Genomic DNA, 72,089 nt, shown 5'->3' with positions numbered 1-72,089 from the left:
CTATACTGTCAAGATCCATACCGTAAACTGAAAGTCAGTAGTTATGGGTTTTATGTTACAACGCTGTCACATAAAACTCATAACTAAAGTGCTAAAAAGTACACTAACACCCATAAACTACCTATTAACCCCTAAACCGCTGCCCTCCCGCATCGTAAACACTAGTTAAATATTATTAACCCCTAATCTGTTGCCCCAATGTCGTCGCCATTTACATACACTTATTAACCCCTAATCAGCTGTCCCTAACATCGCCTCAACCTACATTACTGTTATTAACCCCTAATCTGCTGTCCCTAACATCGCTGCCATTATACTAACGTTAATAACCCCTAAACCTAACCCTAAGTCTAACCCTAACACCACTAACTTTAATATAATTAAAATAAATCTAAATAAAAATTACTATAATAAACTAATAGTTACATTGTAGCTATCGTAGGTTTTATTTTCATTTCACAGCTAAGTTTGTATTTATTTTAACTAGGTAGACAAGTTAGTAAATAGTTATTAACTATTTACTAACTACCTAGTTAAAATAAATACAAATTTACCTGTAAAATAAAACCTAACCTGTCTTACACTAACACCTAACCTTACACTACAATTAAATAAATTACATTAAATAAATACAATTAACTAAATTACAAAAAAAAATACACAAAATAAAAAATAAATTATCAAATATTTAAACTAATTACACCTAATCTAATAGCCCTATCAAAATAAAAAAGCCTCCCCAAAATAAAAAAAAAAAACCCTAGCCTAAACTAAATTGACAATAGCCCTTAAAAGGGCCTTTTGCGGGGCATTGCCCCAAAGAAATCAGCTCTTTTACCTGTAAAAAATACAAACACCACCAACAGTAAAACCCACCACCCACACAACCAAACCCCCCAAATAAATACCTATCTAAAAAACCTAAGCTCCCATTGCCCTGAAAAATGCATTTGGATGGGCATTGCCCTTAAAAGGGCATTTAGCTCTTTTTCTGCACAAAATCCCTAAGCTAAAAATAAAACCCACCCAATTAACCCTTAAAAAAACCTAACACTAACCCCCGAAGATCCACTTACAGTTTTTGAAGACCTGACATCCATCCTCAACGAAGCGGCAGAAGTCCTCAGCAAAGCTGGCAGAAGTCTTCATCCAAGCCAGCGAAGTCTTCATCCAGACGGCATCTTCTATCTTCATCCATCCGGCATGGAGCGGCTCCATCTTCAAGACAACCAATCAGCCAATAGGATTGAGCTCGCATTCTATTGGCTGATTGGAACAGCCAATAGAATGTGAGCTCAATCCTATTGGCTGATTGGATCTGATTGGAACAGCCAATAGAATCCAAACTCAATCCTATTGGCTGATTGCATCAGCCAATAGGATTTTTTCACCTTTAATTCTGATTGGCTGATAGAATTCTATCAGCCAATCGGAATTCAAGGGACACCATCTTGGATGACGTCCCTTAAAGGAACCTTCATTCTTCGTTAGCCGTCGGAAGAAGAGGATGCTCTGCGCCGGATGTCTTGAAGATGGAGCCGCTCCGCGCCGGATGGATGAAGATAGAAGATGCCGTCTGGATGAAGACTTCTGCCGGCTTGGATGAAGACTTCGGCCCGCTTGGATGAAGACTTATGCCGGCTTCACTGATTACTTCTTCCGCTTTGTTGAGGATGGATATCAGGTCTTCAAAAACTGTAAGTGGATCTTCTGGGGTTAGTGTTAGGTTATTTTAAGGGTTTATTGGGTGGGTTTTATTTTTAGCTTAGGGACTTGGGTGGAAAAATAGCCAAATGCCTTTTAAGGGCAATGCCCATCCAAATGCCCTTTTCAGGGCAATGGGGAGCTTAGTTTTTTTAGATAGGTTTTTATTAGGTGTAATTAGTTTAAATATTTGATAATTTCTTTTTTATTTTATACAATTTAGTGGGGTTTTTTTGTAATTTAGTTAATTGTATTTAATTAATGTAATTTATTTAATTGTAGTGTAAGGTTAGGTGTTAGTGTAAGACAGGTTAGGTTTATTTTACAGGTACATTTGTATTTATTTTAGCTAGGTAGTTAGTAAATAGTTAATAACTATTTACTAACTATTCTACCTAGTTAAAATAAATACAAATTTACCTGTGAAAAAAAATTAAAACCTAAGATAGCTACAATGTAACTATTAGTTATATTGTAGCTAGTTTAGGGTTTATTTTACATGTAAGTATTTAGTTCTAAATAGGTATTATTTAGTTAATAATAGTAATTTTTATTTAGATTTCTTTTAATTATATTTAAGTTAGGGGTGTTAGGGTTAGACTTAGGGTTAGGGGTTAAAAACTTTAGTATAGTGACGCAGACGTTGGGGCAGCAGATTAGGGGTTAATAAGTGTAGGTGGGTGGCGGCAATATTGGAGGCGGCAGATTAGGGGTTAATAAATATAATGTAGGTGTCGTCAATGTCGGGGGCGGCAGATTAGGCATTAATAAGTGTAAGCTTTCTTGCACTGGTCACAGCACAGTGTCACACCATCTGGTAAGCATAATACTTACTTATATCTATACCTACATATCCAGACGGTATCACGCTATTGTGGCGCCCTCTTTCTACTTTCTATTTTAACAGTTGTTCCACACTCTCTGGGATCAAGAGGAGCAGCTCTACTCACATAACAGGAGGATACCTTTATCCCTTCAATTTACCACCAGTTTATGGACAATAAACAGGACTAATACGGTAGATTTGATCTACTACACTTTAAGTGTATCACCTGGTTTTATATTGAATATTGCCTTTCTATATTTTAAATATCAGCGCTCTTTTATATATCCCTTTATTGGGATATGTTCATTAATAAGTGTAAAGTAGGTGACAGCGACATTGGGGGCAGCAGATTAGGGGTTAATACGTGTAGGTGGGTGGCGGCGGCAGATTAGGGGTTAATAAGTATAATGTAGGTGGCGGTGATGTCGGGGCGGCAGATTAGAGGTTAATAAGTATAATGTAGTTGGCTGTGATGTTGGGGGCGGCAGATTAGGGGTGTTTAGGTGTAAACATAAATTTTTCCCAATAGGAATCAATGAGGCAGCGTTACGGAGCTTTATGCTCTTTTATTGCAGGTGTTAGGCTTTTTTTTAGCCGGCTCTCCCCATTTATGTCTATGGGGAAATTGTGCACAAGCACGTAAAACCAGCTCAAAGCAGCGCTGGTATTGGAGTGCGGTATGGAGCTCAATTTTGCTCTATGCTCACTTATTGCCTGCTAATGCCGGGTTTATGAAAACCTGTAATAGCAGCGCTGTAGGGAGGTGAGTGGTGACAATAACTTGCAAGTTAGCACCGAGCAGCTCTTACCGCAAAACTCGTAATCTAGCCGCATGTGTTTTTTTTTCCTTTGTTCTATCCTGCATCAATAATTTAATAGAAGATACTCAGTTTGAAATAGCTTTTTAAAAACAAATAATATATAAATTTGAGAAAATTGGAGAGAGAAAACAGGTGATCATTAAATGGCCTATTCATTCTTGGCCAAAACAAAAAAGCACCCAATACTAGTAATAAGATATAGAACTTACTTTCACTTTTGTGAATTAAAGGGATACTGAACCCAATTTTTTTCTTTCATTGTTCAGATAGAGCATGCAATTTTAAGCAACTTTCTAATTTGCTCCTATTATGAATTTCTCTTCGGTCTCTTGGTATCTTTATTTGAAAAAGCAGGAATGTAAGCTTATGAGCCAGCCCATATTTGGTTTAGCATCTGGGTACAGCTTGCTGGTTATATGTACCCACTAATCATAGAGCGCTATCCAGTGATCTGAACCAAAATGGGCCTGCATGTAAGCTTAAATTCCTGATTTTTTAAATAAAGATACCAAATGAACAAAGAGAAATTCATAATAGGAGTAAATTAGAAAGTTGCTTAAAATTGCATGATCTATCTGAACTATGAAAGAAAAACAAATTGGGTTTAGTATCCCTTTAAGGCATTTTATACAGTTTGGAAAGCCAGTATCAATAATGAAGAAAATGTATTTGCAGGTAAGGATACCTCATTACAACTAATTTTTAATAGTTATTGATGACTGTGACTTTTGTAACCTAAATACTTAAAGCCAATGTAACCGATAAAGACTAAGATTTCTAACATTGCTCTGTCTATTTAATGTGTACGCTGTCATCTGTCAAGATGGGGAAATTTAAAAGCAGAGACAGTTCCCTGAATTTTCTATGGATCACTTGCATTACATGTAACACATTAATCCTCTAATGAGTTTCCGTTCAACAAGGACATCTATCTGTATAAAATGTAAGGTCATTTAGCAACTATTAATTTGTCACTTTTAGATTAAAGGTGATTGAGAACTCCATCTCTTACAAACTCATTTTCTTTCACAATAGAGTTTCTGAAGCCATTCAACTGATTATAGTACTCTGTACAATAGAAATAAGTTGTACATTTGCAGTAATTATTTTCAGAGACAATAACCTCCTTTCTAACACAATGTGAATATATTATAACAAAAAAGACTACAAAGGGTTCCATTGCTCCTTTATTATTGTATAAAATAAACGTATTAATATGTAAAACTTTTAAAAGATTAAATATGGATACATGCAATGCATTGTATACCAATGAAACACTAATTTTCAGATATAATTGTGAGGTATTCTTTTTCAATGAACACCAAAATAATATGTAAATTATATAAATAGAATGTAACTGTGGTGCTTATAATACAGAATTAAATTTATGAATATTTTGAAATAGGTTTTTTGGTGCCTAATTTATAGGTTTTTTTATATTGTATTATAACCTCTAACAATATCACCCAGGAAATATTTTGCACATTCAATCAAGGTAGTTAAATGCAAATAAATGTATGTAAAAGTAAAAAAATTCTGAGTATTCATATAATTGCTAAGACTAAACTGGAAGATAACAGAGAAGAAAAATTAATATGCACCCCTCTGTAATCATGCATGATTAAGGGTCCATTGTGACCCAAAACGTCACTGTTTTTTTAGGGATGTCACCCTTATAAAGAACATCTATTTTGCTACATATACAGAAGAGCTGCTTATTCATTTTTCTATGTGGATTACAGAGGGGTGAGCAGAGACCCTATTTTGTTTTTGCTTGCACTCTGGTGAACCTATTTAAACGGGTGCTGTACTCATTTTCTTGATTAGTAGATCACAGAGGAGTAGAAATCATTTTTCAGTGACATGATAATCCAAAACATGGACCTTGATTCCATTTTACATTTGTTAATTTAAAGGGACAAAATAAACTTTCATGATTCAGATAGGGCATGTAATTTTAAACAATTTTCCAATTTTGCTTTGTTCTTTTGGTATTCTTAGTTGAAAGCTTAACCTAGGAGGTTCATATGCTAATTTCTTAGACCTTGAAGGCCACCTCTTTTCAGAATGCATTTTTTTACAGTTTTTCACCACTAAAGGGTGTTAGTTCTTGTGTTTCATATAGATAACACTGTGCTCATGCACGTAAAGTTACCTGGGAGCCAGCACTGATTGGCTAAACTGCAAGTCTGTCAAAAGAACTGAAATAAAGGAGCAGTTTGCAGAGGCTTAGATACAAGATAATCACAGAGGTAAAAAGTGTATTAATATAACTGTGTTGGTTGTGCAAAACTGGGGAATGGGTAATAAAGGGATTATCTATCTTTTAAAATAATAACAATTCTGGTGTAGACTGTCCCTTTAATGATATATCTGTTGTAAAGCACCTTTTTTTTTACACATGTATTTTAATGAATTTGATAGACATGAGTCTTATCATAATTTTTTTCAACTTCTAATGCTAACCATAGACATTTACTCACCTAGAAGAGCATTTTCATAGCTAGTACATAAATATTCATAGGCAAAAAATTAATTTTGTCTGAAAGATTTGTTTTGGATTTTATAAAACATTTGGTTCGGCTGAATTTCGTCCATGCAGGCATTCAGCTTGGATGAATATTGAATTCAGATTCATTACCATTATTTTGAATGGGAACAACTTATATAGGACCAGATTACAAGTGGCGTGCTTATGATAGTGCACATGACAACCTTTTTCATAATATAAAACATAGATTACAATAAAAGCAATTTGACACATGCCATAATAAATGAGTACAGAGACATATTTAACCACTTCAACGTAAAGGTCAAAACTGTATCCTCCTATATTATAATTTCTGTGTGTAGTGGACAACACTCTAGCAGAACAATGAAAATGTCTTCCTATAGTTTTGATCATGGTTTGTTGTATTGTCATTACACCATTGTATAGGACATATCCCTGTATAGTGCACTAAAATTAAAAGATTATAATTAGGATAAATACTGCATCAGCAAAAGAGTTATTTTGAGGGGACAGCAAATTTATACTGTTATACAGGCTGTACACTCACTACTTTGCATTGTAGCAAACTGTCATTTCTTCTGTGGTGTCACATGAAAAGATATAATACAATATTTACAAAAATGTGAGGGGTGTACTCACTTTTGTGGGATACTGTATATATATATATATATATATACACAACACATGGAAACACCCAGCACTCACCAGCTAGCTCACAGCTAAGATAAAATCACAACTGGAAAGGTTAGTCACCGCATCTGGCCAAATGGGAAAGCTCAGGCACCACGTCAAGGTCCTTTCCATCGCCTGAGTCCCTAACACAGGCACACCATCATGCGAGCTCACAAAGCCAAACAAACTGAGAACAAAGAAGGGGTGCACAGGTGGCTGTAATCACCCATAGAAAATACAAAACATGGAAGGGAACTGCACTCCAAGACCGGATCAGGTACACATCCTGTGACTCAGTAACATCCAGCCCTGGGTGCTAAATAGCACTCCAAAAAAGCTGTGATGTCACCAGAGCCACAGGCAGTTAACCCCAGTCCGGAATGGGTGCAAGAAACAGGGGAGATTACAAATAAAAAGTAATACAACACATGGAAACACCCAGCACTCACCAGCTAGCTCACAGCTAAGATAAAATCACAACTGGAAAGGTTAGTCACCGCATCTGGCCAAATGGGAAAGCTCAGGCACCACGTCAAGGTCCTTTCCATCGCCTGAGTCCCTAACACAGGCGCACCATCATGCGAGCTCACAAAGCCAAACAAACTGAGAACAAAGAAGGGGTGCACAGGTGGCTGTAATCACCCATAGAAAATACAAAACATGGAAGGGAACTGCACTCCAAGACCGGATCAGGTACACATCCTGTGACTCAGTAACATCCAGCCCTGGGTGCTAAATAGCACTCCAAAAAAGCTGTGATGTCACCAGAGCCACAGGCAGTTAACCCCAGTCCGGAATGGGTGCAAGAAACAGGGGAGATTACAAATAAAAAGTAATACAACACATGGAAACACCCAGCACTCACCAGCTAGCTCACAGCTAAGATAAAATCACAACTGGAAAGGTTAGTCACCGCATCTGGCCAAATGGGAAAGCTCAGGCACCACGTCAAGGTCCTTTCCATCGCCTGAGTCCCTAACACAGGCACACCATCATGCGAGCTCACAAAGCCAAACAAACTGAGAACAAAGAAGGGGTGCACAGGTGGCTGTAATCACCCATAGAAAATACAAAACATGGAAGGGAACTGCACTCCAAGACCGGATCAGGTACACATCCTGTGACTCAGTAACATCCAGCCCTGGGTGCTAAATAGCACTCCAAAAAAGCTGTGATGTCACCAGAGCCACAGGCAGTTAACCCCAGTCCGGAATGGGTGCAAGAAACAGGGGAGATTACAAATAAAAAGTAATACAACACATGGAAACACCCAGCACTCACCAGCTAGCTCACAGCTAAGATAAAATCACAACTGGAAAGGTTATTCACCGCATCTGGCCAAATGGGAAAGCTCAGGCACCACGTCAAGGTCCTTTCCATCGCCTGAGTCCCTAACACAGGCACACCATCATGCGAGCTCACAAAGCCAAACAAACTGAGAACAAAGAAGGGGTGCACAGGTGGCTGTAATCACCCATAGAAAATACAAAACATGGAAGGGAACTGCACTCCAAGACCGGATCAGGTACATATCCTGTGACTCAGTAACATCCAGCCCTGGGTGCTAAATAGCACTCCAAAAAAGCTGTGATGTCACCAGAGCCACAGGCAGTTAACCCCAGTCCGGAATGGGTGCAAGAAACAGGGGAGATTACAAATAAAAAGTAATACAACACATGGAAACACCCAGCACTCACCAGCTAGCTCACAGCTAAGATAAAATCACAACTGGAAAGGTTAGTCACCGCATCTGGCCAAATGGGAAAGCTCAGGCACCACGTCAAGGTCCTTTCCATCGCCTGAGTCCCTAACACAGGCACACCATCATGCGAGCTCACAAAGCCAAACAAACTGAGAACAAAGAAGGGGTGCACAGGTGGCTGTAATCACCCATAGAAAATACAAAACATGGAAGGGAACTGCACTCCAAGACCGGATCAGGTACACATCCTGTGACTCAGTAACATCCAGCCCTGGGTGCTAAATAGCACTCCAAAAAAGCTGTGATGTCACCAGAGCCACAGGCAGTTAACCCCAGTCCGGAATGGGTGCAAGAAACAGGGGAGATTACAAATAAAAAGTAATACAACACATGGAAACACCCAGCACTCACCAGCTAGCTCACAGCTAAGATAAAATCACAACTGGAAAGGTTAGTCACCGCATCTGGCCAAATGGGAAAGCTCAGGCACCACGTCAAGGTCCTTTCCATCGCCTGAGTCCCTAACACAGGCACACCATCATGCGAGCTCACAAAGCCAAACAAACTGAGAACAAAGAAGGGGTGCACAGGTGGCTGTAATCACCCATAGAAAATACAAAACATGGAAGGGAACTGCACTCCAAGACTGGATCAGGTACACATCCTGTGACTCAGTAACATCCAGCCCTGGGTGCTAAATAGCACTCCAAAAAAGCTGTGATGTCACCAGAGCCACAGGCAGTTAACCCCAGTCCGGAATGGGTGCAAGAAACAGAGGAGATTACAAATAAAAAGTATTACAACACATGGAAACACCCAGCACTTACCAGCTTGCTCACAGCTAAGATAAAATCACAACTGGAAAGGTTAGTCACCGCATCTGGCCAAATGGGAAAGCTCAGGCACCACGTCAAGGTCCTTTCCATCGCCTGAGTCCCTAACACAGGCACACCATCATGCGAGCTCACAAAGCCAAACAAACTGAGAACAAAGAAGGGGTGCACAGGTGGCTGTAATCACCCATAGAAAATACAAAACATGGAAGGGAACTGCACTCCAAGACCGGATCAGGTACACATCCTGTGACTCAGTAACATCCAGCCCTGGGTGCTAAATAGCACTCCAAAAAAGCTGTGATGTCACCAGAGCCACAGGCAGTTAACCCCAGTCCGGAATGGGTGCAAGAAACAGGGGAGATTACAAATAAAAAGTAATACAACACATGGAAACACCCAGCACTCACCAGCTAGCTCACAGCTAAGATAAAATCACAACTGGAAAGGTTAGTCACCGCATCTGGCCAAATGGGAAAGCTCAGGCACCACGTCAAGGTCCTTTCCATCGCCTGAGTCCCTAACACAGGCACACCATCATGCGAGCTCACAAAGCCAAACAAACTGAGAACAAAGAAGGGGTGCACAGGTGGCTGTAATCACCCATAGAAAATACAAAACATGGAAGGGAACTGCACTCCAAGACCGGATCAGGTACACATCCTGTGACTCAGTAACATCCAGCCCTGGGTGCTAAATAGCACTCCAAAAAAGCTGTGATGTCACCAGAGCCACAGGCAGTTAACCCCAGTCCAGAATGGGTGAAAGAAACAGGGGAGATTACAAATAAAAAGTAATACAACACATGGAAACACCCAGCACTCACCAGCTAGCTCACAGCTAAGATAAAATCACAACTGGAAAGGTTAGTCACCGCATCTTGCCAAATGGGAAAGCTCAGGCACCACGTCAAGGTCCTTTCCATCGCCTGAGTCCCTAACACAGGCACACCATCATGCGAGCTCACAAAGCCAAACAAACTGAGAACAAAGAAGGGGTGCACAGGTGGCTGTAATCACCCATAGAAAATACAAAACATGGAAGGGAACTGCACTCCAAGACTGGATCAGGTACACATCCTGTGACTCAGTAACATCCATCCCTGGGTGCTAAATAGTACTCCAAAAAAGCTGTGATGTCACCAGAGCCACAGGCAGTTAACCCCAGTCCGGAATGGGTGCAAGAAACAGGGGAGATTACAAATAAAAAGTAATACAACACATGGAAACACCCAGCACTCACCAGCTAGCTCACAGCTAAGATAAAATCACAACTGGAAAGGTTAGTCACCGCATCTGGCCAAATGGGAAAGCTCAGGCACCACGTCAAGGTCCTTTCCATCGCCTGAGTCCCTAACACAGGCACACCATCATGCGAGCTCACAAAGCCAAACAAACTGAGAACAAAGAAGGGGTGCACAGGTGGCTGTAATCACCCATAGAAAATACAAAACATGGAAGGGAACTGCACTCCAAGACCGGATCAGGTACACATCCTGTGACTCGGTAACATCCAGCCCTGGGTGCTAAATAGCACTCCAAAAAAGCTGTGATGTCACCAGAGCCACAGGCAGTTAACCCCAGTCCAGAATGGGTGAAAGAAACAGGGGAGATTACAAATAAAAAGTAATACAACACATGGAAACACCCAGCACTCACCAGCTAGCTCACAGCTAAGATAAAATCACAACTGGAAAGGTTAGTCACCGCATCTTGCCAAATGGGAAAGCTCAGGCACCACGTCAAGGTCCTTTCCATCGCCTGAGTCCCTAACACAGGCACACCATCATGCGAGCTCACAAAGCCAAACAAACTGAGAACAAAGAAGGGGTGCACAGGTGGCTGTAATCACCCATAGAAAATACAAAACATGGAAGGGAACTGCACTCCAAGACCGGATCAGGTACACATCCTGTGACTCAGTAACATCCATCCCTGGGTGCTAAATAGTACTCCAAAAAAGCTGTGATGTCACCAGAGCCACAGGCAGTTAACCCCAGTCCGGAATGGGTGCAAGAAACAGGGGAGATTACAAATAAAAAGTAATACAACACATGGAAACACCCAGCACTCACCAGCTAGCTCACAGCTAAGATAAAATCACAACTGGAAAGGTTAGTCACCGCATCTGGCCAAATGGGAAAGCTCAGGCACCACGTCAAGGTCCTTTCCATCGCCTGAGTCCCTAACACAGGCACACCATCATGCGAGCTCACAAAGCCAAACAAACTGAGAACAAAGAAGGGGTGCACAGGTGGCTGTAATCACCCATAGAAAATACAAAACATGGAAGGGAACTGCACTCCAAGACCGGATCAGGTACACATCCTGTGACTATAAATATATAAATATATATATATACATATCCTATATAATAAAAGGCCAGTTATGTTTGTCAGCTGCAGTCATGCACAGTAGAGACTGCAGAGGACAAACATACCTGGCCTTGAACAGCAGAGGAGTGTGCACTGCAGAAGCTGCCTGGTGGGGGCCTGACCAGGCGTGCCATGATGGGGGCGTGGTCAGACATGTCGTGATGGGGCGTGACCGGGCGTGGTGAGGGGGCATGGCTGACGGGCATGACAAGGGGCGTGACCTTGCGGGAGTGCGCATGAAGGTTGTGGTCGACGGGAGAGACCAAAAGAGGTGGTAGAGACCAAAAGAGAGGAGGGAAAGAGAGAAAGCGAGCAAAAGAGAGGGGAGAGAGAGCAAACGAGAGGAGGGAGAGAGAGAGCAAAAGAAGGGGGGAGAGAGAGAGTAAAAGAGGGGGGAGAGAGAGAGAGAAAGAGGGGGAGAGAGAGAGCAAAAGAGGGGGGAGAGAGCAAAAGAGAGGCATAGACAAAGAGAGCGCGCAAACGAGAGGGGGAGAGAGAGCAAAAGAGAGGAGAGAGAGCAAAAGAGGGGGAGAGAGAGAGCACAAAAGAGGGGGAGAGAGAGAGCACAAAAGAGGGGGAGAGAGAGCTCAAAAGAGAGGGGGGGAGAGAGAGAGCTCAAAAGAGAGAGGGAGAGATAGAGCTCAAAAGAAAGGGGGGAGAGATAGAGCTCAAAATAGAGGGGGGGGAGAGAGAGAGCAAAAGAGGGGAGAGAGAGAGAGAGAGCACAAAAGAGAAGGGGGAGAGAGAGCGCAAAAGAGGGAGAGAGAGAGCACAAAAAAGGGAGAGAGAAAGCGCAAAAGAGAGGGGGAGAGAGCGCAAAAGAGAGAGGGGAAGAGGCTGTACACTCACTACTTTGCATTGTAGCAAACTGTCATTTCTTCTGTGTTGTCACATGAAAAGATATAATACAATATTTACAAAAATGTGAGGGGTGTACTCACTTTTGTGGGATACTGTATATATATATATATATATATATATATAAATATATATATATATATATATATATATATATATATATCCTATATAATAAAAGGCCAGGTATGTTTGTCAGCTGCAGTCATGCACAGTAGAGACTGCAGAGGACAAACATACCTGGCCTTGAACAGCAGAGGAGTGTGCACTGCAGAAGCTGCCTGGTGGGGGCGTGACCAGGCGTGCCATGATGGGGGCGTGGTCAGACATGTCCTGATTGGGTGTGACCGGGCGTGGTGAGGGGGCGTGGCTGATGGGCATGACAAGGGGCGTGACCTTGCGGGAGAGCGCCTGAAGGTTATGGTCGACGGGAGAGACCAAAAGAGGTGGGAGAGACCAGGGAGAGGAGGGAAAGAGAGAAAGCGAGCAAAAGAGAGGGGAGAGAGAGCAAACGAGAGGAGGGAGAGAGAGAGCAAAAGAGGGGGGGAGAGAGAGAGTAAAAGAGGGGGGAGAGAGAGAGCAAAAGAGGGGGAGAGAGAGAGCAAAAGAGGGGGGGAGAGAGCAAAAGAGAGGGAGAGAGAGAGAGAGAGCACGCAAACGAGAGGGGGAGAGAGAGCAAAAGAGAGGAGAGAGAGCAAAAGAGGGGGAGAGCGAGAGCACAAAAGAGGGGGAGAGAGAGCTCAAAAGAGAGGGGAGAGAGAGAGAGCTCAAAAGAAAGGGGGGAGAGATAGAGCTCAAAATAGAGGGGGGGGAGAGAGAGAGAGAGAGAGAGAGCAAAAGAGGGGAGAGAGAGAGCACAAAAAAGGGAGAGAGAAAGCGCAAAAGAGAGGGGGAGAGAGTGCAAAAGAGAGAGGGGGAGAGAGCGCAAAAGAGAGGGGGGAGAGAGAGAGAGCAAAAGAGGGGGGAGAGAGAGCAAAAGAGGGGGAAAGAGAGCAAAATAGGGGAGAGAGAGAGCAAAAGAGTGCGAGAGAAAGCAAAAGAGGGGGGGAGAGAGAGAGAGAGAGCGTGAGCAAAAGAGGGGGGAGAGAGTAAAAGAGGGGGAGAGAGAGAGCGCAAGAGGGGAGAGAGAAAGCAAAAGAGGGGGGAGAGAGAGCTCAAAAGAGAGGGGAGAGAGAGCGCAAAAGAGAGGGGGAGAGAGAGCGCAAAAGAGAGAGTGGGGAGAGAGAGGGAGCAAGGGTTGGAACTGCAGTACTTAAAAAATTGGCCCGTGTACACGGGCTATAGGACTAGTATATAGATATATATATACTGTATGTATTGAAACAGTACAATCATGTAGATGCTTTCAAGCTTTCATCCAGCACAAACATTATACAGAGCTGTACATAAACTGCTATGCAGAAATATGTCCCAAATAAATATGCAACATCCATAAGAGTACATTCAAAGTTCCCACACTCTAACCACTTAATAAGGAGAGAAACAATGTGCAAGCGAATGGAACTGTATTACTCACGTAAATCCTCATTCGTTCCTTGCCACCTACATCGTTGTCTGCCTTGAATAGCTCATCCGCTGCTGCGAGCTTTGCATGTGAATGACAAAACTCTGTGGTTTTGCATCAGCCAATAGGATTTTTTCTACCTTAATTCCCATTGGCTGATAGAATTCTATCAGCCAATTGTAATTGAAGGGACGCCATCTTGGATGACGTCACTTAAAGGTACCGTCATTTAGTAAGAAGACTCCAGATGAAGAGTATGCTCCGCGTCGGATGTCTTGAAGATGGACCCGCTCTGCGCCGGATGGATGAAGATAGAAGATGCCGTCTGGATGAAGATTTCTGCCCGTCTGGAGGACCACTTCTTCCCGGCTTGGATGAAGACTTCTGCCCGTCTGGAGGACCACTTCTGCCCGGTTGGATGAAGACGTCTCCCGGTAGGGTGATCTTCAGGGGGTTAGTGTTAGGTTTTTTTAAGGGGGGCATTGGGTGGGTTTTAGAGTAGGGTTGGTTGTGTGGGTGGTGGGTTTTAATGTTGGGGGATTTGTATTTTTTTACAGGTAAAAGAGCTGATTACTTTGGGGCAATGCACCGCAAAAGGCCCTTTTAAGGGCTATTTGTAATTTAGTGTAGGGTAGGGCTTTTTTATTTTGGGGGGGCTTTTTTTATTTTGTTAGGTGGATTAGATTAGGTGTAATTAGTTTAAAAATCTTGTAATTTTTTTAATTATTTTCTGTAATTTAGTGGGGGGGGGGGGGTTTCTACTTAATTGTATTTCATTTAGTTAATTTATTTAATTATAGTGTAGTGTTAGGTGTAATTGTAACTTAGGTTAGGTTTTATTTTACAGGTACTTTTGTCTTTATTTTAGCTAGGTAGTTATTAAATAGTTAATAACTATTTAGTAACTATTGTACCTAGTTAAAATAAATACAAACTTGCCTGTAAAATAAAAATAAACCCTAAGCTAGCTACAATGTAACTATTAGTTATATTGTAGCTAGCTTACGGTATATTTTATAGCTAAGTATTTAGTTTTAAATAGGAATTATTAAGTTAATGATAGTTATTTTATTTATATTTATTTCAATTTTATTTCAGTTAGGGGGGTTAGGGTTAGACTTAAGTTAGGGGTTAATAACTTTAATATAGTGGTGGCGACGTTGGGGGGTTAATAAGTGTAGGTAGGTTGCGGCAACATTGGGGGTGGCAGATTAGGGGTTAATAAATAGTATGTAGGTGTCGGCGATGTTGAGGGCAGCAGATTAGGGGTTCATAAGTATAATGTAGGTGGCGGCTGTGTCCTGAGCGGCAGATTAGGGGTTAATAATATAATGTAGATGTTGGCGATGTCGGGGCAGTAGATTAGGGTTTTATAAGTGTAAGATTAGGGGTGTTTAGACTCAGGGTTCCTGTTAGGGTGTTAGGTGTAGATATAACTTTTGTTTCCCCATAGGAATCAATGGGGTTGCATTAGGAGCTTTACGCTGCTTTTTGCAGGTGTTAGGTTTTTTTCAGCCGGCTCTCCCCCATTGATTCCTATGGGGAAATCGTGCAGTTCAGCCAGCTCACTGCTAACGTAAACAGCGCTGGTTTTGAGGTGAGATGTGGAGCAAAATTTTGCTCTACGATCACTTTTTTGCGGTTAATGCCAGGTTTGGAAAAACCCGTAATACCAGCGCTGTCTGTAAGTGAGCGGTAAGCATAAACTGCTCGCTAGCACTGCATAGCCTCTAACGCAAAACTTGTAATCTAGCAGCTTGACACTACCCAATATGGTGAAAAAATATGCCGAATAGAGCATGTGGAAACAGAATAAACTATAGAGATCAATATGAAAATAGGAATCAATATAACGATAGAACCTATAACCCCAATAATTATCATAAGGGAAGGGACACAGGATATCCCAACTGGAGGAGAACCAATCCAAGCAAGAATGGAAAAGAAAATGGAAATAAAATAGGGGTCAATTCCAAGAAACAAATTATACCCAATAGGGGAAACTATTATAATAATAATCAGTATACAAAAGGACAGAATAGGAGTGTAAATAAGCATTATCCTTTTTTAGAGGAACAGGGGGAACCATCAAGATTGAATCAGAAAGAAGAGGGGATTGACAGGGGAGTAATAGAAACCCCGAGATTAGAACCCCAATGGAAAAAAAGGGCACTAAAAAGACCAAATATAGAGGACAAAGAGGAGGCTGTAAATACAGGGAAAAAGAGACAAAAGTCATCAATGACCTGGGAAACAAAAATGTAAAAATGAAAGTCTTCAAACTATCTAGCAGAGTTTTGGAGACGAATGACATTAAAACCCTTGAAACATGATTATCTTTCACTCCTAAAAAAGGACCCAATTCTTTTCAACTCTTCACTGATTTGAATAAATTTACACACAAACTTACCCTAACGAGACATTTTGAAAAAACTCAACAATATCTGAGAATAGAAACAGGGATGAAGAAATGACACAATCACTTTCACAGATCTTAGAGGAATTGGAAGAAGAAAGTAAACAAGAAGGATTGAAAAGAGTCTACCGGTACATACATTACTAAAAAAAAAACTCTACATACTACCCAATTCATTAGAAAGGCAGTCTTATCACAGTCTTTTCTAATCTAGTACAGGAAGAATTCACGGAGGTGTGCAACAACTATAAAATTAAAAAGGACAACTTGACAGTAAAAGAGAAGAATATTATTAAGGAATTGGAAGAAGACCCGGATATAATAATTAGGGAGGCAGACAAAGGGGGAGGGATTGTCATCCAAAACAGGGTGGACTACATACAGGAAGCATACAACCTTCTGCATGATGATAAATATTACAAGAAATTTTCGGGTGATCCTACAATTATATTCCAGAGGGATTATAGACACCTTCTGGATGATGCAAAGAAAGAGAAGATACTCAATGAAGATGAGAATGTCTTTCTAAGGAATGATACCCCTATGGTTGCCATCTTCTATCACCTCCCGAAGGTGCATAAGGATTTGAAGAAACCACCGGGCAGACCAATAGTGTCGGGTATTAATTTTCTAACCTCCAAACTTTCTTAGTATATAGACTCATTCCTCCAACCCCTAATACCTCTGTTGAGGTACACCAGACACTATAAATGGAATCCAGAAGCAATCTGGGTGAAACTAGATGTTAGTACCCTTTATTCTAGCATCCCTCACCAAAAAGGAGTGGAAGCAGTAAAATATTGGCTAGATCATCTGACATACCTACCAAGGAATACTCAGGAGTTCCTACTAAAAGCCATAACTTTTATTTTAGAAAGAAACTACTTTCTTTTTGAGAAAACCTTCTACCTACAGCTCCATGGGACAGCAATGGGGACATGGTTTGCCCCAAGAATTTGCTAACTTGTACATGGGGCTGTGGGATGGGATGATTAACAATCCATTCCCACCCTATATTTTAAAAAATGGGCAAGATATATAGATGATATTATCATGATATAGGAGGGACCAGAGGATGTTTTGGATGAATTAATTGCGAGTCTGAACACAAATTAATTTAATTTATCCTTCACTGGAAAAAGAAGCAAGGACCAAATAGAGTTTCTAGACATAAGTCTTTTTCATGAAAACAATGAAATCCAAACAAAGCTATACAAGAAAGAAACTGACAGTAATGGGTATTTGTATCTGACCAGCAACCATAACCAAAGCTGGATCCGTAACATCCCTTATGGTCAGTTCCAAAGAATTAGAAGAAACTGCTCAAAAAATGGAGGACTTTGAAGAAGAGGCTGTTCTTCTTAAAGAGAAATTTCTGGAAAGACATTATTTGGAAGGTAATCTGGAGAAAGCCCACAAGAAAGCAAATAATCTGAATAGACACTCATTATTAGACACAGGTAACAAAAAGGCCAAAAAAACAGATGGAATATACCATTAATTTCATTACGACCTTCAATGAAGGAGCTAATGAGATTAGAAAAATTATGAAAAAACATTGGCATCTGCTGCTAAAAGATGAATTATTGAAAAAAAAAACATACCTTATGAGCCAAAAATTATTTTCAGAAAAAATAAAAATTTGAAGAATATTTTGGCACAGAGCCAATTGAGAACAACAATAAAACAAAATTGGCTAGGGGAGATGACAGTAGGCTTTTTCAAATGTAATTGTCTCAACTGTGTAGCATGTGATCATCACTACAATGGGTCTAAATCTACAAAAGAAATCAAATCCAACATAAATGGAAGAAGTTGTAAGATAAATATTGCATGCAACTGTGAAACAGACCATGTAGTGTATTTGTTAGAGTGTTCATGTGGGCTACAGTATAGAGGGTGCGCTACTAGACCCTTTAAGAAAAGATTGGCGGAACACCTGACAAATATCAAAGCAGGACTTAAAACACATACGGCTAGATTACGAGTTTTGCAGTAACAGGGGTGCGGTGCAAACGATCAGTTTATTCTCACCGCTCACTTACATACAGCGCTGGTATTACTGTTTTTTACAAACCCGGTGTTAAAAGACAAAAAGTGAGCGTAGAGCGAAATTTTGCTCCACACTTCACTTTAATACCAGCGCTACTTAAGTGAGCGGTGAGCTGGTGTAACATGCTTGTGCACAATTTCCCCATAGGAATCAACGGGGAGAGCCGGCTAAGAAAAAGTCTAACACCTGCAAAAAAGCAGCGTATAACTCAGTAATGCAGCCCCATTGACTCCGATGGGGAAATAAAATTTATGTGAGGGAGGAATAATGACTGCAGGCACTCAGGTTAAGTAGTAAAAATAAAATGTACCTTTTATTGTACAATTAAAACAAGAGAGGTTCCCAAACAGAGGGCAGTTATAGTTAGAAACAGTCTAACGCGTTTCACGCCCCCTAGTGGCGCTTATTCATAGACTCACAAATAAAATTTATGTCTACACCTAACACCCTAACATGAACCCCGAGTCTAAACACCCCTAATCTTATACTTATTAACCCCTAATCTGCTGACCCGACATAGCTGACACCTACATTATACTTATTAACCCCTAATCTGCTGCTCCGGACATCGCCGCCACCTACATTATACTTATTAACCCCTAATCTGCTGCCCTCAACATCGCTGACACCTACATTATTTTTATTAAACATTAATTCCTATTTAAAACTAAATACTTACCAATAAAATAAACTCTAAGCTAGCTACAATATAACTAATAGTTACACTGGCCTCTATTTATCAAGGTCTGTTGGACCTGATCCGACAGTGCGAATCAGGTCCGACAGACCTCGCTGAATACGGCGAGCAATACGCTTGCCGTATTCAGCATTGCACCAGCAGCTGGTGCAACGCCGCCCCCTGCAGACTCACGTCCAATAGGCCGCCAGCAGGGGGGTGTCAATCAACCCGATCGTACTCGATCGGGTTGATTTCCGGCGATGTCTGTCCGCCTGCTCAGAGCAGGCGGACAGGTTATGGAGCAGCGGTCTTTGTGACCGCTGCTTCATAACTGCTGTTTCTGACGAGCCTGCAGGCTCGCCATAAACACGGGGCATCAAGCTCCATATGGAGCTTGATAAATATGCCCCACTGTAGCTAGCTTATGGTTTATTTTTATTTTACAGGCAAGTTTGTATTTTTTTTTAACTAGGTAGAATAGTTACTAAATAGTTATTAACTATTTACTAACTACCTAGCTAAAATAAAGACAAATTTATCTGTAAAATAAAACCTAACCTAAGTTACACTAACACCTAACACTACCCTACAATTAAATAAATTAACTAAATTAAAAACAATTAAATTAATTAAATTAGCTAAATCACAAAAAAAAACACTAAATTACAGAAAATAAAAAACAAATGACAGATCTTTAAACTAATTACACCTAATCTAAGAGCCCTATGAAAATAAAAAAGCCCCCCCAAAATAAAAAAACCCTAGCCTAAACTAAACTATCAATAGCCCTTAAAAGGGCCTTTTGCGGGGCATTGCCCCAAAGTAATCAGCTCTTTTACCTGTAAAAAAAAAAATACAAACACCCCCAACAGTAAAACCCACCACCCACACAACCAACCCCCCAAATAAAATACTATCTAAGAAACCTAACCTCCTCATTGCCCTGAAAAGGGCATTTGGATGGGCATTGCCCTTAAAAGGGCATTTAGCTATTTTGCGGCCCAAACCCTAATCTAAAAAATAAAACCCACCCAATACACCATTAAAAAAACCTAACACTAGCACCCTGAAGATCGACTTACTGTTCTGAAGACCGGACATCCATCCTCAAGGAAGCGGCAGAAGTCTTCATCTAACCGGGCTGAAGTCCTCAATGAAGCCGGGAGAAGTCTTCATCCAAGCCGGGCGAAGTGGTCCTCCAGACGGGCAGAAGTCTTCATCCAGACGGCATCTTCTATCTTCATCCATCTGACGCGGAGCGGCTCCATCTTCAAGACATCCAACGTGGAGCATCCTCTTCATCTGGAGTCTTCTTACTGAATGACGATTCCTTTAAGTGACTTCATCCAAGATGGCATCCCTTAGATTCCGATTGGCTGATAGAATTCTATCAGCCAATCGGAATTAAGGTAGAAAAAAAAGTTTAAATATAAAAAGACTGTGCACTTTTTTTTTTTAATGGAAGTAAATTGGAAAGTTGTTTAAAATTGCATGCTCTATCTGAATAAGACCATCTATGAGGTATATATATATATATTTAGATAGATATATAGATAGATAGATAGATAGATAGATAGATAGATAGATAGATATGAAGATAGACAGATTTATAGATAGATGATAGATAGATAAATTCAGTAACTAAAGGGAACATGAATATTTATTTGAAAGAGGGGCCTCACCCCTTTTAGTTCGATATCTCTAATGTGCTGCTTATACTTGCCAGAAACTTGTTCCCTTTTATTTCAAGTTGAGTAATACATTGTTACAGTAATCACCAGCCAGGGAATAAAAATAAGACTCCATATAGAAAATGCTGCAGTTATATATTTCGGGCCCTTATTATAGAGGATATAATAAAGGTTTTTTTCATAAACCCACACTGATGATTTAGTTCATAGTAATTATGGTGCGATCCATATTGCCATTTTCAATTTCTATTTGAATCATGAAAGTTTTATATTGTCCCTTTAATAACATTGTAATATGTCAACCATATTAGAAGTTTCCTCAAGGCAAATCTACTCTACACTGTTGTTGGATTAATTATTTTACATATATTTGTAAATCATTTATTATAGAATTGTGATGGAAGCTGTATCATATTCCAAAAACAATCTTTTTATTTACTATATACTTTAATATCATTGTAAAAAAACCAGAAGAAACAATTAAAGGGAAAAATTAAACAATTAAATTATCAATTCAAACTGGGGAGCAATGAATGAATGAATGAAACCCAAAAACTTTATTTTGTGGTTCAGACAGAGCGTACAATTTTATTTTCTAATTTGCTTCATTCCCATGATATTCTTTGTTGAAGAGATACCTATGTAGTTGTCTGGATCAGTACATGACAGGAAATAGTGTTACCTTTTAGTGTTCTTGCAAATGGATAACATTCTTGCAAAACTGCTGCCGTATAGTTCTCCAGAAATGCACCTACATTCCTTCTTTTTAACAAAAGATACCAAGAGAAAAAAGAAAAATTGATAATACAGGTACAAATCCCCAAATCTAGAATTCCAAAATCCAAACTTAATATAAAATACAAGCTTTTTTTAAATAAAATTATCAAAAATTATAAATTTTGTCTGCTTGTAAGTAACAATCTTCTCTGCATGTGTCTTTAGTTTGACTTTTGTGTACTAAAATGTAAATAATAGTTTGTATTACACCTATTACCTGTAGTTACAATACTGTGCAATTTTTTTGAGAGCACTATGTATACAAAAGTATTAAAAAATATATAAAACACTTATAAATCTCAAGCACTCCAATGCCATATGACCCTTACTGCTATCCTGTCCTATAATTTCCCCCACGACAATAAGATTTAAAGTGCAACTAATCTTCACACGAAGATCTCCTATATGGCTCCGCCCCTCCCCCCTCTTTAATAATCGGTGCTTACCCGCTGAAATTCCCCCCCTTATAATATTTTCATTATATGCTACCCTTAGGCCCAATAGAGGCCGCAGATCTGACTACCATATGCTATCTCACTCCCATGTAACTAATTGGCTCATAAGAGACCTTTTAACTAGTCAACCAGTCACGCCATTATATTCATAAAATTAGAGGTTTGAGAAGCTTGTCTATTTTCAGGAATTGTTATACTTTCTGTTGTTTTTGATTTCTATTGCCTTGCTGCGTTCAACATTGTATATTGACAAATGATGTACGTACATTTATTATTGCAAATTTACCACTGTATGTTATTCTCTTCAACGCATAACTTCAATAAAAAAAAAAAATTACAAAAAAAAATATATATATATAAAACTACCCATAGGTTTCTTGTGTAAGCTGTTTTATGACATGTAAATATTGTCTAAATGACATAAGATATTGTTTAATACTTGTTTCCATCCCCTCTTCAAACTGTTCCATTTTAAAGATGCAAATATTCCAAAATCCAGAGAATTCCGAAATCCAAATGTTTTCCAGTCCCAAGCAGTTTGGATAAAGGGTTTTCTACTTGTAGAAATAAATTAGAAAGTTGTTTAAAATTGCATGTTCTATCTAACTCGTGAATGAAAAAGTTTTGGTTTCATATCCCTTCAAGTTAACGTTATTCCTTAATAGCATAACTTTCTTATTTTATAGTTTAATATAAACTGAAAAAAAAACACATATAGAAAAAGATGGATTTTCATAGCAGGTCAAATCAAATGATTATCGTACTCTTAGATGAGATTTAGTCAGGGGAGATGAGATATTTTGAAATACTGAGAGTAGATTTTACCAAAGTACACATGAATTTTCCTCTCTATCCACAGGTTAACAATGTACTTGACAGGTAATCTACTGATCCCATTCAGTCAGGAAATTGATTCTCAGATATCCCTTCACACAAAGTCCCAAAATAAAAATAATGTGACTTTGAAAATAAATGTAATAGGTCTTGGCTGTTATCTCGTAAGGGCTGTAGAGGCTCAATGAATTAGATTGACTTCAATATACAAACAACTTCTATAGCTTGTTGTTATTTGACATATTTCTCATCTATGTTAACTAAACATATGAGACATACTTTATTCTTTTAGATGTAGATATAAACTGGTGATATTGTAGAAACAATAATTGTACTAGCAACTTCAGATGATTAATCTAAACCTTTAAAGGGACATGAAACCCAACATTTTTATTTCATGAGTCCGATAGAGAATACGATTTTAAACAACTTTCTAATTTACTTCTATTATCTAATTTGTTTCATTCTCTTTGTATCATTTATTGAAGGAGCAGCAATGCACTACGGGTTTCTAATTGAATAAATGGATGAGCCAATGAAAATTAGTATATATATGCAGCCACCAATCAGCAGCTAGAACCTAGGTTCTTTGCTGCTCCTGAGCTTCCAAAGATAAACCTTTCAGCAAAGGATAAAAAAAGAAGGAAGCAAATTAAAAAATAGAAGTTAATTGGAAAGTTGTTTAAAATTGTATTCTCTATCTGTCATGAAATATTTTTTTGGGTTTCATGTCCCTTTACGTCATTATGCAGAGTTGTATTCCTTTATGATGTTATAGCAGATAATTATTTGTGTATAGAAAACCCCAGTGGGTCCACAACACAAGATCTACTATAAATATGGAATAACTATAGAAACAAAATAAAATTATTTAGAAATAATTATTCCAGTTAAAACTATAATTGATTTAGGGGCTTATGTACGTATGCTGCATGTGCTCAGTGCATATGTATGCAAATAGGTTGTCTGCTAAGAAATTTAGTAGAGTATTGTGTGAGTAATGACTTCCCGTGTATCATACAAGTCACTTCTACGTCTCTGAACAGATGCTGTGTGTTTAAATGCTGATGTAAGGGGCACGTGTAACATATGAACAGTAAAGTGATAGTTTAACTAGACTAGTGTTTGCTATTACAAGTATATATGAAAAATGCTACTATTTACAATGCATAGGCACTCATGCTGCTTTGCAAATTTAAAAATCATTACATGATAAAGATGTGACAATGAAGGAACCTGGTATGTCAGGTGATTCTGTGGTAGAAAACTCTTAATAAATATCTCAGGGTATTTGGTCCCTACAAAATGAAAAAGATTTAAGCAGCTTTCATCCAATTTGTTGATGTCAAAATTTTAGCCAATAAGAATGCAAGGTACCCCAATTTTAAAATGTGTACCTTGCATTCAATCTTCAATGTGCGGCGGAGATCTCATGAAGAGGATCCTCCATGCTGGATGTTTCCACGGCCATTGTTCCTTCTCCACGCCACCTTCGTCTGCGACGCCTTAGCTCCGGATGAAGAAAGAAGATGTCCCTGCGCTGGATGAAGATGGAGCCCCCTGAAAGGATCTTCACCAACGGACTTCAGGAATGGTGAGTACCTATTTTGGGGTTAGAGTTAGTTTACTTTTATTTTTTGGGGTGTTTTTTTTTATTAGGGCTTTTTTATTTTAATGGGTAGCAAAAGAGCTGATTGCCCTTTTAAGAACAATGTTCATACAAATGCCCCTTTAGGGGCAATGGATAGCTTAGGTTTTTTAAGAGTTAGGTTTTTAATTTTGGGGGGGGGTTACTTTTAGGGGGTAATTTGTACTTTATTTAGGTAAAAGAGCTGTTTGCTTTAGGGCAATGTCATACAAAAGGGCTATTGTAGTTCAGTGTTAGATTAGGGGGTGCTTTTATTTTGGGGTGACCTTTTTGTTTTTATAGGGGTATTTGGTTACTTTTATTTTTTTATTTTGGATAATTTGGTTTATTTTTTGTAATCTTAGATTTTTTTTATTTTTTTAATATTAGATTTTCTTTTTTTATGTAATCTTAGGTTTATTTTTTTAAATTTTTACTGTAATGTTAGGTTTTTTATTTTAATAAGAAGTTAGGATATTTTTATTTTGCTAATTAATTTTTTTAGGGAGATAGTCTTTTTTTATTTTTGGTAATGGTAGTTTATTTGGGGTTAAGTTAGGGGGTGTTAGGTTAGGGGGCTTAGTGATAAGATTGATACTTTGCCTTGTAGGGGGTTGGTGGTTTAGGGGTTAATAGTGTAATTAGTTAGTTGGCATTGTGGGGGGTGGGGGGTTTAGTTGTTAATACTTTAACTTATTTGCATTGTGCGTAAATGGCGGATTAGGGGTTAATAACTTTATTAGGTAGATTGCGATGTGGGGGGTTGGCGGTTTAGTAGCTAATAACTGTCAGCCAGATTACGAGTTTTGCATTATGGCTGGCTTGCTAATTACTTGTACGTTATTTTCACCACTCACCTTTCATAGCGCTGCTATTACAGGTTTGCATTAATGGGGAGAGCTAGCTAAAAAAAAGCCTAACACCTGCGATCGCAGAATGAAAAGCTCCGTAACGCAGCCCCATTGATGTTTATGGGGGAAAAAAATGTATGTTTAAAAATGTATGTTTAAACCTAACACCCTAACATAAACCCCAAGTCTAAACACCCCTAATCTGCCACCCCTAACATCACCGCCACCTACATTAAACCCCTAATCTGCTGCCCCCAATGTCGCCGCACCTACATAAATTTCTTAACCCCTAATCTGCCGCCCCCAACATCTCCGCCACTTACCTACACTTATTAACCCCTAATCTGCCGCCCCAAATGTCACCGCCGCCACTATACTAAAGTTATTAACCCCTAAACCGCCGCATCACAAACACTATTTAAATATTATTAACCCCTAATCTTCCGTCCATACAAACTGCCGCTATAATAAACCTATTAACCCCTAAACCTAACCCTAACGTAACTCTAACACCCCCTAACTTAAATATAATTAAAATAAATCTTACTATTAATACCTAAATAATTCCTATTTAAAACTAAATATTTACATGTAAAATAAACCCTAAGGCCTAGATTTAGAGTTCGGCGGTAGCCGTCAAAACCAGCGTTAGAGGCTCCTAACGCTGGTTTTGGCCGCCCGCTGGTATTTGGAGTCAGTGATTAAAGGGTCTAACGCTCACTTTTCAGCCGCGACTTTTCCATACCGCAGATCCCCCTACGCCATTTGCGTAGCCTATCTTTTCAATGGGATCTTCCTAACGCCGGTATTTAGAGTCGTTTCTGCAGTGAGCGTTAGAGCTCTAACGACAAGATTCCAGCCGCCTGAAAATAGCAGGAGTTAAGAGCTTTCTGGCTAACGCCGGTTTATAAAGCTCTTAACTACTGTACCCTAAAGTACACTAACACCCATAAACTACCTATGTACCCCTAAACCGAGGTCCCCCCACATCGCCGCCACTCGATTAAAATTTTTAACCCCTAATCTGCCGACCGCCACCTACGTTATACTTATGTACCCCTAATCTGCTGCCCCTAACCCCGCCGACCCCTATATTACATTTATTAACCCCTAATCTGCCCCCCACAACGTCGCCGCAAGCTACTTAAAATAATTAACCCCTGATCGGAACAGCCAATAGAATGCGAGCTCAATCTGATTGGCTGATTGGATCAGCCAATCGGATTGAACTATATTCTGATTGGCTGATTCCATCAGCCAATCAGAAAATTCCTACCTTAATTCCGATTGGCTGATAGAATCCTATCAGCCAATCGGAATTCGAGGGACGCCATCTTGGATGACGTCCCTTAAAGGAATCGTCATTCGTCGTCTAGTCGTCGGAAGAAGAGGATGGATCCGCGCTGGAGGTCTTCAAGATGGAGCCGGTCGTCATCGGATGGAAGAAGATAGAAGATGCCGCTTGGAGAAGATGTTTGCCGGTCCGGATGTCCTCTTCTTGCCGGATAGGAGGAAGACTTTGGAGCACCGGATTATGGATCGCCAACCCCCGCTTGGGTTGGATGAAGATCTTGGAGCCAGGACGGATCGGTGAACCTGGTATGGTGAAGACAAGGTAGGAAGATCTTCAGGGGATTAGTGTTAGGTTTATTTAAGGGGGGTTTGGGTTAGATTAGGGGTATGTGGGTGGTGGGTTGTAATGTTGGGGGGGGGGTATTGTATGTTTTTTTTTACAGGCAAAAGAGCTGAAATTCTTGGGGCATGCCCCGCAAAGGGCCCTGTTCAGGGCTGGTAAGGTAAAAGAGCTTGTAATATTTGTATTTTAGAATAGGGTAGGGAATTTTTTATTTTGGGGGGCTTTGTTATTTTATTAGGGGGCTTAGAGTAGGTGTAATTAGTTTAAAATTGTTGTAATATTTTTCTTATGTTTGTAAATATTTTATTATTTTCTGTAACTTAGTTCTTTTTTATTTTTTGTACTTTAGATAGTTTATTTAATTGTATTTATTTGTAGCAATTGTGTTTAATTAATTTATTGATAGTGTAGTGTTAGGTTAATTGTAGGTAATTGTAGGTAGTTTATTTAATTATTTTATTGATAGGGTAGTGTTAGGTTTAATTATATCTTAGGTTAGGATTTATTTTACAGGTAAATTTGTTATTATTTTAACTAGGTAACTATTAAATAGTTCTTAACTATTTAATAGCTATTGTACCTGGTTAAAATAATTACAAAGTTGCCTGTAAAATAAATATTAATCCTAAAATAGCTATAATATAATTATAATTTATATTGTAGCTATATTAGGATTTATTTTACAGGTAAGTATTTAGCTTTAAATAGGAATCATTTATTTAATAAGAGTTAATTTATTTTGTTAGATAAAAATTATATTTAACTTAGGGGGGTGTTAGTGTTAGGGTTAGACTTAGCTTTAGGGGTTAATACATTTATTAGAATAGCGGTGAGCTCCGGTCGGCAGATTAGGGGTTAATAATTGAAGGTAGGTGTCGGCGATGTTAGGGAGGGCAGATTAGGGGTTAATACTATTTATGATAGGGTTAGTGAGGCGGATTAGGGGTTAATAACTTTATTATAGTAGCGCTCAGGTCCGCTCGGCAGATTAGGGGTTAATAAGTGTAGGCAGGTGTCGGCGACGTTGTGGGGGGCAGATTAGGGGTTAATAAATATAACATAGGGGTCGGCGATGTTAGGGCAGCAGATTAGGGGTACATAGGGATAACGTAGGTGGCGGCGGTTTACGGAGCGGCAGATTAGGGGTTAAAAGTGTAATGCAGGGGTCAGCGATAGCGGGGGCGGCAGATTAGGGGTTAATAAGTGTAAGGTTAGGGGTGTTTAGACTCGGGGTACATGTTAGAGTGTTAGGTGCAGACGTAGGAAGTGTTTCCCCATAGGAAACAATGGGGCTGCGTTAAGAGCTGAACGCTGCTTTTTTGCAGGTGTTAGGTTTTTTTTCAGCTCAAACTGCCCCATTGTTTCCTATGGGAGAATCGTGCACGAGCACGTTTTTGATGCCGGCCGCGTCCGTAAGCAACTCTGGTATCGAGAGTTGCATTTGCGGTAAATATGCTCTACGCTCCTTTTTTGGAGCCTAACGCAGCATTTGTTTGAACTCTCGATACCAGAGTTAAATTTATGGTGCGGCCAGAAAAAAACCCGCGGAGCGTTAACAGCCCTTTTACCGCCGAACTCCAAATCTAGGCCTAAGATAGCTACAATATAACTAATAGTTACATTGTAGCTATCTTAGGTTTTATTTTTATTTCACAGCTAAGTTTGTATTTATTTTAACTAGGTAGTTAATAAATAGTTATTAACTATTTAATAGCTAACTAGTTAAAATAAATACAAATTTACCTGTAAAATAAAACCTAACCTTTTAAGGGCTATTGGCAGTTTAGTGTAGGCTAGGGTTTTTTTAATTTTGGGGAGGCTTTTTATTTTGATAGGGCTATTAGATTAGGAGTAATTCATTTTTATTTTTGAAATTTATTTTTTTATTTTGTGTAATTTAGTATTTATTTTTTTTGTAATTTAAATAATTGTATTTTATTAATTTAATTTATTTAATTTTATTGTAATGTTAGTTGTTAGTGTAACTCAGGTTAGGTTTTATTTTACAGGTAAATTTGTATTTATTTTAACTAGGTAGCTAGTAAATAGTTAATAACTATTTACTAACTAGTCTACCTAGTTAAAATAAATACAAACTTAGCTGTGAAATAAAAATAAAACCTAAGATAGCTACAATGTAACTATTAGTTATATTTAGCTAGCTTAGGGTTTATTTTACAGGTATTTAGTTTTAAATAGGAATTATTTAGGTAATAATAATATTTTATTTAGATTTATTTTAATTATATTTAAGTTAGGGGGTGTTAGGGTTACGTTTAGGGGTTAATAAGTTTATTATAGCGGCGGTGTGGACGGACGGCAGATTAGAGGTTAATAATATTTAAATAGTGTTTGTGATGCAAGAGGGCAGCGGTTTAGGGGTTAATAGGTTTATTATAGTGGCGACGATGTCGGGAAGCGGTGGAATAGGGGTTAATACATTTTTTTAGTGGCGGCGATGTCCGGAGTGGAAGATTAGGGGTAAATAATTTTATTATAGTGTTTGCGATGCGGGATAGCCTCGGTTTAGGGGTTAATAGGTAGTTTATGGGGGTTAGTTTACTTTTTAACAGTTTAGTTATGAGTTTTATTCTACAGCTTTATAACGTAAAACTCATAACTACTGACTTTAGATAGCGATACAGATCTTGTCATTTTAGGCTGTACCGCTCACTTTTTTGGCCTCACAGCAAAACTCGTAATACCGGCGCTATGGAAGTCCCATTAAAAAATGACTTTTCTTAAAGTGCGGTACAGCTATAGCTACAAGACTCATAATAGCAGAGGTAGGGAAAAAGCATCGTTATGGGCCATAGCAATTTTTTTGGAGTCATAACGCAAAACTCGTAATCTAGCTGTGTATTAGGTAGATTGCAATGTGGACGGTTGGAGGTTTAGTGGTTAATAACTGTATTAGGTAGATTGCGATGTTGGGGGCTGGCAGATTAGTGGTTAATACTTTTGTTAGTAGTTGCGATGTGGGGGGATGGCGGTTTAAAAGTTAATACACTTTTTCACACTCTTTTTTATTTTTTTTAACAATTTTTTTATTGTTTTCTGAATAAAACATTACAGTTAACCTTTAAAGCATATATATAGCCTAACAGAGATCAAAACTGAGATTTTTGTGAACAAAAACAAAACATCATTTTAGATGTTTACTATATACCCACAATCAGTTAGTCAATAGAGTTAAGGTAGAATGTCTGCAAAGTCTATCCACTTCAAGGATGGGCAGCTAGTTGCAAGGATTTATTAAAGGGACACTGAACCCAAATTTATTCTTTCATGTTTCAGATAGATCATGCCATTTTAAGCAACTTTCTATTTTACTCCTATTATCAAATTTTATTTATTCTCTTGGTATCTTTATGTGAAAAGCAAGAATGTAGTTTTAGAAGCAAGCCCATTTTTGGTGAACAACCTGGGTTGCTCTTGCGGATTGGTGGATAAATTCACAAACCAACAAACAAGTGATGTCCAGGGCCTGAACCAAAAATTAGCTGGCTTCTTAGCTTAGATGCCTTCTTTTTCAAATAAAGATAGCAAGAGAACAAAGAAAAATTGATAATACGAATAAATAAGAAAGATACTTAAAATTGCATGCTCTATCTGAATTATGAAATAAACAATTTGGGTTTAGTATCCCTTTATGTTTTGTTTTTTTAGACTGACTGCCAATATCTTCTGAGGTGGTTGTTAGAGTCATATTATGCACTCAAAGGTGCTATTCATATTCGTATCGACCTGTGTGGGTTTAAAACTGGTGTGTATGCAGTCATTGAGATGTACTGGGTTCAGTCTCTGAGTGCTAACACATTATGTGCTAGAAATTTAAACCAAAGTTTAATTCGTAACAAAGGAGAAACAAAAGTAAGAGAGAAGGGATTAAGTGGGTTCATAGAGAGGGGCTAACCATATAAAGAAAACAAAGGGAGTAAGGGAAGAGAGGAGGGAGGGGGTTTGAGTCCACATGTTTAGAGTGGTGCTAATTAGGTTCATGAGACAGTTATGCAGTTATAATCAGGTGGTATGAATCAAGGCGGGTGCGGCTGGTGTACTGTGTCTACGACATGTGGAAGGTCAGGTTGTGTAGAATGTGAAGGGTTGTTAGTTGCTTGGTTGATAGAGACCCAATAGAATTTAATATCTGCAAAGAATGTGATTTTATTCCTTTTGTAATGCCCATACTCCTCAAGCGGGAGTACCTCATCTGTCTTTTGTAGCCATTTCTCTAGTGTTGGTTTTTGAGGTGATTTCCGGTATAGGGCTATAAGATATTTTGCACTGTTAAGACCTATGCGTATTAGGGTAGACCCTAATTTTGCATCAGAGTGGTGGGGTCTCATTCAGGAGAACCATCGTTGGGGTTAGTGAAAATTCTGGGTCTGCTAAATTTTGTAAGGTACTCTCTACATTGTGCCAGAAAGTGGTTAGCTTGCTGCATAGCCCCCACATGTGTAACATGTTCTTTTGCATATTACAGCCTCTCCAGCAATGTGCCAAAGAGGATGGTTAAATGTTTTTGAATTGTACCGGAGTTAGGTACCAGAGTAAAAGAATTTTATAGTAAAGCTCTATAATTTTAGGTGAGGTGGAGGATTTGCGAGTGTTTTAAAACATTTTCTGCCATTGTTTGGCGTCAAAGTTTGTGCCTAGTTCGTGATGGCACTGAGTTGCATGGGGGGGGGGGAGAGATGAAGATTGTGCATTGTGTTGTAAGGATTTTGCTAGTGATAATGATCCTCTAGAGATCTTTCCTGATAAACAAATTTGTTCGAAGGGGGTAGGTGCTTTGAGTAAATCCTGCTTGTTTTGTGTCTTTTGGATAAAGTGCTGTAGTAGGGTGTATTTTAGCCATGGGGTAAAGGACCCGTATAAGTTTTGTGATATTTCTGCTCTAGCTTTGAGTTTGCCTTGGTTAAGTAACTGAGCTATAGGGATAGAATCCAATAGCTCCTGGACTACAATTTTTCTCTTATGGGATTCATATCCTCCCATGAGTTCTATGTTGGGTAAAATTGGTGAAAGTGGTGACGTGGGTGTGGATAGAGTCAGGTTCCTTTTAAGGAGGTAGTCCCATGTGTTGAAGATATGCCTATAGAGTGGGAAGGATGAAAAAAGTGGTGTGCGCCTCGCTTTAGGAAGCCAACAATGGGGTCCTGAAGCTGGTGCTCTAAGTAGCTGAGAGTCCGCTGCTATCCAAGCCTTGGAGTATCCTCTACAGTGCCAGTCTAGCAATTTTTGTATAACTACTGAGTGATAATAAAGGATGATATTGGGAAGACCTAGTCCTCCATTTTGAAGGGACCTGTACATTGTTACTCTATTTATTCTAGGTCAAGTCCAACCCCATATGAAGGAGTTAATAGTGCCTTGTAGCTGTTGTAGGTAGGTTTTGAGAAGTTTAATTGGCATTGTCTGCAGTATGTATAGGATTTTGGGTAGGATAGTCATTTTGATAGATTGTATTCTTCCCCACCATGGCAAGAGTTTATCTTTCCATGTGGAAAGAGAAGGTTGGATGTAATGTAATAGTGGCTGGTAGTTAAGGGGGAACCACCATGATTGGTTTGGGGATAATACTATCCCCAGGTATTTTACGTGTGAATTTTGAAGTTTAAATGGGCAAACACTTTTTAATTCTGAAAAGTTATTAGGGATCAAGGAAATATTTAAAATTTCTGACTTTTTGTAGTTGATGAGGAAATAAGAGAACTTACTGAATGTGTCAAATTCTGAAGTTAGGGCAGGGAGAGAGAGTGTGGGCAAGGCAAGGGATAGCAAGATATCTTCTGCAAAAATGGCAAGTTTGTGGATGTTAAGGCCAGTGGTCAGTCTTTGGATATTTGGGTTGTGTCTAATATGATTTGCTAGAACCTCCATTGTAAGGATAAAGAGTATAGGGGAGAGGGGTCAACCTTGCCTGATACCGTTATTGAAATTAAAACTTTGTGAAAGGACTCCATTAGGGCGAACTCTGGTAGTAAGGCCATTATAAAGGAAAATATGATCAATCATCAGTTCTCCAAAACCAAAATGCTTTAAATGCTGTGTAAAAGGGGCCAATTTAACCTGTCAAAGGTTTTCTCTGCATCAGTGGAGACCAGGACAGCAGGGATCTGTTGTGCTTTTGCATGTTCCATAAGATGTAGTACTCATACTGTGTTGTCTCTGGCCTCCCTGAGCGGAACAAAGTCTGCTTGATCTACATGAATAAGTGCTGACAGTGTTTTATTGATATGTTTGGTGAGAATCTTAGCATATATTTTAATGTCTCCATTTAATAGAGAGATGGGACTGTAGTTACCAGGGTCTGTAGGGGGCATACCCGGTTTGGGGATAACCGAAATATGGGCTTCTAATAGGTTAGGTGAAAATCGCTCTCCCTTGTCAAGAGAATTAAATAGATTAGTAAGGTGTGGAACCAGTATGGATTTCTGTTTTATAATCTCCCCTCGAACTACAGCTTTGTGGACCTCCCAGGCTAGGGTAGGGGATGAAGAAGGAATCACATTGTGTTGAAAATAATCAGTGAGGGTGTGTGAAATGTTATCTTTTATTTGTGGCTGTAAAAGTAGTGTTTTATCCAGGTGCCAATAAAAATCTGTGAGGGGTTTATCTGCCAGGCCATGGAGAGTGTTACCATAGAGTGATCTGACCAAGGGGTTGGTAGTATCTCTGAGAATTTTGCTAGGGGTATGGTATTTTGGTCTATATAAATAAGATCTATTCTTGAGTAGAATTATTGTAGGTTTTCTGTGAGGGGTGTTGAATTCTCCAAGAAGGGCTGCATCACGGAGGTCACTTGTGATAGCTCACAGGGAGCTTTTGGGTAGTGAGCTTCGCTTATTGGAGCAGTCTAAGAGTGGTTCTATAGCTACATTACAGTCACCTGCGAATATCACAGTGCCTTGTATTATTATTAATAGTTCCCTAACTACTTTTTTAAGGAAATGCACCTGGCCTGTGTTTGGGGCATAGATATTTACCAATGTGGTAGGGCGATTATATAGAATGCCTACAAGTATTATATATCTTCCCTCATTATCCGTATATTTGTGGAGGACCTGAAAAGGGGTTTTGTGGCGGAAGAGTATCCCTATTCAATTCCTTTTTGTGGCATTGGAGTTGAAGTAACCTATCGGGAAATGGCTAGATGTAAATTTGGGTTCTGAGTGTTTACAAAAGTGAAGGAAGATAATGTCTCCCTTATGTTTGTGGAACCAATTTAGAGCTATAGATCTCTTTGTTGGAGAATTGAGGCCTTTTACATTTTGAGTGATGAATCGCACTTCAGGAACTGCCATGGGTGAGGATGTGGGTGGTATTGTGGCTAAGATGTTTGAATTGTGGTTCGGCGAATTGATGGGGGGTTAATGGAGTGTTATCTTTGTAGGAGTGTATAAATTCCAGTGATTGGTTTTGTCTGCTTGGGGTAGCAAATTGGTGGCATCACAGTGTGGTGTCATAATGGTACCTGATGTTAGGTGAACAATGTTGTGAGCTTCCAGTTCTGTTTTGTTTGACGGGGAAGAGAGGAGAAGAAGAGGAGGGAAAGCAGAGATGAAGAGATTCTTGTAGGTTCATGTCTGCGGATTCATGGAGAGAAAACAAGTAAGGAACATAGAGCAATCAAAAACCAATAACAAAACAGATAAACAATAAACAGAACAATTTACAATACTTAAAACAGCATTTCAAGTGGTGTGGGGGATCATAGAAATTTAGGAGGTTCACTATGATTGAGCAGTTTCCATCTGAAAGGGGGCTCAATATTCTAGTGAGATCCATTAGGACGGGGAAGTGGGAGTGGGGGCAGAGTAATAACTACTTCTAAGGTAAATTCTCTAAGGAGAAGGGTGATGAATTTAGGGGTCAAGTGTGAAAATTCTTACAAGTTAGACAGTTTTACATTGGGGGTAATATACTTCACCAAATAGTGGGTCTGTGAGTGTTCATAGAGTTCAGAGGTGTGATCTTCATCTGTATAACCTGCTTTTTGCATGTTCTTGTTGTTTTTTTGTGACTCTTGTCCATGCTGTTCTCTGTTGCTTTGGTGGATGAGATGTGGTGTCATCCGGCGAGGTTGCAGACTTTGGAGAAATTATTGTCATAGCTGGAATATTCAGACACTTGCAGAATTGTTTGAGATAATCTTGTGTGCTGTATGTGATGATCTGAGACTTGTGTAGCACTTTAAAGCAGAATGGGAAGCCCCATCGATAGGGTATCTTTAGGTCTTGCAGATGAGTAGTCAGGTACTTCGCTTCCCTACGTTTAGTTAGGGTAATGGTGCTCAAATCAACAAATACTTGTAATGCATCTCCTTCAAAGGAGATTTGGCATAGTTTATGTGAGGCCATCATGATACTTTCTTTATCTTTAAAGCTTTGAAATCTAATGATTATGTCTCTAGGTGGCTTGTCATCTTGCGGTTTAGGACGCAAAGCCTGATGAGCTCTTTCCAGCGGTATTGTTGATAATTCCTCTTGTAATATAAACTGGAATAACTGTTGTAAGTGTTGCAGGATTTGGGACGTTATGATTTTTTTCTGATATACCCCTAATCCTGAGGTTCTGACATCACCCTCTGTTTTCCAGATCCTCAACCTGGATCTGTTGTTGCTGTATCATGGCATTGTGAACTTGGGGAGTACAGTTTTGGAGATCTACATCATTGTTGCATTGATCCATGTCTTCCTCTATTTGTACCACTCTATCCCCCAGATCAGATAAGTCTTTTTGACTTCTGTTAGTCCATCTTTGATGAGCTTACCCACTTGGGTGAAGAACATTGCAAAGTCAGCTTTAGTTGGAAGATTTTGGAGATCAGCTTTCATTAGGGGAGTAGAGGAGTCTGTTTCTGGAGAAGTATTTTCCGGGTCTTGTGTGTTTTCTGTATCTGTTATGGAAGATTCCAGCACTTTAAAGAAGTTATTCATTTTGGAGCTAGTTGTTACAGGGCCTTTACTGGACTTATTAGGCCGTGGTGTGCATCTTGATGCCACTTAATTGCTCTTATTAGTGAGGTAGAAATGGTCGTTTCAGAGGTGTAACTTCTCCAAGAGGCCGTATAGTAGTTTTAATTTTGAAGTTATGAGCCTCAAAAATGTTTACAGGGTTATAGAGTGTATTCCCTTATAAGTGAAGAAAAAATTTCTGAGAGCTTCAGTGTGTGTGGCGACAGCCCACTGTATTGTCATATTCATACACTTTCCAGTAATTCTGGATATTATGAAGCCTTTGTATTTGTAATATAGCGTAGCCTGTAATTACATTTGGTACTCAAAGATCTTTTGCTTATTATGTATAAATGAAGCAAAGCTCACTTACTGCATATTAGTTGTTTCTAGGGCTTCTATGGTGATCGTAGTTTTCATGGAGTGTCCATTAGTGAAGTAGAAAGTTCAGTGTGGTTGTGAAGCTGCTTTATATCATTTTGTCTTAGCCATGCACAGGAGACTGTGAGGATGTATCAGTGTTGTCATTGGTATGGCTGGTAGATGCGCATCTAGGCCTATTTTTCCCCTAGTGTGGTCTGTCCCTTATACTTATGAGCACCCGGTCTCAGTGTGGTGGGATGTGGTGTCAGTACCTGATTGCTGGTTTCATGGGACTCAGCGTGCTGCAGGAGAAGTTGTCTGTTTCCCTGTTAAGAAATGCACATTTAGGAGTACGGCCTATTTTTCGACCAATCCGGAGCGATCTGTCACTTTTTTCTCCAAGTTGTCTGGTATCACTCAATACCCACAGGCTCCATGGAGTGGATTGTGGTCTTTATACCTCAATTTGGGTCTTGTATCCCTTGGAAATTGCAGCGGAAGGTGCTCCTCGATCCGAAACAAGATTTTATGCAGCCATTACAGACTCTGGCCAGCTCCGCCCCCTAGAAGTTAATCCACTTTATTATTAGTTGCGATGTGGGGGGATGGTGGATATAGGGATTTTGACATGTCGGTTTATTTTTGGGAGGCGGGACTTTTACGGATGATTTAACTTTTTTTTTTTTTTTTTCTTAGGCACTTGCAGATCATATACTGCCGTAAGTTACTGGTGATTCCAGAAATGTATATTTCTGCACATTTATGAAAATTGCCAGTTTATCAAGCTTACGGCAGTATCTGATCTGCCGCCGCTTCATATGTGATTCACCCGATGTGCAAGGTGAACCTACGGGCGACATGGGTTTCAGCAGTTGCACTAAACCTATGCCGCATATGTAATCTCGCCCAAAGTTACATAATATTTCTACTACTTGTTAATAAATATGCAATTTTTATAATTCCATTATAAAATATGTTTTAGGTTTCTCCTTTCCACACAGTAAAGTATCATTAAAATTCATATAGCTTTACATACTAAATCTTTTCAATAAAACTCAATTCAGAAGGGTATTTTCTAGAAATATTTATCTTCATCTCATATGTTCAGCTAATAGCTATTGCTGCAATTAAAAATTTAATATACAACACCATTTGGCATATTTTGCAATCATTATAGTACACATATATTTCAGGTACCACCCATTAATGTGAATACTTAATTGATTTAAGTGTGTGTGAGCTATTAAAAGATACATTTTTTTCTAGGCACGTCAGATGTTTGTAACATTTTCAATGTAAAAGGTGTGGCCACTGGGTTTTTAAGACTGGTAAGTGGAATTAATCATCTACAAATGTTCCATAGAAACACACACACAATCATTTCTTCATTTTAAAATCGAAAAGGTAATTTTTTTTAAATGAAAATGCATTAATATAAATAAGAGCAAATATAAATATTATTTACCTAACAAAAAAGGTTTATAAAGGACACTTTGGGCTAAATTTTTTAATGGTCAGGTGGACATGTTAGCGGCAGACCTCGCTGCGAGCGGTCAGCATATGCTGCCAACATTTAAAATTGCACAAGCATTTACTAATTCATTAATCAGACAGGGCATGTCATTTTAAACATCTTTCCAATTTACTTTTATCATCAATTTTGCTTTGTTCCCTTGGTATTCTTAGCTGAAAGCTAAACCTAGGTAGGCTTCTAATTTCTGAGCCCTTGAAGGCCACATCTTATCTCAGTGCATTTTGACATTTCTTCACAACTAGAGGACGTTAGTTCATGTGTGCCATATAGATAACACTGTGCTCATGCATGTGGAGTTACCTAGGAGTCAGCACTGATTGGCTAAAATACAAGTCTGTCACAATAACTGAAATCAGGGGGCAGTCTGCAGAGGCTTAGATACAAGGTAATGACAGAGGTAAAAAGTATATTAATATAACCGTGTTGGTTATGGAAAATTGGGGAATGGGAATAAATATTCTGGTGTAGACTGTCCCTTTAAAATATGACAAAGCCTATTGCAGCTTTAATGGAAACTAAAACTTAACACTTATTTTGTTCAATGTTTAAACAACTAATCCTTTAAATCCTTTAGAAAACTTTATCTAAGGATTTTTCTACAAAATTCACCAATAAAGGGGCATGAAATCCAAAATTTTTCTTTTCATGATTCAGATAGATCATACAATTTTAAATGTTTTAAACGAACTTCTAATATCAAATTTGCTTTGTCCTCATGTTATTCTTTGTTGAAGAAATATATAGATAGGTAACGTGCACATGTCCGGAGCAGTACATGGCAGTAAAAAGGGCTGCCATCTAATGCTCTTGCTAATGTATAACATTCCTTAGCTTACCTTCCTGCTTTTCAACAAAGGATACTAAGAAAACAAAGAAAATCTGACAATAGATGTAAATTGGAAAGTTGTTTAAAATGTTATGCTCTGCGTCATGAAATAAACATTTGGGGTTTTATGTCCCTTTAAGTCTATGGGAATTTTTGTAGATCATTATAATAAGCTTTTCTAAATAATCTTAAAAAATAAATCTGCATATTATTCTCAAGCTAATCTTTGCTATGAATTATAATAACTTGTAGCATTAAATCAATTTTTATCTAAACAAATACAAAGGGGTCAATTTATCAAGCTCCATAAGCAGCTTGATGCCCCGTGCTTCCGGCGAGCCTTCTAAAGACCGCTGCTCCATAACCTGTCCCCCTGCACTGAAGCGGTGGACAGAAATCAACCCGATCGGATATGATTGGGTTAATTGACACCCTTGCTAGCGGCCGATTGGCCGTGAATCTGCAGGGGGCGGTATTGCACCAACAGTTCACAAGAACTCCTGGTGCAATGATAAATGCCGACAGCATATGTTGTCGGCATTTATCGATGTGCAGCGGACATGATACGCTACTTTGTATCATGTCCGCTTACACATTAATAAATTGACCCCCATGACTGTAGTTACTTGTTGCTTATGTGTATACAAGAAATATAGTACAATAAGGAGAATTGTAAATAAAGTTACACTCCTTCTAAAGTGGTGCAACAACTGTTGGGATCTCCACTCCCACTTCAAATGTTTTTTTCTGCTTTGGGGGCACTTTTTTAAGAGGCTTACAGCTTTTCCTTTAGTCTCTATAAGCCACTGTGTAGTTGGGCAATCACTGTAACCCTCACAACCTCAGAAGCTATGGAAAGCAGATAGTGTGAAGCAGATAAAACAAAAGTTAAACCATCTTGAAAACGTCATCTTGAAACGTTTATTAAGTGATGGACACACTAGTACTGGTACTATAACGTTTTAATAAAACTTAAAAACATATAATAGTGCTCTAAAAGCTTAATGCATTCCAACAGTCCTAAACCGTCTTTCTCAACAGCATTATACAGTGTCCAAAAAGAGCTATATCACTTAAAGGGCCATAATACCCAAATGTTTAAACACTTGAAAGTGTTGCAGCATAGCTGTAAAAAGCTGACTAGAGAATATCTCCTGAACATCTCTATGTAAAAAAGTAAGATATTTTACCTCAAAAGTTCCTCAGTAGCCACCTCCCATTGTAAAGGATTTATAAGCAGCATTTTAGTATGTCTGTCCAGTAGGGTTGCCACCTGTCCCTTAAAATACAGAACACTTATAAGTTACACATGCTGCAGGGTGTGCAGGGAGGAACATGAATAGTGCTGTCCAGAAACACAATACATATTCCTCCCTGCTCACCCTGCAGCGTGTATAACTCATAAGTGTCCAGGAAAACATGGCTGAGGTGGCAACCCTACTGTCCTGGGACGCTCGTGCACTCTCATATTATTTCACCAATCAGGTAAAGGAAGCTTACTATGAAATCTCATGAGATCACAGTAAGAGTTCATGACCTCAGCACTGCTGATGCTGATTGGCTGCTGTCCATTTCTTAATTTTTTTTTTATTTTTACCTGCAGCTGGGAGCAGGTGAAGTATAACTTTTTACACAGAACTTACTCTGCTGAGCTGAGGAGATTGTGAGGTAAAATATCTTCCTTTTTTACATAGAGATGCTCAGGTGAAATTTTACCTAACAACCAATTGTGTAACACAGGAAATGAGTAGAAAGTATTTGGATGTTTTATGTTATATATTTAAAATAAAGGCAGAGAGTTAGTGTGATTACCCCTACAATATAGTAATACAGTTCAAAGGGAGAAATCCTTCCCGGTCCTGTAACTGAGACTTACAAATAAATGACACTCACCCCACTAGAAATACTTCCACACTGCAACATTCTGGTTATGGCTCGAGATTACCGTCAGAGGCGAAGAAACACAGGTGACTGTAGAATCTGTAGCTCGTACAGATCGAGAGATTCCTCGACAGCAGCGTTCTCTGCTGTTCTCACAGTGATGCCTCTATCCGTGTACCGGCCTGCGGTATCAAGCTCCGGGCTTCAGTGGATGATGTCAGTGACGACGTAGAGGGTATGAGTGAGAATCTTCACCCAGCGCTTGTCAGTTTCCTGTAGGATATGTTGGGACCCATACACTGGTGGTTAATATCACAAAAAGAGGCAAGTATGACGTCTCAGGACACACAGAAGTGAAGTAAAAATCCAAAGTTTATTCATATAAGTTAAAATCCAGAAAGTTCAACAGTGCAACAAAAGCGAAAAGCTGGGTAGTGAGAGCGTGGCACCAATGGCAGGAGGATTATGTGCAGGAGGCTAAATTGCTAGAAATCAGATTAAAACAGAGACAGTATGCCCGTATCTATATTGCAGAGGCCAAGAACAAAGTTAATTTACTCTTGAGAGACTCTATGCTACAGGACAAACCTAAACACAGTGTTGGTGACTTTAAGGGAGTATATTTTGTGACGAGCTATAGTGCTCAATACCCGAAAATCTGCAGCATTTTGAAAAGACATTTTCCACTTTTGGCTGCAGATGATAAACTCACCAACACTGTCAAAGAAGGCATCAGGTGCTCATATAAGAAATGCCCTACTCTGGCTTCAATCCTATCCCTGACTCAACTTAGGCAGACAACCACACATGCTAGCTCATGGCTTAAACATTTAGGAATGTTTAAATGTGGCCATAAGAAATGCAAACCTTGTGACTATGTCCAGATCATCTCTGAATTTAGATCGACAGTGAATGGCCAAATGTATCCAATCAAGACTTGTCTAAATTACACTAGCACAAATGTTTTTTACCTTATCACCTGCATTAAATGCAATGTCCAATACGTGGGGCTCACCTCAAGGGACATTAATTCCAGGATAAGGGAACACATTTCCACTATCTCTAGGGGTACAGCTACCACTCCCCTAGTGCAACATTTTGCCACTAAACATGACAGTAGTCTTGACTCCTTCAGATGGGCTGCCATTGAAAAAGCTAAGGTTCCATCTAGAGGGGGGAATGTGGAGAGTGTGCTGGATAAAGGTGAAGTCAACTGGATTTTCCAATTAAGAACCAGACTTCCATTTGGTCTTTACTCCAAGTATGACCTTATACATTTCTGGGAGTAATTTTTCACAGGGTCGTTTTTTACCTTTATCTAGTTTGGTCAGCACTCTCTCCACTTCTTCTTAGCTCACTACACATTATATTATATATTTTATTGTATTTATATTGTATATATGTTGTTATATATGTGTGCTCCAGCTTAAATGTACATTTACTAAGTAGAGGGTACGGTTCTAATTGAACATTTTAGCTATAGCTATTTCCTTTTATCTTATTGAATTTCATGCTATATGTACATATTAAGCTCATAACACAGTTTTCAGTCCCCACAATTATATATTCATTCATTTATTTGTTTATCTGTATCTATTTACTTCCTCTTTGAATATACATTGTTACAGTGCTTAAGCATAGGTATTATAGGGGTTAATACCTTGGTCAGGTTGTAGTTAAAGGGACAGTTTACTCAAAAATGTTCTCCCCTTTAATTTGTTCCCAATGATCCACTTTACCTGCTGGAGTGTATTAAATTGTTTACAAGTAGATCCTTTACCCTTATATTGGCATTTGAAATAGTTGATTTAGCATGTGGTATCCCCACCTATTCTGAAAGTTTGTGGCCGCAGGTCCCAGCTATAGATAAGCTTTGTAAACACAGCCAGCAGAAGAAATTATACTCCCAGTAGGATATAGCAGAGATAAGGTAATAAAATGTTGATTTTCCATTGTTCTCTCCAAGTACTGGTGATTGTTTAATGGACAGATATAAGATTAAGAAACAGATATATGTATACAATGTGATACAGTAATGAGATCTGATTATACTTACAAGCTCAACCCATTTTATTAGGTTGCGGCTTCAAAACACAAAATGAGAGCTTTAATATTCACAAATAAACCTTAAAAAGCTAATTTTCATAAATTTTTTACTCAGCAGTTGGTAAAAAAAGCAATTGTAAACACATTAAGGGAAAACTATTTTACAGTATACTGTCCCTTTAAGGGCGTGTTCAGTAGACTGGGTTTCAGATTGATTGTTAACCTTTTTAAAGATGTCTCACCTGTGTGGCACCATAGGCTATGATTACTGCTCCTTGCCGAAACATGTAGAAAAACCATTGGTGCCACGCTCCCTCTCACTACCCAGCTTTTCGCTTTTGTTGCACTGTTGAACTTTCTGGATTTTAACTTATGTGAATAAACTTCAGATTTTTACTTCACTTCTGCGTGTCCTGGGACGTCATACTTGCCTCTTTTTGTGATATATTTAAAATATGCATATGAATGCAACTTTAAATTATCTATCAATCTTTCATATGCCCCCCTTGTCATGGATATGACATATGAATATTGTTATATTTAGTATTCCCATAACATAATTTAAAAAATAGAAAAAAACACAACAGAATTTTGAAGCAAAAGCACCCTACATTTCTTTCCCTATTTGTATTTAAATGATTACCAATGCAATATATGAACTTATTCATAACTATGATGGCTGTGAAAATTTATCAAGTGCAAACCTCTATCTAGCTAATCATTTCACGTATTGGTCTGAGGACCTTTTTTCCATAAAACTGAATTGCTTTTAAATTTATTATGTAATTAAATTTTCTCTACCAGCATGGGAAATAATACAGCAATAGTGGTTACTGATAGGGATTTTATCATATGCAGCATCGGCAGACTGATTAGACACAACATTTTTTTATGCGTGTCCACATGTAGGTAATCATTGGCTATATCAGTGTTAAAGTGGGCTGGGCAACATGAACCAGTGTAATTGATGGTATGTTATAATCCACCATACATTTAAAAAAAAAACAAAAAAAAAAACAGTGGGAGAGTAATCCTCAAATAGATTATTATTTCTTCCAGTTTCTATGCATAGATAATTGTGAATCTGCAGAAATTGCATATGGTTACTGTTGTGGAATGTCTTCCTGGTGTTGATTTCTTTGGCTTTGTTAGCCCTTGGTTGGAAATAGCTGACTCTAGTCAGTGTGCTCACTGTCTCTGTGCTCAAACAGGTTAAAGAAGGTCAATAGAGCAGAAACTGTGCCATATCAAAGTCTATTCGTCTTTTCCAGTATGAGTGTCAAAATATAACAGGCGTGATCCTCCTATCTTTGGATGGAAGCAAACCTCATTAATTAGCACTATGTTCCACACTTAATGCAAAAGCTGTAAAAGTCAGTTATTGGTGGAAATTTAGATACTGCTCTGGTGTCAAGTTAGGTGAAATCCACTGAATCCGCTGCTCTACGCCAAACACAAACCACGCTGTCTTTTCAGCAGAGCTTTGTACCCACAATGATGCAGTGCGCCTTGCTTCCGACAAAAACATAACATCTAGGGACCACCTAATGACAATTCTAAGTGGAACCATACCCTAAATGAGTGAACAGTTATTCTATGCACAAAATAATTATAAATCTTTATTAGTGAAAGACCTACTGCCACATAAAAAAAAAAAAGTTTTATAAATGTGAAATGGAGAATGCATTCCATAATTGTGAATTATGCTGGAACATTCTTGTTTTGATGGAATAGCTGAATATGCAATTGATGGAAAAGACAAAGGTAAGGCATAAAATCTTAAGTCAGCGTGTAGCTGTGCTCACAGAACATTTCCTGTTCTGGGAGTACGGCTACACGCCGACAAGATTTTCTTTGTCTTGAAGAAGGCTCTGATGTGAGCTGAAACGTCGACTCTGTCCTTGATGACACGTTGTTGTTCAAAATAAAAACATTTTATGTTTCTTTATAAAACCTGAGAGTGCCCTTCTTTTCCAAACAAATATATATATATATAAGTATAGATACATCTGCTGGACATACTGTATGGTTGGGAAACCATCTTCAATGACAGCAATGTTTTTTGGTTTTTTATAAAATGCTGTTGATTATTTAGTAACTAATGCCTGAACTTTATCTTTAGAGGCCTAGATTATCAGTAGAGCGCTAATAATAGTACAGGGTGCGCTATCCATATCACAAACCTGTGGTAAGAATATTGGACAATCTGGTATTACAAGTGAATGATAAAGGGTAATTGATATTAACGAGAGAATGTTAGCATGACTGACATTTTTTTAGCGAGCGGTAAAACAATATTAAGAATTTAATTCATATATATATATATATATATATATATACTGTATATATTATATACATATTAAATGTATTATATAGATTTATGTTAGTAATACATGTTTAAATAGTGATTTAAAATGATATATATATAAATTTATATAACCAGAGAATGTTAGCATGACTGACATTTTTTTAGCGAGCGGTAAAACAATATTATTAATTTAATATATATGTGTGTGTGTATGTATTTGCATGTATGTGTGTGATGTGCACACACATACATATGCACATATATACATATATATCCACACACACACACACACATACATACATACATACATACATATATATATATATATATATAGGCTTGAAATTTCCAGTGGTCCAGTGGTCCCAAACGACTTAAAAATTGTAGCAAATTACTTTTTCCTATCTTTACAATGAATCCTCACTGGATTTAAATTTAAAACAACTTTTATTTTCCAAAATCCATTAAAAGAGTCCCATGATGTTTCAATACCCAACTGGCACCTTTATTAAATGGCTTAAGTTCAGACTTTTTGGATATCAAGTTCTAATACCTTCTACCATATGAACTGAAGCCATTTGATAAAGGTGCCAGTAAGGCACCAAAACGTCATGGAACTCTTTTAATGGATTTTGGAAAATAAAAGTTGTGTTTTATATTTAAATCCAGTGAGTGCTGTCTTGAACAAGGATAATATATGTACTTTTTTGACTTAGCACCCTGGTAAATGTTATCGAGTTTAAATATAGGAGTGTACATCTTGTCCTGGGATCTTGTATATCTATCTATATATATATATATATCCTGTATTGTTCCGAGTATAGGCTGCTACTGATTATAAGTCGCACCCTTAACGTTTAGTGCTATTTTAAATAAATTTCATTTTTAACTCTTAGCCGCTCTCCTTGAAAGATAAGTCTCCTTACCCTCACACACACACAGCCCCCTCATAACCCTCACAGACTGCCTACTCTTAACCCACTCAGCCTCCTTCTCTCACACAGTGCCCACAACTCACCCTATTACAGGTAACTACCTCCAATCAGCCCTCCTCACCCTCTCAGCACCCTATCTCCCTCACACACAGACCCCCTCCCTCCATGACAGAAATAGTAAGTCCCCTTACCCTCCCCCCCACACACACAGCCCCCTCATAACTACAGGCTGCCTCCTCTTGACTCACTTAGCCTCCTTCCCTCACACAGTACCCACTACTCTGTTACCGTAACTACCGGTACCTCCCCTTAGCCATCGTCACCCTCTTAGCACCCTTCATCAATCATAACCCCCTCCTCACCACATACCTTCTCACTCTCAGCACACACTAATAAGGTGGCACCTGTTATCTCTTGCTGTGTCACAGATGATAACCCGCAATCTTAAACCCCTAACACTCCAATCCTGTACTCCTCACATCCTGGGCAGCAGTGGTGTGATGACGTGATGTCTCTCTGTCTCTACTGACCGGCTGCGCTCTCCATGTTAAACTCGCTATTCCTGACTGCAGCTTTAAGGGGGGAGTTATGATCACCCCTGCGGTAGCTTAGGATGTCGGCGGTGGCTTAGGTTGTTGGCGGTGGCCGGCGGAGTCTCCAGGAAACCCTCCCTGCAACAAACACCGTGCTTTCGCCTAACCCCAACCTGTTCAAGCTACGATACTTGCAGTATGCTGGTATTTTTATATATTGTTTTGGGAACATCCCACGTATAGGCCATACCTCTAGTTTGAAAACTTGCATTGGGGAAAAAAGTGTGGCCTATACTCGGGACAATACGGTATATATATATATATATATATATATATATATATATACATATATATATATATATATATATATATATATATATATATGTATGTATATATATATATATATATATATATATATATATATACAGAGAAACTTTGCTTATCTGACCCATAGAAAGTAATGAAGTTCTCTGGGAAACTGAAGCTGTCAGTTTTTCAGTTTTATTTTACATAGAAGAATGCAAATGTAATTAGTAAAATATAGATGTAAATTCAAAGTATGAGCCTAATTTGTAAACGTTACACAGAAACTTTGAAAGCATAATCAGAATTTGTAAAATCACAATCCTATATACACTGCTGTATGCAAAATAAAATACAAAACAGAAAATGCAAAGTCAATCTGCCTTTTTAGAATTTCAATCTCGCATTGCTGGAGGATCATATCATCTCATCTGAGCAGAGAGGTTTATATCATCAGGATTATATATATATATATATATATATATATATATATATATATATATATATAAACCAAAATAACTTTCGGACTAAGTACTATTACGTTGTCTTTTTATTATGCATTTGTTGATTATGCAATTCCGTATCTAATGGTCCTTTAACTAATTTGGGTTTCATTTCCCTTTTAGTGAAAAATGCTGACCATGCCTCTAGAATACCCTGATATTCTCAGGCTCAGCCTCTGGAGAAACCTTTCATTCATGTGAATATTTAACAACTACAAATATTTAAAGTATATATAGAACTGTGCTTCCAAAGTGTTGAGGTTCTTGTTTGAGATCTTATGTACTGTGGATCTCAGGCATTTATATATGTTAATGACAGGAACACCCACTAACAAAATGGTTGAAGGAGGACCCTCAGCAACCTCATGAGAATCTATGAATCTAGTCCATTGTGCAGTTGAAGTTCAGCTCAGAACCATCAGTAGATATAGAGGAAAATAAAAAAAAGTATATACAATACAAATTGAGCAATATGTTGGAGCTTATAAGAGGATTTCACATGCCAGAGTTGCTCCACAGGGAACATAAATTTACCAATAATTAATATATTACAAAATAATAACAAAAATGTAGTTGTGTTAAATTGATACAAAGCCAATGGCAGTTTGGATAAGGACAAATAGTATTAGCTCAAGGCCACCACCGTTATGTTGACAATTTCAGCAGTTCGTACATTAATTCTTTTAGTCAAAATATTCATAAAAAATGTAGACATGTTTTTAAACCATCTGATTGGAACTAGCTATGCTCAGTTAGTTACCTATCCACTTAATTCCTGCTTAAGATATTGTGCTACCTGGGTCCAACAATAAAATGATGCTCCTCCAACTCACCATCCAGTACAGACTAAGCCCAACCATAGTAATCACTCTCAAAGATTTAAGTTCAGCTGAGGATACTGATGAGATGATACTGATACCCAGCTGATGGACCCATATGAGAGTAATGTCCGATTATTTTCTCCTGGTGTGCCACTGGTCAAATGCCATCTGGTCCCATTGTCTTAACTGGCCCTGTTTTATAGCTGGCCCTGTATTCACTAATACCCACACTTTTCTTTTAAATCTTTTTCTGACAGTAATTATTTACTGTTACTAGATTGTAATATGATGTTTTTGATGCTTATTTATTCCCACCCTTTTCCTCTTCCTGTATAAAATTATATTTAATATACATGGGGTGTATTTGCAGAAGGGATATAGGGTGTGTCTGGAATATATATTCTTATGAGATATTCTGGAGAGCAAAGTCATTTATGTGGGATAGATATGACTGATCAATCATTTGTGGAACTCCTAGTTCCAAACTAATGTCTTATTATTGTTTAAAGATTACATCTTTCTTTAATGATTTAGATAGAGCATGACATTTTAAATAACTTTCTAATTTATTTCAATTATCAAATTATCTTTGTTCTCTTGGTATTTTTTGTTGAAAAGCAGGTAGATAAGCTCAGGAGTGTGCACATGTCTGGAGCACTACATGACAGCAGTTTTGCAAAAATTTTATCCATTTGCAAACGCACTAGATACCAGCACTATTTCATTCCATGTAGTGCTGCAGTCACCTACCTAGACATCTCTTCAACAAAGAATACCAAGAAAATAAAGCAAATTTGATAATAGAAGTAAAACATTTTTTTAAATTTTATTTATATATAAAACAATATCAGCATATATTAACCCCTTAATGACCGCAGCACTTTTCCATTTTCTGTCCGTTTGGGACCAAGGCTATTTTTACATTTCTGCTGTGTTTGTGTTTAGCTGTAATTTTCCTCTTACTCATTTACTGTACCCACATATATTATATACCGTTTTTCTCGCCATTAAATGGACTTTCTAAAGATACAATTATTTTCATCATATCTTATAATTTACTATAAAAAAAAATATAAAATATGAGGAAAAAATGGAAAAAAACACACTTTTTCTAACTTTGACCCCCAAAATCTGTTACACATGTACAACCACCAAAAAACAACCATGCTAAATAGTTTCTAAATTTTGTCCTGAGTTTAGAAATACCCAATGTTTACATCTTCTTTGCTTTTTTTGTAAGTTATAGGGCCATAAATACAAGTAGCACTTTGCTATTTCCAAACCATTATTTTTCAAAATTAGCGCTAGTTACATTAGAACACTAATATATTTCAGGAATCTCTGAATATCCATTGACATGTATATATTTTTTTTTAGTAGACATCCCAAAGTATTGATCTAGGCCCATTTTGGTATATTTCATGCCATCATTTCGCCGCCAAATGCGATTAAATACAAAAAATCGTTCACTTTTTCACTAATTTTTTCACAAACGTTTGGTTTCTCACTGAAATTATTTACAAACATCTTGTGCAATTATGGCTTAAATGGTTGTAAATTCTTCTCTGGGATCCCCTTTGTTCAGAAATAGCAGACATATATGGCTTTGGCGTTGCTTTTTAGCAATTAGAAGGCTGCTAAATGCCACTGCGCACTACACGTGTATTATGTCCAGTAGTGAAGGGGTTAATTAGGGAGCATGTAGGGAACTTTTAGAGGTAATTTTAGCTTTAGTGTAGTGTAGTACACAACCCCAAGTATTGATCTAGGCCAATTTTGGTATATTTCATGCCACCATTTCACCGCCAAATGCGATCAAATTAAAAAAACGTTACATTTTTCACAATTTTAGGTTGTTCACTGAAATCATTTACAAACAGCTTGTGCAATTATGGCACAAATAGTTGTAAATGCTTCTCTGGGATCCCCTTTGTTCAGAAATAGCAGACATATATGGCTTTGGCATTGCTTTTTGGTAATTAGAAGGCCGCCAAATGCCGCTGCGCATCACACGTGTATTATGGCTAGCAGTGATGGGGTTAATTATGTAGCTTGTAGGGTTAATTTTAGCTTTAGTGTAGAGATCAGCCTCCCACCTGACACATCCCACCCCCTGATCCCTCCCAAACAGCTCTCTTCCCTCCCCCACCCCACAATTGTCCCCGCCATCTTAAGTACTGGCAGACACTCTGCCAGTACTAAAATAAAAGCTATATTTGTTTTTTTTTTTGGGGGGGGGTTTCTTAGCATATTTACATATGCTACTATGTAGGATCCCCCCTTAGCCCCCAACCTCACTGATCCCCCACCAAACAGATCTCTAACCCTCCCCCTCTGCCTTAATGGGCGCCATCTTGGGTACTGGCAGCTGTCTGCCAGTACCCAGTTTAGTAAAAAAAAGTGTTTGTTTGTTTTATTTAATTGCCCTTTTCTGTAGTGTAGCTTCCCCCCCCCCAGATCAACCCCCCACCCCTTCCAGATCCCTTAGATTGTTTATTTATTTATCTAAATTTGTTTGTTTTTTTCTTGTATTACCATTTATTTTTCTGCAGTGTAGCGGTTCCCTCCCGCTCCCGCCCCGTGCACACGCCCGCCCGCCGCCCCCCCGTGCACGCGCGCGCTCCCGTGCGCGCTCCCACCTATCCGGCCCCCGATCCTGCCCCCCTCCACTTCATCCGGCACACCGATGGCCGCCCACCCGCCTCCCAGACTTGCTCCCACCCACCAACGATACCGGCCACCGATGTCCGGTGCAGAGAGGGCCACAGAGTGGCTCTCTCTGCATCGGATGGCCAAGGGGGGTTATTGCAGGATGCCTCGATATCGAGGCATCACTGCAATAACCGGAAAGCAGCTGGAAGCGAGAAGGATCGCTTCCAGCTGCTTTCCAGACCAAGGACGTACGCCACACGTCCTCGGTCATTAACTGTATTTTTTTTGAGGACGTGTGGCGTACGTCCTTGGTCCTTAAGGGGTTAAAATATTTGGATTATTTGACTATTGGATCACACATTTTCAATGATTTCTCTTCCCTTTTTAAATTTTGTATTTCTTTCATTTCATGTCATTTTCATGTTAGGTATCTAAAATTTTCAGGGTCAATCACAATCCTTTAATAATAAAAAAAAAAAAAAACGTATCTAATGATTTTCAACAGAAAACACCATTAAAGCTGATGTGGATTTTTGTAGATTAATCTTTTAATAAACTTGTCTACCGGATTGCGATCAACCATATATATAAGGGATCGAATACTTTCTTGTAGATCATAATCCAGTTATGAACTTTGTCCAATATTGGAGATGATCATAATCCTTTATAAAAAGTTTCTAATGGTTTTCAACAGAAAAACACCATTAAAGTCTACGGTGATTTTTGTACATACATAATTTGATATGTTTTTTTCTAAAGATAAGTGATCAATCTAAGTGTCAGCATGGATTTCAAGTGATCATAATCCAAAGGCCTCAACTGTGATATAGACTTTCACAAATAGTGCAAGAAAATGTGCATTCTATTTTTCATTTCTTGATATCATGATAGAAAAATTGAAGCACAAAGAAAATGTGTTAATGACTATTGAAGCCATTTGAACTGAGGCATAGTGGGTATAGTGGGAATGTGTGTTGAAAATAGCATTAAAGAGCTTATTTTATATATTTCAAACTTAAAGGGACATGAAACACAAGATTTTCTTTCCTGATTCAGATAGAGAATACAATCATAAAACTGTTTCCAAGTTTCTTCTATTATCAAGTTTGCCTCAATTTCATGTTATATCTTTCTTGAAGAGATATCTACATAGGTAGTGTGCACATGTCTGGAGCACTACATGACGTATAACATTGTTGCAAAACTGCTGCCATATAAAGCTGCTGACACGTGCACACTCTTGATCTTACATTCTGTATTTCAATAAAAGATAACAAGAAAACATATAAAATCTTATAATTGAAGTACATTGGAAAGTTGTTAAAAATTGTATGTTCTATTGGAATCATAAAAGAAAGATTTGGGGTTTTATGTCCCTTTAAAAGGACACTTAAACACTAAATGCATTTCATACACTTCCTCTAATCATTGGTGCTGCCATTATGGAACTTAGGTTATACTGCAGTTATCTAAGGAGAGTTTCTGCACATGCTTTAACAGGTCAGCACTGGAACGTGGTGAAAGCTAGATTTCAAAATGGCGGCACCCATGACTAGAGGGAGGCGGGGAATAACCTCAGTACTATGCTTATAAAATGTATTTGTGTTTAATGTCCCTTTGATTGATCAAGCATAAAGCATTTTTTTGTTTTGCAAGATTTTGGCCTAAAATAAAGAAGAACTGTGTGGTAAATTACATTATTAAACTAAATATCGCAGAAGAAAATGGCCACAACTTCTATGATCTACCATAACAGGATTCAAAAAGCTCACACTGTCCATATTTAAAGAGTAAACTTGCAAACCCCCTTTTTTTAAGATATTGGGGGTGATTTATCAAGCAGCTCCGTCCGATGTTTCCAGTCGTAAGACCGCTGCTCCTTAACTCATCCAATATACAATCGGGATGATTGACACCCCCTACAAGCGGCAGGGGTGGAATTGCACAAGCATTTCACCAGAAATGCTTGTGCAATGTTAAATGCTGACAGCATATGTTGTCGGCATTTAGTGATGAATGGCGGACATGATTCGTTATAGCGAATCATGTCAGCCCAGGGTATGATAAATCGACCCCATAGAACGAGAATTTCTGAAAGACCGTACTATGGACAAAAATGTAAAGCAAAATTACACTGACAGCATAAACAACACGGAAATCCATAAAGATAATGTTTATGGAAATAATTTATATGTGTCTTGTACAACAGAAAATATTAAGGATCTTACCTGCCAAAACAAGTTTTTTTTTGCAGTAAAGTTATTTAAAAAAAAATAAAAAAATCTAATTTATAAGTAAGCAGAGTTATTTATTGGTTTCTTTTTTTGGTAAGGTCGTTGCCCTCAAGTAGATTGCATCATGAAAAAAAAAAATCAATAGATTTAGGTAAGGTATTGGTTAATGTATCATCATGTATCAAAGATTAATTGTATTATTTTGTATCAAGGTAAAATGCCAAATATAATGTGAAGAAATAAACTTCTTATACTTACAGTGAAAAGATTTATAATGATAGCCCATATTCATCCTCTTAAAACGCAAATCATGTTCTGATGAACAAAATACATTTTCCCTAAACTCATAAGAATGTTACTGTCTTTTGTATAAAATTATGACATATAACCAAGCTAGATCAAAAAATAAATTTATTGCAACTGAAGCAAATGTTATTCTAATGTGCTGCAAAAATTGCTATCTTCATAAATATTTCTCAATTTAAAGTAGGACACAATTCTGCTCCCAGATCTTACCTAATATATATTCATAAACATCTGCATACCTTCTGTGTCTATCAAAGCTTTGGGAAATTTATAACTAACATTGCACCTAATAAAATTAAACCTTATGTTCATTTTAACACATTTAAAAAACATAGACAATTAATAGATACTTTCCGACTATCTAAAAAGTATATATTTTATTGTGCCCATCTGTTCATGAAAAATGAAAGCTATAGGCTATCCCAATTTTTAAAGATATATTTCCACCAGTATCTACTATAACTACTTTATGGGGTTGATCACAATTTATTGATTAAAAACTATAGGCATAAAGGCATCGAATGATATTGAAGTGATTTTATTTTTTATTGATAGCACTTTTTATGGTTTCAGTAAAAATAGCCCTGTACTTAACGTGTGTTACAAAATTGAATACACTTTTCTACAAGAACGGCATAAAGTCTTTTCATGAGTCAAAATATACCAATGATTGCAATTGTCAAGGTTTTGGCAAAGCATATGAATATACCAACTATCTCCAGACCAATAAGAGAGTAAAGAAGTGAGCACTTTTGTTGATAATTCTCTTTGTGACCAAAGTTATGTTGTTAGGTTTAAACACATATTCACGCACAGTTTGTAAAATAAGTGATAAAAGACAGTTCTTGAAAAGTTCATAAATGTCCAAGCCTCCTTAGATCAGTCAATGTACAGAGATTTGTAAGTCTAATAAGGGGAATATAGGAGAAAGTGTAAAGTTGTTATCTTGAACCTAAGGACAGTTTCATGATCTTACTAATGGTTCTCTTCAGTAATAAAGTGATGGGGAACAGCGCCAAAAAGCTATAAAATGCTATAAAATAGTGTACAGGCTCACCCCCAATAATTTGGACAATTGCCTAACAAAATTGTACAGAGAGATATAGTAATAAAGAGGTGGGAAAGAGCGCCCAAAACAAGGGCTTAAGTACACAACAGGAGAAAAGCGTGAAAATGAGTACACGCTTATAATGGGTCTCGCACTTATGATTTCAAACACAAAGTAAGACACAATAATTAACCGCAAAGAGAATGGCCAATAGATATTGCTTTAAAAAGTCTCTATATGTGGTAACTCTTAGGGTAGATATGACCCAATATAGGATTAATCTACATGTGGTATGTATGATAATCTAGTTGAAACAGTAAAGGAGACTGTGTAACAATTTACTGGGTAAATAGCAACAAATCGTGAAGGGTAAAAAAGGTACTAGACAAAGCCAAGAAGCAAATATCTAAAGATGAGTGAATTTTAATATAGAGAAAATTGGTAATATCCAATGGGATAAATTAAATGAATTAAATCTTCAACTAATCTCTGTGAGAAAAAACGTTAAAGCTAGAAAAGGGCTGAAACAAAGGTAGAAGCTATGTATAAAAGCTATCTAGGTAAAATTGCGATTTCAAAAAGGGTTGAGGATAATATATAAAAAATATATACAATAATGTATATAATATAACAAATGTGGTAAAAAATGTGTACGAAATGTGGATGAAAAATAAATGCGGAGCAAATGTGAAACAAATGTAACACTAATGTAGTTAAGTAATTAAATAGAACGTGTATGTGTGTATATTTCAACTATTGTGGAGTGAAACTTTCTTATAACCTGTTTCACTCCACAATAGTTGAAATATACACACATACACGTTCCATTTGGTGGCATGAGTTAAGGAGCAGTGGTCTTACGACCGCTGCTTCTTAACTTAAGTTTCCAGTGAGCTTCGGGTGTAGATTGCAGCAACCCCTGCCTGGTAAATCTACCCGCATGTGTTATGTTTTTACTTTTTTCCAAAGCTATGGGTGCTTTCATTCCAAGACTACTACCATTCGAAAGAGCAAGCAATTCTCTATCAAATGAGATGTCTGTGGCTAGTAAGGGAGCTGAGATTGAGGGATTTGAACAGCCACTCCCATCCAGCACCCTTAGCTTGCTGTCACAATGCAGCCCCGCCCCCTCTGTGATGTCACCACACAGGTTTGTGGTGAAATGACCAGCACTCCCAGAGCTACTAGCCCACTATACTACCAACAATTGTGTCTGCATTGTAGAGGGTAATGCTGATCTGATGCTGTGATCAGCAACTCCTCTTAATCACTACAGGTCGTCATGCGCTTACAGGCAGTAATTTCCATGACGACCCATTCTTGTTACACACATGGAAGCGGATAATGACATATTTTAGTGTAATTGTTCACTTCTTGACCCTGTGACAAAAAATGTTAAACTTATTTTCCAGTACCCCAACCATATTGGATGATGTTGGAAAGTCATGACATCAAATGGATAAAAATGCTTCTTGCCAGACCAAATTAAAGTTAAAATAAATTATTACTAAGCACTTACTATTACAATAATGCTTAAAAACACATACATAGATATCTCTATAGTTTTGGATGACTAAATGTTAATTGCATACATGTCACCTATTAGCATCACTACTAATACAGAATGTTACCAATATTGCTGCTGTATATACAAAACATGGTTGTATTTATTTTCTAGGACGCTCTAGATTCACAGCTTTCATGATTCAGATAGAGCATGCAATTTTAAACAACTTTTCAATTTACTTTTCAAATTTGTTTAGTTCTCCTGGTATTCTTTCTTGAAAAGCATACCTAGGTATGCTCAGGGGCAGCTGTGGCTGCACATATATGCGTCATATTATTTGCTCAGCCAAGTGCATTGCTGTTTCTTCAACAAAGGATACAACGAGAATAAAGCATTTTGGAATATATAAGTAAATTGTAAAGTTGTTTAAAATTATATTCTCTATCTGAATCTTGAAAGAAAAAGTTTGGGTTTCATTTCCTCAAAACTATGGAAACTCCATTTTGTTTTCATTAATTGTGTTTATTTTTTATAAGAAATTGATTAAGATCAACCAGTAGTGATTTTGAGCTTCAGGGGCATTAGTGGCAGAAGAATTTAGGGATTGTGATTATTAGAATCATAATGACAACACTGACAATAATTTATCTCATGACTTTAATCCTGTATGGGAACCTCCCATCAAAGGAAATGATACATAATATATAACCACATATACATTTGGCTTCATTTATAAAATAGGGACCACCCTTACAGTATTTCAGGTTTGAAAGGCAGTATTGACTCCCCACATTTAACATTGCAGAAGCAATTGCTTGTGCACCCCTGACCCCTGCATTTGCATATCCAATTACATGAGAGAAGGGCTTGTCAATCATCTGGACAAGTCATGCTGAGAAGTTTTAACTCACCACCTCTGAGGCAGCTGAGAGATTAGAAAGCTGCAGTCATTGGTTTAACTTATTTTTTGCAAATAAAGTTGATTAAGACAAAATAGCATTTAGATGCTTACACAGTAACTTTTTCAAAGAAGCCATTGATAGTTGACATTGTCAGATGATTTGTGGCTTCCTTTTTTTAAACCATTCCAATTCACTAGAATACCCTTGAATTATATTTGAAAAGTTAAGCATACAAAAAGTTAAGATCATTATCATTTATTTGCTTTATGAGGTAATCCTCATAAAAGTATATGTACACCCCAAAATGTTCTTTTATGATTCAGATAGAACATACAATTTTAAACAACTTTACAATTTAATTCTATTATCAAATTTTCTTCATTCTCTTGTTATCCATTGCTGAAGGGACAACATTGCACTACTGAGAGGAAGCTGAACATATCTAGTTAGCCAATCACAAGAGACAACTGTGTGCAGGCCCCAATTAGCAGCAGCTCCCACTAGTGTATGATATGTTCGTATTCATTTTTTAACAAAGGGATACTAGTCTAAGAGAACGAAGCACATTTGAAAATTGAAGTGAATTTAAAAGTGTCTTAAAATGACATGCTCTGTGTGAATTATGCAAGTTTAATTTTGACTTTTCTAACCCTTTAATGCACAATTCGCTATGACAAAATTGTATTTTCTTCTGATACTTCTATCTCACTATCTGACACAAATGCCAAATATTAGCTTTGCTTTATTTCCGAAACCAGTTTTTTAGCCTACTCTTTCCTATTCTACCCCTATAAACCTCTATTCGCTAGACTTGTGCAGCTTCGAAAAATTTGTTTCGGTTCTGATCGATTCTAATTTCGGATCGATTCGAATTCAGAAAAAAACAAATGAATTTGTTTCGGATTCATTCGGATTCAAAAAAATTCGGCTGGATTCGGTTCGATTCGGAATTTCGGTAAGTGCTAGGTGGGATGCGCTGTGTATTACACTAGTATTATGTACTGTAGGTTTAACCCATAGCAGAGTGATAAAACTTAATATACTGTACAATACTAGTGTAATACACGGCCATCCAAAAGGGACAGTAAAGTCAAATTTAAATATTCATGATTCAGAAAGAGCCTGCAATTTTAAACACATTTTCAATTTACTTTTAATATCAAATTTGCTGAGTTCTCTCTGACAGCAGGGTTATATCAAAGTGACCATTAAATAAAAGTTTCTAATTTACTTCTATTATCACATTGTCTTTGTTGCCATGATATTCTTTGTTGAAAAGATACCTAGGTAGACATCTGGAGCACTATATGGTAGGAAACAGTGCTGCCCTCTAGTGCTCTTGGAAATGGATAACATTCTTGCAAAACTGCTGCCATATAGTGCTTCAGAAATGAGTCGGCTCTTAAGCATACGTCCCTGCTCTTCAACAAAAAATGTCAACAGAATTAAAAAAAAATTCTAATAAAAGTAAATTAGAAAGTTAAGACAAAGAAGTATATCCAGAACAAGAGTTTGAAAATCAGTTGTAGCTTTATTCCTTAAAATTGTATGATGACCACATACAGCAACACAGGGTTAGTGAAGACAAAACTTCTGACCGGTTTCGGTCGTATTGACCGTAATCATAGAATAACACCTGTTGGGAGGTGCACCCTTTTAAGTCTAACACTATATGTTGATTGGTTAAAAACAACAAGACTTCAGAATTTAACCCTATACATACCATAATAACATTCTGTGTAGATAGTTAACACTTAGGCCTAGATTTAGAGTTCGGCGGTAGCCGTCAAAACCAGCGTTAGAGGCTCCTAACGCTGGTTTTGGGCGCCCGCTGGTATTTGGAGTCAGTGATTAAAGGGTCTAACGCTCACTTTACAGCCGCGACTTTTCCATACCGCAGATCCCCCTACGCCATTTGCGTAGCCTATCTTTTCAATGGGATCTTCCTAACGCCGGTATTTAGAGTCGTTTCTGCAGTGAGCGTTAGAGCTCTAACGACAAGATTCCAGCCGCCTGAAAATAGCAGGAGTTAAGAGCTTTCTGGCTAACGCCGGTTTATAAAGCTCTTAACTACTGTACCCTAAAGTACACTAACACCCATAAACTACCTATGTACCCCTAAACCGAGGTCCCCCCACATCGCCGCCACTCGATTAAAATTTTTAACCCCTAATCTGCCGACCGCCACCTACGTTATACTTATGTACCCCTAATCTGCTGCCCCTAACACCGCCGACCCCTGTATTATATCTATTAACCCCTAACTTGCCCCCCACAACGTCGCCGCAAGCTACTTAAAATAATTAACCCCTAATCTTCCGACCGCAAATCGCCGCCACCTACGTTATCCCTATGTACCCCTAATCTGCTACCCCTAACATCGCCGACCCCTATGTTATATTTATTAACCCCTAATCTGCCCCCCACAACGTCGCCGACACCTGCCTACACTTATTAACCCCTAATCTGCCGAGCGGACCTGAGCGCTACTATAATAAAGTTATTAACCCCTAATCCGCCTCACTAACCCTATCATAAATAGTATTAACCCCTAATCTGCCCTCCCTAACATCGCCGACACCTACCTTCAATTATTAACCCCTAATCTGCCGACCGGAGCTCACCGCTATTCTAATAAATGTATTAACCCCTAAAGCTAAGTCTAACCCTAACACTAACACCCCCCTAAGTTAAATATAATTTTTATCTAACGAAATAAATTAACTCTTATTAAATAAATGATTCCTATTTAAAGCTAAATACTTACCTGTAAAATAAATCCTAATATAGCTACAATATAAATTATAATTATATTATAGCTATTTTAGGATTAATATTTATTTTACAGGCAACTTTGTAATTATTTTAACCAGGTACAATAGCTATTAAATAGTTAAGAACTATTTAATAGTTACCTAGTTAAAATAATAACAAATTTACCTGTAAAATAAATCCTAACCTAAGATATAATTAAACCTAACACTACCCTATCAATAAAATAATTAAATAAACTACCTACAATTACCTACAATTAACCTAACACTACACTATCAATAAATTAATTAAACACAATTGCTACAAATAAATAAAATTAAATAAACTATCTAAAGTACAAAAAATAAAAAAGAACTAAGTTACAGAAAATAATAAAATATTTACAAACATAAGAAAAATATTACAACAATTTTAAACTAATTACACCTACTCTAAGCCCCCTAATAAAATAACAAAGCCCCCCAAAATAAAAAATTCCCTACCCTATTCTAAAATACAAATATTACAAGCTCTTTTACCTTACCAGCCCTGAACAGGGCCCTTTGCGGGGCATGCCCCAAGAATTTCAGCTCTTTTGCCTGTAAAAAAAAACATACAATACCCCCCCCCCAACATTACAACCCACCACCCACATACCCCTAATCTAACCCAAACCCCCCTTAAATAAACCTAACACTACCCCCCTGATGATCTTCCTACCTTGTCTTCACCATGCCAGGTTCACCGATCCGTCCTGGCTCCAAGATCTTCATCCAACCCAAGCGGGGGCTAGACATCCACTGAAGAAGTCCAGAAGAGGGTCCAAAGTCTTCCTCCTATCCGGCAAGAAGAGGACATCCGGACCGGCAAACATCTTCTCCAAGCGGCATCTTCTATCTTCTTCCATCCGATGACGACCGGCTCCATCTTGAAGACCTCCAGCGCGGATCCATCCTCTTCTTCCGACGACTAGACGACGAATGACGGTTCCTTTAAGGGACGTCATCCAAGATGGCGTCCCTCGAATTCCGATTGGCTGATAGGATTCTATCAGCCAATCGGAATTAAGGTAGGAATTTTCTGATTGGCTGATGGAATCAGCCAATCAGAATATAGTTCAATCCGATTGGCTGATCCAATCAGCCAATCAGATTGAGCTCGCATTCTATTGGCTGTTCCGATCAGCCAATAGAATGCGAGCTCAATCTGATTGGCTGATTGGATCAGCCAATCGGATTGAACTATATTCTGATTGGCTGATTCCATCAGCCAATCAGAAAATTCCTACCTTAATTCCGATTGGCTGATAGAATCCTATCAGCCAATCGGAATTCGAGGGACGCCATCTTGGATGACGTCCCTTAAAGGAACCGTCATTCGTCGTCTAGTCGTCGGAAGAAGAGGATGGATCCGCGCTGGAGGTCTTCAAGATGGAGCCGGTCGTCATCGGATGGAAGAAGATAGAAGATGCCGCTTGGAGAAGATGTTTGCCGGTCCGGATGTCCTCTTCTTGCCGGATAGGAGGAAGACTTTGGACCCTCTTCTGGACTTCTTCAGTGGATGTCTAGCCCCCGCTTGGGTTGGATGAAGATCTTGGAGCCAGGACGGATCGGTGAACCTGGCATGGTGAAGACAAGGTAGGAAGATCATCAGGGGGGTAGTGTTAGGTTTATTTAAGGGGGGTTTGGGTTAGATTAGGGGTATGTGGGTGGTGGGTTGTAATGTTGGGGGGGGGGTATTGTATGTTTTTTTTTACAGGCAAAAGAGCTGAAATTCTTGGGGCATGCCCCGCAAAGGGCCCTGTTCAGGGCTGGTAAGGTAAAAGAGCTTGTAATATTTGTATTTTAGAATAGGGTAGGGAATTTTTTATTTTGGGGGGCTTTGTTATTTTATTAGGGGGCTTAGAGTAGGTGTAATTAGTTTAAAATTGTTGTAATATTTTTCTTATGTTTGTAAATATTTTATTATTTTCTGTAACTTAGTTCTTTTTTATTTTTTGTACTTTAGATAGTTTATTTAATTTTATTTATTTGTAGCAATTGTGTTTAATTAATTTATTGATAGTGTAGTGTTAGGTTAATTGTAGGTAATTGTAGGTAGTTTATTTAATTATTTTATTGATAGGGTAGTGTTAGGTTTAATTATATCTTAGGTTAGGATTTATTTTACAGGTAAATTTGTTATTATTTTAACTAGGTAACTATTAAATAGTTCTTAACTATTTAATAGCTATTGTACCTGGTTAAAATAATTACAAAGTTGCCTGTAAAATAAATATTAATCCTAAAATAGCTATAATATAATTATAATTTATATTGTAGCTATATTAGGATTTATTTTACAGGTAAGTATTTAGCTTTAAATAGGAATCATTTATTTAATAAGAGTTAATTTATTTCGTTAGATAAAAATTATATTTAACTTAGGGGGGTGTTAGTGTTAGGGTTAGACTTAGCTTTAGGGGTTAATACATTTATTAGAATAGCGGTGAGCTCCGGTCGGCAGATTAGGGGTTAATAATTGAAGGTAGGTGTCGGCGATGTTAGGGAGGGCAGATTAGGGGTTAATACTATTTATGATAGGGTTAGTGAGGCGGATTAGGGGTTAATAACTTTATTATAGTAGCGCTCAGGTCCGCTCGGCAGATTAGGGGTTAATAAGTGTAGGCAGGTGTCGGCGACGTTGTGGGGGGCAGATTAGGGGTTAATAAATATAACATAGGGGTCGGCGATGTTAGGGCAGCAGATTAGGGGTACATAGGGATAACGTAGGTGGCGGCGGTTTACGGAGCGGCAGATTAGGGGTTAAAAGTGTAATGCAGGGGTCAGCGATAGCGGGGGCGGCAGATTAGGAGTTAATAAGTGTAAGGTTAGGGGTGTTTAGACTCGGGGTACATGTTAGGGTGTTAGGTGCAGACTTAGGAGGTGTTTCCCCATAGGAAACAATGGGGCTGCGTTAGGAGCTGAACGCTGCTTTTTTGCAGGTGTTAGGTTTTTTTTCAGCTCAAACAGCCCCATTGTTTCCTATGGGAGAATCGTGCACGAGCACGTTTTTGATGCCGGCCGCGTCCGTAAGCAACTCTGGTATCGAGAGTTGCATTTGCGGTAAAAATGCTCTACGCTCCTTTTTTGGAGCCTAACGCAGCATTTGTTTGAACTCTCGATACCAGAGTTAAATTTATGGTGCGGCCAGAAAAAAACCCGCGGAGCGTTAACAGCCCTTTTACCGCCGAACTCTAAATCTAGGCCTATGTGAGTAAACAAATAGATGAAGATAAATAATACAAATAATAATTAACATAAAAACTTAGATCTCGAATATTATAAACATATATACACATTATGTATATTTGGGATGCCAATGACTTTAGAAATTGAACAAAGCAGAGCAAAAAAAAACACATTATAAAAGACTGGACACGTTATATGAAATAACTACATCTTAAATGTATATATATGTATGCATACATGCACACGCACACAAGTGCATGTACATACATACACACAAACATACACACTCATACATACCCTTATATATGCATACACCTGTATATGCTTGCATACAATGTTACTATCTATTCTACACATAAGATCCATACTATATGCCTAATAAAATATTAAACCCAATTTAAATTTTGGGTCATAGGGCATATATTATCCACAAACAGATCACTATCGAATAAAATTAGCTTTAACAAATAAAGAAAAAGGGATCTGTCAGTCATGTAATAACTGAACAAATTTGTGGATAAGGATATGTAATATCTTATGCAAAAGAGCGACAGTTGAATGAATATCAGAACCATTGGGGAAAATAAAAATTAATTAAGTATATGTAGTTTAACTTAGGTGTCTTATAACTCGCCATATTTTAGTATCCTTTGCTGCAATAAGTAGAACAACTTAATTGCAGTGGGGTAGAAATAATGGACGGTATTCTATTATAATGGTTTATTTTTGCCAGTAGTTAATAACATCATACTCTGAGTTATACCCATTAGGCAAAAGACACTTTGTTTTAAAAATCCAATAGATTTCTTGTTTGCTTAGGATGGACAACTTATCTCCACCCCTTGGTGTTGTGCCAATTTGTTCAATGGCCTGCCATTTGAAAGTTGTGACATCCTGATTATGAAACTCAATAAAATGAGTGGAAAGAGCCGAACATGTTTTTTTGCTAGAGATATAAGACAGGTGTTCTTTTATACGTTTGCCTACCTCCCTAGTAGTCCTACCTGTATATTGCCTCCTACATTGGGTGCATTCTATGATGTAAATGACAAATTTGCTCCTACAATTTATGCATCCCCTAGTTTGGAACTCCTCACCCGTTACATGGGATCTAAATGTGGGAGAAATATTGATGTGATCACAGGAGGTACATACTTTTCTTCCACATTTAAAGGTGCCATTATGTTTTAACCAAGATGAGCCAGAGGTACCTGCTGTTTGTAACATACTGGGAGCCAAAATATTCCCTATTGTCACATTTCGTTTTGGTACAAACATGCACCCTTGTTTTATTTCATCTTTCAGTTGTTTGTCTCCCATAAGAATGGGTAAGTGGTTTTTAATAATGCGACATACTTCATCATATTTATTGGAATATGACGTAATGAATCTCAATTGTTTTTTTGTATCACACTGGTGTTGTTTTTGTTTTTGTGTTTGTTTTTGTGACTCATGTGTTTCTATTCCATCTTTAATTTCAAAGAAGGCCTTATCAATTACTTTGCTGGGATAACCCCTCTTGAGCATTCTTGATTTCAGATCTCTGCTCTCTCTCTGGAAAGTATCTTCTTTCGTACAATTCCTTCTTGCCCGCAGGAACTGACTTTTAGCAATTCCTTTAAAAACGTGCCGTGGATGGCAACTGCGGGCATGAAGGAGATTGTTGCCTGAGATAGGTTTCCGATAGAGGGCTGAGTTGACCCTGCCTTCCTGGATATCTCCAATAAGGGTAACATCCAGGAAATTAACAGTTTCTTTCTGCCACTCACATGTGAACTGTATTCCCACCTCATTGATATTTAGTAGCTCAACAAATTCTTTTGCTGATTGTTGGTCCGAAGACCAAACAATAAGCAAATCATCAATGAAGCGGACGTACAAAACAATGTGATTAAATCCAGAGGTACTACCTCCATAGACATGGCACCGCTCCCACCAACCCATAAAAAGGTTGGCATATGAGGGGGCAAACTTTGCCCCCATAGCGGTGCCACGCCTCTGGAGGTAGTAACGTCCTTGGAACATAAAAAAATTATGTTCCAATAAAAATTTCACAATCCTGACTACCAAAACTTTGGATTCAAATGATAAATCAGAGAAAAGGTTCAAATAAAATTCAATAGCTTGGAGACCTTGTGTATGGGGAATCGAGGAGTACAGTGATACGACATCAATTGTCAACCAACTGTACTCCTCCCTCCAAACCACTGGCTCCAACCTCTGTAAGGCATGTGATGTATCTCTAATGTAACTAGGTAATAGGGTCACCATGGGTTGTAACAAGTCATCAACCCATTTGGACAATGGCTCTAAAAGAGAGCCAATACCTGCCACTATGGGTCTCCCCTTGATATTAGTAAGACTCTTATGTACCTTTGGGAGGTGGTGGAAGATGGGTGTCACAGGATCAGTAACCAGACAAAAATTGGCTGTGTCCTGATCCATGAGACCCTCCTCCACCACCTCGTCCAAAAGAAGAGACAGTTCTCTGGTGTACTGTTTGGTAGGATTATTAGACAAGACCATATAAGTGTCACTGTCATTAAGTTGCCTCATGGCCTCTGCCACATAGTGTGATTGATCCATTACAACCACACTCCCGCCTTTATCTGACTGCCTGATCACAATATCTTTGTTGTTTTGTAGCTTTAACAATGCTTCTCTTTCTTTTATGGTCAAGTTAGTTAAATTCTTATTTACAGAGTTAGATAAATCTGTTAAGTCATCTACCACTCTTTCATGGAAAACTTCTAGTATTTTACCTCTAGTTTTAGTTGGGTAAAAAGTTGATTTGTTCTTCATTTTAGATCTAACCTTGCTAACTTGTAAGGCCTCATCCCTTTGATTAATACTACTTAGATCTTCTAGATCAATAAGAGTGCAAGTGTCAGCAAAAGAGAGTTGTGGGTTTAATGCAATTTGTTGCTGAGGAAGAACCAAATTATCAACATTGGACTCATTGTTAGTCTTAAAGAACTTAATTAATGTTAATTCCCTTATTAATTTATTGAGATCAAGTATGGTTTGAAAAAGATTGAATTTTCTTGATGGAACAAAACCAAGGCCTAAATTAAGTACTCTAGTTTCCAAATCGGATAGTGTGTAGTTGGAAATATTGATAACCATATTTATTGGTATTTCTTTACTTTGGCATTTTTCCCTCTCAAAGTGTATCTCTTCTGTTCTGTCTGTCCTTTCTTTGTCTTTATTGGGTCTATAACTTCCCTGTTTCCCCCTCCCTGAAATTGTTTGGGGTCCTCGCGAAAAACCTGAGGGGTGGATTTATGTGTTTGGATTTGATTACTTGTGGTGCCATTAGTTTTGGGTCTAGTCCCTTGGTCTGAGTGTCCCTTAAGAATACCTTTTTGTGTGGTGGTTGGTACACATATTGCTTCTGGCATGTCTGGGACCTCATCTCTTTCGTTACTAGAATTCGCATCGTCCCCTGAAACATATTCAAAACTCGATGCAAATCTATCCTCATCACTACATTCATTCTCAGAGTCCGAAAAAGTGACCTTTTTGGCACTTTCTGTAGGATTCGAGTTTCCCTCATTTCCTGATTGTTTATTGCGTCTATTGTAACGCCTTCTCTTGTTTCTATTTTTATTACTATTATTTTTAGGTGTTTGATTGTCATCCTCTTCTTGGTTAAACCAAGATTTACTTCTCTGTTTACGTCTCCAAACATATACAGTACCCAGGGAGTAATCCTTTTGATCCCTAATAAATTTTGTGTGCTTTGTCTGTATAACCAATTTTTTAGATTCTTCTATGGTGTTTTTGAAAATCTGTTCAAATTTAGCATAAATATCACAATTAGAAAATCTTGACATTTCATTCTCAATATTGGTAATCTTACTTTTAACATCACACAACAATGTATCCTTGTATTCAATTAATAAAGATATCAGTGTAAGAGAACAATCAGAGAGGGCTTGATTCCATCTAGCTATAAACAATTCATCCTTTACATCATATGTGGGAAATTTATTTAGCCTAAGGCCTCTAGGTACCATCTTTAATGCCAAATACTTTGATAAGATCCACTTATCCCATTTTAGTTTTTGTTCTTTTAGTTTAAGGTACTCATAGTCCTGAAATAAGTCCCCCAATTTTATATTGGGAGAATCACAATTAAAGACATCTTCCAGGTTTAGACAGTCCAGATTATCTTCATCTGTGTCCTTAAATGAGTATGTATTTTCCATGGTGTATTGGTCAAACACAATTAAAGGGACTTCATGCACACTCTATAGCTATAATGAGAGCTTATACTAAGTGGGTGCAAGTGCTAACAAATATAATTGCAGTCCATGGGAAAAATATATACCAAAATGAAATGTCCTTTTAACAAATCTTCTCCTTTATCCAGTTGTTATTCATAAAAAGACACCAATGAGGGGAAATCAATAAACAAATAGACTGGCGAACCAGTCTTAGGAGCGTGGTGTCTGTATGAATTTTAGCAAAATAATTGTATTGCTAATGGTACTAATGTAGCTGGAATAGTTCATAAATCACAAGAGTTCATAGAAGCCATAATGCAGGGGTCCGCTCTGCGTATTTATACCCGTAGCCGGCAATCTGTGATTCTGAATATGAAGTCAAAACCAGCAATACCAGTGCGCTTAAATAAAATCTTAGCTTTTAGAAACTAGCGGTATGTTCACTCACCCACCAAAGATGAAAACGTGAAGAGTCTGCAATCAATTTCGAGCTGTAGTTGGAATAAGCCGGTATCCTAAGGTAGCATACATGCACAGACCGCAAAAGCTTTTCTTCCTGTGTTAGCTCCGTGTGGCGTACCACGTGCTCAGGACCTGGCCAATCCACTTACTCTTGGTGACGTCACCGTCAGCTGGGGACTTGGTAGCCAATCAGATGGTACAGTCCTTCTCCGTGTCGAGCAACTTGTATTCAATTCACAAGATGATATCCTCGATGACGTCACCATCAGCTGGGGGACTCCGTGTCCAATCAGATGGTACGGTCCCGTTGTTGAAAACTTCTTCCTTTTAAAAGTTTTATATTCGTATCTTGAAGGCACTCTTTGTATAATGGGGGTTGGTGATACAATACCGCTGTTCACAGCCAAATGATATTCTGGGTGCAAGTCCTGGAGGAGGTTATTACTTGGTATCCCATAAACTTGAAAAGTTCTTGTTCTGGGCAAGAGAAGTGGATTCCCCACAATCCACAAAATATAAGACAAAGAAGTATATCCAGAACAAGAGTTTGAAAATCAGTTGTAGCTTTATTCCTTAAAATTGTATGATGACCACATACAGCAACACAGGGTTAGTGAAGACAAAACTTCTGACCGGTTTCGGTCGTATTGACCGTAATCATAGAATAACACCTGTTGGGAGGTGCACCCTTTTAAGTCTAACACTATATGTTGATTGGTTAAAAACAACAAGACTTCAGAATTTAACCCTATACATACCATAATAACATTCTGTGTAGATAGTTAACACTTAGTGAGTAAACAAATAGATGAAGATAAATAATACAAATAATAATTAACATAAAAACTTAGATCTCGAATATTATAAACATATATACACATTATGTATATTTGGGATGCCAATGACTTTAGAAATTGAACAAAGCAGAGCAAAAAAAAAACACATTATAAAAGACTGGACACGTTATATGAAATAACTACATCTTAAATGTATATATATGTATGCATACATGCACACGCACACAAGTGCATGTACATACATACACACAAACATACACACTCATACATACCCTTATATATGCATACACCTGTATATGCTTGCATACAATGTTACTATCTATTCTACACATAAGATCCATACTATATGCCTAATAAAATATTAAACCCAATTAGAAAGTTGTTAGAAACTCAAAAATTTAGTTTTATATCCCTTTAAACCACCCTTCTGAGAAATCAAATTTTTGTATATATATATATTTTAAATGACCTAATATTTTCTATAGTTAAAATATATTGACTTTAGATGGAGAAATTGCTCCCGCTATTATAGTTTCAAATGCCACCTTTAACCATGAACTAGTGATTATTTTTGGCAAGAGGAGATACCAAAATACTAAGGGGAAGACTAAGTACACTATGAGACTGATTTTGTTGAGATGATATGTCAAATTATTTAGCCTCGGCCTACTACTACTAAACACTCCCATCCCTTCCGGTGACCTGAAGCTTGGCAGTAACCTTCGTGTTATTGAGGTATATATCTTTGTGGATATGGAGGATGGCAATTTATATATTCACAAGCTTTTGCTAGAGTTTGATTTAAAGATGTCCGAAAGATTTGGGAGCCTCATGGGTGCACTGAGGGATATGCGTATAGAGACGGCCATTACTACACAGGAAATATCAGCTAAGGCCGTAGAGCAGCAGGGGGAAGGCTCAATATGTACAAACAGTCACACGGAAGGAGGAGTACCTATCCTCATACTGAGACATACACCAGCCAGTCTCGTACACCCTACCTCCTCTCTGGTTGCGGTCGGCACCGAGCGGGAGGCGGATGGCTTCAGCACCTGGGCAGTCATGGCGTTTGTGGACACTGAGGTGTCTGGAGGATTTGTTTCAGGACAATCCTCATAGACAGAGCATACAATACCACTAGTAATTATTTGGTGCTGGTATAAACGCCCAAATATGCATGTCTGCTAAATAGTAAACTAAGGCAAAGCACTAAACCAAAATATACATATTAACAGGGCAGTTAAGTCAACCTAACAAGTGGGTGCAAAACTGGCATTTCTCCCTATCACACGGCTACCTTCTTTTGACATAGAAAGGGAAATAATATGACTCTGCTACTGTCCGGGGTCTGAGTTGGCACATAGACTTGGGGCTGAGATCTGAAGTGAGTCTAAACTTAAAGGTTCCCATCCAACATTTCAATGAAAGGTTAACAGGTGTAAGCTAAATTATTTTAAGAACCAGGATCCCAAAAAACAAAACTGGCAGTTCGAAAGAGACACAGTGCTAATGTACTAAAGGGGTAACAAAGCATCATATCAGATAAACACATATGAATAATAGCAATCATATTAAAGGCTGATAGGAACAGTACATTTCTATATAAAAGCATTAGGTAATGTAGGCATCGTTATTATACATGCTAATATAAGACAAAGCTGTACCGTCCTTTTGAGTGTATTATAAAATCAAAGAAACACATATTATCAAGAGCAATCGCCTCATAGACTGGATTGAATAATATATTTGCAAATGTGCGCATCAGGCAATAAAGTCATCATTATTACATTGATCAAATATGAGAGCCAGCCATACTGTCCCTCTGAGTGAATTGCAGGATGGGAGTCAAAATGTTACTACCCGATCCCTACACAAGTGCCTGTAAGTTGGCAGCTGACATAATAGGGACAGTGACCAAAGCAGTAGAGAGGAGAGTGCCATAAGGGGTAGTCTCCAAAGTCGTCGGGTCTATCAGAAGCTACAGGGCTCCCAGACGTCACTGGGTCGCCATACAAAACTCTGTGCTGCATTGGGTGGTCGGCCGCAGCCACCCACGGTAGCAGTTGTTTCTCTTTAGCCATGCCACTGAGCTTAGTATCGTTGATTGTGGCCTGAAAACTAACAGACTCATGACTCTGGCGGGGTCTATTATCTTCCTGTGGTTGCATGAGCAAGCCCTCTCAAGTTGGTGTACTTCTCTGGCCAGACTTAGCTTCCTTCAAGATGGGGCATGAGTGCCTGGGCTGCACACCGGCATTTGATCCAACCGCCATTTTATGGCCTGCATCCTCATCTGTTGGAGGTTGGTCTTTGATTCTAGATGTGAGACAAGCGAAGGAATCATCTATCTTCCCAGCTAAGGTCACCAAAAGGGTCCGAATTCTTGTGTAATAGATCTCATCCATGTTCAAGCGATTCCCTCCTGTCAAAAAAAGCAGTTAGGTTGACCCACGATTTGCTCACTCTGGGAGTGTTATTTTTGTCTCAGATGTCAGGGGTCAATATGAAAAAGGAGTGGGGGGTTCAAAGGCGCGGCCAGTGAAGCGGCTCTCAGCGCATTAACTGTCTCAGATCCTTTTATCTGTAGGTAAAGTGTGATCGTATCGGTGAGAGCAATATGAACGCTGCTTCCCGCCATCAGGGCCTCTTCATAGAGGAATACAGTACCGCCGTTCCTGCTCTGAGCAGAGATCCAATTATGCCATTATCATAGATGCGAGTTCCTGCTTGAAAAAATGTTGAAAAATATCAAGCTTTTTTCACTTGGAAATCTTAGTATAGTTAGGTAAAAAATGATTAGAAGCAGGAGCTTCAGGGAAACATGTCTGAACACTTCAGCGGTTAGCTCCGCCCCCCCATGTTAAATATTTTTAAGTTGAACCATATTTGTTGCAAATACTACTCTATCTACTAATAATAAATATAAATCACTTTGAAGAGCACATGTATCATTTAAATATATGAATTTGTGATAGACTTTTAATTGTCAAATAATAATAATGTGCATATGAGTCATTATAAGTGCTAAAGATATGCTTAAAGGAACAGTCAAGTCCAAAAGTCAACACATATGCGAAAACAGCACAGCAAATCACAACATAAATCTTATAACATTAAAGTTACATACATCACCAGTGCAATGAATGTGATGTTATATGTTATATTGGAGAAATAATCCAAAAACTGTAATTTCGGTTGCACTTGCACAGACACTTTATCAAAAATCCCAGTGAAACAAAATACTTTACTCCTGCTGGATACCACATCATGCAGATATACATTTGTAAGTCATCATATGCCCTAAGTATAGCTATATCTCTCCCCTGTCTGTTTTATAATATTGGGTTATTGTCTAATCGTGATTTTCCAACACCACATTCTTTCACTGTACTCAGACCTCTGTAACCCTTTCTGTCCTTTTAACCATCCTGTGTTTCAAGATATGGGACCTAATGAACAAAAACTTGGAGAGACACCACGCAAAAATTTGGGGACTTTTTTAGACCTTAAATTTTAACATCTCCTTCACATACAGAACCCTGCATAGAGATAAACATCTCTCAATGTAAAATGTGTGTACTGATGAGGCTTCTTAGATCATCTCGCCTGAGAGGAGAGCTTTAGATCATCTTGCCTGAGAGGAGAGCTTTAGATCATCTCCCCTGAGAGGAGAGCTTTAGATCATCTCGCATGAGAGGAGAACTTTAGATCATCTTGTCTGAGAGGAGAGCTTTAGATCATCTCGCATGAGAGGAGAGCTTTAGATCATCTTGCCTGAGAGGAGAGCTTTAGATCATCTCCCCTGAGAAGAGAGCTTTAGATCATCTCGCATGAGAGGAGAGCTTTAGATCATCTTGTCTGAGAGGAAAGCTTTAAATCATCTCTCATGAGAGGAGAGCTTTAGATCATCTTGTCTGAGAGGAAAGCTTTAGATCATCTCGCATGAGAGGAGAGCTTTAGATCATCTTGTCTGAGAGGAGAGCTTAAGATCATCTTGTCTGAGAGGAGAGCTTTAGATTATCTCTTCTGAGAGGAGAGGTTTAGATCATTTTGTCTGAGAGGAGAGCTTTAGATCATCTCGCATGAGAGGAGAGCTTTAGATAATCTTGTCTGAGAGGAGAGCTTTAGATCAT

This window comes from Bombina bombina, chromosome 9 (genome assembly GCF_027579735.1).
Source record: "Bombina bombina isolate aBomBom1 chromosome 9, aBomBom1.pri, whole genome shotgun sequence".
NCBI classification, from domain to species: Eukaryota; Metazoa; Chordata; class Amphibia; order Anura; family Bombinatoridae; genus Bombina; species Bombina bombina.
Note: the sequence above shows the minus strand (reverse complement) of the source record.